We start from the raw sequence: 72,089 nt of genomic DNA, 5'->3' as shown, positions 1-72,089 counted from the left end.
TTGCATTGCTGGTGACTTTTCTTCTGTTGCTGCTATCTCTGCCTCAGTCATTCTTCACTGACATTAGAACCCAGAGTCTTCCACTTCCTAATGTGATCCCAAGATCAGTGACTCTACAGGAATTCTCCAGTGCCAGACAGTGACTGCTAGACATTCAGGGTCATAGATTATGCAGACTCAGTTCTTATCTTCTTCAGTATAAAGACACCCATGGCTGGACTACTCAGGCTATATTGTATGAACCAATCCCTTTTAAAATAGATTGGTACAATGGGTTCTGTTCCTCTAGAGAATCCTAATGTAAGAGCAACCTTTCTTTTCTCATCCCATGCCATGTAAGGAAAAGGGAAAACATTTTCTATGGAAATAAATACCCAGATTGAAGGAAACTAAATAAACGAGGGGGAAAGGGGGCAAGGTCACAGAATGGCTAGAGTTAACCTGAGAAGTAAGAACTGCGAACCAAAGTAAAGGACTTTGGCTTGCCACATAGGTCACCTGTTTTCATGAACTCCCAGATAGCAGAATAAAAGGCATGAGCTCACATATGGGATGACTTAAATTGGTGCGAGGGAATGTGTGTGTCACTGTGATGGGGTGGTACGTGCTGCGTTATTAGGCCCAGCCTGAGGCCACAGTGCAGTCATAAATCAAGAAGTGGGTGTTTAAAAAACAGTGGAAGTGTTAAGGAAACATGAAGTGGATGACCTGTGGGGCTGGGCTGTTCCTCCCTACAGGAATTTCTGTGACTAATGATGTGGATAAATAAGTGCTCAGCTTTCTTATAACCACACATGCAATTTATTTAATTCTGGAGGTATTATTCAATTCTGGAAGTCTCTTAAGATGATGTGATCTGTTGAAAAAGCCTTCCCACTTCTCAGAATGAACTACAACCTAATTCTCCTATGCAGACTCTGCCTACACTTCACGTACAGAGAGTGGCCACCCACCTTTCTAGTTCAACTTCTTGTTCTTCTTCTCAAAGATCTACCTGATGATGAACTATCTGTTGACTCTTCAAATGCCTTTAAAATTAAAACAGCCAAGAAGATTCTGCCTCTTACATTAAAATGTATTTGACCAAAGTCACCAAAATTCATGCCCATTGAGTGAGGGGAAGATCTAAAGGCTCGTGTGATTGGAGAATGATGGCCGCTTAAGTACATGCTTGAGGTTACACCTCTGCACAAGTATTTGTTAGCTGTCTCTTTATCCCTAAACTTCAAGTCCCTCACTACTTATCACTATGATTGGCAGGATTATTCTGACCATCATTTTACCATCAAATGAACTATATTGGAAGAGGCAGAGGGAGGAAGGGATGGGATAAAGCCAGAGAAGACAAGCTACTCCCCAGTCCCATGAGATTCCTCTCCACTTTGGCATGTGCAGTGGCGTGGTCCTTCTTCAGATCCTGTTTATAGGCAATCATGTATATAATGTTTTATGAGTGTAACTTCTGACATTACTAGGTAACACAATCTCATAGGAACTTCCGTCTCTGGTCTCTGAATGCTCATCTGCCCAGGGCAATGGGAAGAGAAAGCCTGCAGTCCAAAATGGCCAAAAATACACAGCATCCCAGATCATCCCTTCAAACACCGAGTGAAGCTGGGAAATATTTCTTAGGTATCTGAATGTTTTCTTGGGCTAACTTTAAAAAATGATATCGTAATATGATTAGAACATTTTCTCTCTCCTCCTTCTAAAACCTCCCACATACCTCTCCTAGCTCACTTTCAAGTTCATGGCCTCTTGTTTTTCCATTAACTGTTACTGTATGCAAATATTTATACATATATTTATTCCTAAATATAACCTGCTTAGTTTATTTAGTGTTACTTCTGTGATGTTTTCAGGACTGACTTTTCGGTATTGTATAACTAACTCTTGGTGTGCGTTTCTCTGGGAAGATTATTCTCCTGCTATCAGCCTTCCTTGGTTTCCTGTAGTTCTTTGTGTAGGTTTGATGTCTCATAGGATTTTCCCTATCCACTTTGACTTGTGCAGTGGCGTGGTCCTTCTTCAGATCCTGTTTATAGACAATCATGTATATAACGTTTTATGAGTGTAACTTCTAACCTTACTAGGTAACACAATCTCATAGCAAACTCCTGGATCTTCCAGCTAACTTTGATAATGTTACAGACCAGCTAGGGCTACAAAGTGAGACCTTATCCAAGAATGAATAAATAAGTCAATAAATTTACACATCTTTGAAATAAAATGTTATAACTCTCAGGCTAGCCTTCACTTTAAATAAATAATATAGAGCCATATCAGATACCCTTTATTAATTTTCCCTATGATAATAAAGTTTAACTAAACTACCGCATAGTGAACAATTTATGTACATTACTGTAGGCGAATTATACAATATTGCTGTGATACAGAGCCTTCACATCCCCCTTCTTATAGTCATTTTTTCTAAGAAACACTTCAATCATCTTGGAAATAAACATAGGGAAGTTGAAACAGTTCACTGGGTAGGGTGATTGCTGCCAAGCCTGACATTTTTTGTTCACATCTCAGAAACCCACGTGTTGGAACGAGAGCACTGCCTCCTCTAAGCTGTGCTCTTATCCGGAGATGAAAACATAAAAAAGAGAATGTTAGTATAAATGACATACCAAGATACATATTATAAATAAATACTATACAAATAATGCACTATAATAATATATTACAAATAAATATAACACAACAATATTCAACTATTTGTAGAAGCCTTTGTTATTATTTCTGTGAAGTTCTACAGGGACGACTTTCATCAGCTTTATGTCCCACTCTTCAGATTGGTTCTCATCACTGGAAACTCACTACAAAACTAAAGCAAAATGAGAAATTCAAGGTGGCAGATTCTGTGATTGGCTACCTCGGGTCCCCTTCCTTGATGTCAGCGTTTATCCGGTGGCCAGCACATGCTCTGTAAAATAGCAGTTTGCTGTTATTCCCAGATGCGATTCTCATGGAATTGCTGTTGTTAGAAGGTGTCACCCGGGGCCAGGTTAAACCCCTTTCCCGAAGCCAATAAGCACTCCATTACTGGGGGTAGGTGAGGCATAGCTAGCTTGTGGTCTGCGGCAACAACACATTTGTTAGCAGTTTCCCTTCTGGTACCCAGGGATGGGAGAGTAGGAAGCAAATGTACTGGCCAATGCAATATCTCAGGTGTCCAAGACGTCTGTGGGAAGTTATTATAAAGTCCCGAAAATAAGAAGGCTGTTGTTGAGTGCTGTGGATATGTGAAAGGGGGGTAAGAAGGAAAAGGGAGAAAGAACAGAAGAGGGAGAGGCAGAGAGAGGGGGAAAGGGGAAAAAGCCAAAGTTTAGGGTTCACTAATCTCTAATTTGAGGGGATGTATGGAAACCAGGGATTCTTTAACAACATGTAAATAAACGATAATATATGGCAACTAAGGTCCAAGGGTGACATAGAGTGAGTGGAGCAAGCAGACTTGGGACCTAAAAGGGAAATGCCTCAAGAAAGTTTGTGTGTTTAGGCATAAGAAGTCTTTAAGCCTTCTTGGGTATGCTGTCTGAACATAAGGAGTGGGGAAATGTGGGTCAAAACCTGCCTCAAGATTATCTAGAACCCCCTGGCACCACAGCTATATTGTGATTTTAGTTTCGTGTAGAAGGAAAGATACCAAGTTAAGAATGTATACAACCTGTGACCAGTGACAAACAGACTCTGTAGCCAGGGATATGGAACAGGAAGGCCATACTAAGTTGGGGTAAAACATAGGAAAGGGGTTCATAGTAAAATATATGTGGGTAACAATTTCTGAACTGCTTATAATCACCCCTTCTTTTGAAAACAATCTTTGTTTATTCTTGGAAATTCTTATCCATATATCCACCATATCTTTACCCTCGGGCTCCCCCACTGTCCCAGGTCTTTCATCACATCTCCCTCCCTTATTTCATGACTTTACTGAGTCCAATTATGCACAGGTGTGTGTGTGGGCATCTTTTAGTGAATTGAGCAACCTACCAATGGCCAACATACCCAACGAAAAGTGACTCTACTCCTCCAGCAGCCATTAACTACCTGTAGTTCCTAGCTGTGGGTGGGGCCTTGAGAGCTCCTCCCCATTGAGGATCCCTATTGAGCACCTACCAAGGCAGAGGCACGACCAACCCGAATGTAATTCAGCATCAACCAATTTGTCCTTGGATCATGTATGCATGGTTGGGGCAGTCCCTCCAGCAGGCATGGTAAACAGAATGGGTCTAGGAACCTAGGTTGATTTTTGCTTTGGGACATAACTATTTTACTTGGACAGCTGAAACACTGTTGCAATTTCATTTGCTCATTATCCCTTGACATTAGACCAGTGGTTCTGAACCTGTGGATTATGACCCTTTGGGGGTTGAACTGCCCTTTCACAGGTGTGGCCTAAGACCTTCAGAAAACACAGCTATTTACATTATAATTTACAATAGCAAAACTATAGTTAAAAAATGAAGTAGCAACAAAAATAATTTTGTGTTTGAGGGTCACAACACGAGGAATTTTGCTAGAGGGTTGCAGCATTAGAAAGGTGGAGGAGTACCCTTCACACATCAGAGGCCACTCATTTCATCTCCAAGTACACCTCCAGAGTCTCAAGTAAGGCTCCATGATAAAGCTTTACCCCACTCCCAGTTATATCAGAGAGAGAGAGAGAGAGAGAGAGAGAGAGAGAGAGAGAGCAGTTCTAAGACACATATGGGAATATTTAGCAATATTATAGCTTGACCAGAAGCATATGAAAATATGATCCTGAGTTCAATAGCCTTTCTTTTCACTTTTCAACTTCAAAATGATATAAACACAAATAAAAATCACAGTGCTTATGAAAATGATTTAAGTACTTATACCCAAGGTCCAAAATATATCTTAGAAATAAGATTACATTTAGTTTCTGATCTCCTCTTTGTTATCCTATAAATTTAAAAATACATAACTTGAGTGTTGTTTTTTAAATAAAAATCGTAAAAAATAAAAAGGAAAGAAGGAGTTCTTGTCCTCACGGCGTCACATTCCCGCATGCCCACAGACTCTTTCCTGATTCCCTCTGCTTCCTTTACAGTAATAATCATCCCTCCTCCTGCCTCCTCACGCTATTTTTCCACCCGTGTTCTTGTGGAAGACTGTGGTTGATCACACAGCGCTTGAGACTCCCCAGAGAGGGCAGGGTCTCTGGTCCCTGCGCTTGTATCGGATTGGACTCTGATCTCAGCAGAAGCACCTGCCGAAAGCGATGCTGCAGGTTTCCAGGCCCAGACCCAAGGAAGTGGCCAGTTTTCCCCGAAACACTTGCTCTGCAAACCCAGAGGCCAGGCTTCAAGAAGCTCATGTTCCTGCCAAAGCTGACATCCAGAGGACGCAAATCCTCCAGGCAACATCCCTGGCTGAGTGAACAGCTAGAGCCAGCCTCGGATGTGTAGCCAGGTACACAAATCATTCTGTAAGCTGGTCCCTCAACCTAGTCATACTGCCAGTTTGGAACTGGCTACCTAATTTGTGGAATCCAGTGAAAAAGGAAAATACTTCCCTCTCTGTCTCCCTCCCTCACTCCTCTTTTTCACAAGGTTTGCTTAAGTATCCAATCCTAGTCTGGAATTCCATATGTAACCTAGGTTGATGACCATGAACTCAATACAAATCTTAATCTGACCTGAAACTTACAACAGTTCTCCTGCCTAAGTTACCTTTTCTCTTTCCTCTGTGGTCTCTTTTCAATTGGTTTGTTGGGTTTTGGACTTTTAGTGTTGTGTTATTCAAAGAGACATATGTGGCAAGTGATTACAGACTCAGAAGGACCTTCAGGAGCGATGAACAGTAAAATGAGGACAGGCCTCAGGCATCTAGGAACCAATCCTAAAAGAATAATAGTTATGATACAGCTAGTCTATCAGTGTAGCTCTACTGAATGTTCTATCATCCTATCAGACCTCATTGCAAAGCCAGGAGTCTAAGGTAAGGTTGTTAGAAATTGCAAATTGAGCAGGCAGAGCATTAAAACCCAAGCACTGGCTCTCCACTGAGAATGCGTGCCCAGGAAGATGCACAGATTAGCCTTCAGGTGATGCTCAGAAGAAAGGAGATGAGAAGATAATGTAGACCCAGATAGCAGGCTCATGTTTGCCCATCCATGCTCACTGCTACGGTATTAAGCAACTCCATTATGAAGTGGATTGTCTTACTATTAGAGGCAAGTAGAAAAAAAATATCTGATCGCTTAAAGTAGAATGCTGAGTAAAGCATAGGTGGGACCAGGTAACATGTAGGAGCTTGGAAGGGACTCCAGAATTAGCTAAAGCAGGGCCATTTCTAAGGCCAGTGTCTGTAAGGGTATGTCGGCAGTGAGCGATGCTATTGTGCCTTCTCCGGTTTCATTGGCCTTTTCAAAGAGCAACATCAATTATTTGAATCTCTGTTGACATCTTTCGTTTCTCTTTCATGAATAATTTGCCCTTTTCCTTTTTGTGAGTGATTTTATTGTTAATACAAAGTAGATATCTGGTCTTCATCACTCGTGGCTCTGAGCTTTATATATTTTGCAAGTTCTTTTGAAATGTTGCTTTCAGTGTACACAGGTTTATGGTAATGAGGGTAAAGTCTGGTCGCCAGAGGAGACAGCCTGTGGTGTAAAAGCTGGAATATTAAGAGCCACCTCCCAACCTATGAGGGAGGAAGAATTAATGGAGATTAAGGTTAATGACCTATAGCCAATGAGATAGTCAGTTATGCCTGCTATATCATGTAGCTTTCATAAATACTTCAAATACCAGGGTTCAGAGCTTCTGTGATGCATCTACATGTTTGGATGATAATACCCTCAGCTAGACAAAAACAGCCATGCATGCACATAGGGTCCTTGTTTGTTATCCCCTGGTTTCTCGTTTCTGTCTTTTACTACATCCTGTATAATAAAGTGGTAGCAATAGGTAAAGATTTCTGAGTGCTATGAGATGTTACAGTGAGCTGAGGAGGGAGTGTATGAGTATCCAATCTGTGATCAATTTTGAAACAGTCTCAATAATATGGTGACCCACCTTTCGTGATTCAGATCTACAATTGAGGGCAGTCTTAATTGGGAAGGCCTGACTGAAAAATTGATTCAGTATTGAATCACTGAGCATTATAGAACATTGGGGAACTGCTTGGTGAGAAAATAAATGCCGTATATTTGGTAGTGAAAGTATTTTGAATGCTAGATGAACAGTTCTACTTCTTTAAATTGTTATTTTAATTTCCCCTACATGAAGTTTTTTTTAATTATTTTATTTAACTTCTGATCCATGATTGACTTCTCCTTAGTCTCTGTTTCTAATTTATTTAGTAAGGCTATCATCTCATTGTCATGGGCAGTGCTTTAAAATATCTTTAAACTTCCATTTATATTTCTTATTTGACTCATTATTCATTTAGAAACACACTTCTTAATTTTCAAAGTACAAGTTTACTAATATTATGCATCAGTTTCCTCTGAGATTGAAACATTTTTCTCAGGGAATGCCCAAAAACTTGCCTGTGCTCTGTGTATTCATACTTCCTGATCTATGGTAACCACTGATCATTCTACAGCATCTATGGTTTTGTTTTACAGAAAGCAGTATCCTCAGCTTCATACCTTAATACAAGGTAAACAACTCAAAATAGCTTCAGGAAGTCCCTGAAACCAGACAGATTCATTAAGTCCTTCTCTACCCCAGTAAGCAGTAAAGGCTGTTGAGACTCACTCTCAGGCATGATAGCTCCAAATGAGACTGAGACAAGACCAGATGCTCCAAAGAAGCAGAAACCAGCCTGCTGCCTGGAAGAGGTTTAGAACAAATGAGTCACTTGGAAGACATTCTCCAACCTGTTGAACTTTCCCAGTTTTTGTGAGCTGTCATCCATTCTGGGCTGAGCTTTATAAATGCAACTGTCTTTGAGTCATTTATCCTCCTGTTAAATAACCTCTCACCCACATTTCTCAAAGTAACCCCAATAAAACTCATGATTCACCAAGTTGGATTTTGGTGGTATTGGTACTTTGGCCTGTCATGAGTTCCCTACCTAGATGGAGTAGATATGTGTGCTGTGTCTCCCTAGAAAATACTTGTTATTATTTAGCTATGACCATTTATTATTTAGCTCCTTATAGTTTCCTTGACTTAATTGTGGCTTAGGAGACTTTCCAAATACTCCCAAACCTATGGCATAAGTTAAAACTTGCACTATGAACAGTACAAAGTCACTTTCTGAAGTCTTTGCAGGAGCTTGACAGATAATATATCCTTCAATCAATACAGGCAATGTCCACCCAATAAACTTTGTTAAATTATTGCTTAAATATTCTTTATTATAACTTACATTTTGTCATATTTCTCAAGAGCCGATGGATAAAATTTTCATTCTGATGATAAATACAGCAATTCCCCGGGTAAATACGGTTATTGGATTTTCTTGGATTTTTCATGTTTTGAGGGTATTTTATTGTTCCTATTTCAAATTAGTCCTCTTGAAACTGAATTATTGCTTTCATCGCTTCTGAAACATTTTTTTCTTACAGCATTACAAATGTTGTCTCTGTTCTCATTCCCTATAATTTTTTTTCTGTATACTCAGCATCTTCTTTACTTACTCACCCTGTCATATCTCTTTGTATATTTTCCAAGGTTTCTGCATCTCTCATAGCATTTTGGTAATGTCTCCTGATCATCCTACCAGTTGCTGTTTATCCCTCCTGCTGTGCAACGCTGACTCCATCTCTGAGCCTTTTCAGTTCTGTTTTCATAAGAGCTCTCATTTCATTATTACTCAGGTCTATCTCTTTCACTGGTTTCTGTCTCAGGTGACACTTGAGTGTCACAGTAGCTGTCATTACTTTACCATTGGCATCTGATGGTTCTTTTGTCTGAACTAGGAACAGAGGCTCAGTGGACCATTCCTATGCCTGAATTCTTAGTGTTAGGTATCAATAGTCATTCAAAATCCAGTTTAATGTGAACCCTGTATTTGTCTGATTTTCTCTAAATTTTCACTTCTATTGTTCTTCAAGTGCCAAGAGTTTTTGTAAATTGTTTTCCAGATTGGCAGAGGCCTTCTTGATAAAAGTGATTTTTCAGTCCGTAAGAACTCATTTATTCAAATTGACCTGATTTTGGTCTAAAAAACATCTCATTATCTTACAGTTCTTTGAAGTAAAAAAAAAAACCACATGAGATTTTATCCAGAGTTGTCTTTAAAGAAGGATTAGTCTGTGTAATTTAGCATATCATATCCAAATGCCAATGACTCCAACTATTTTTTATAAGAAACAAGCAAAAAAAAATCTTTTCTCTGTCACTTTTCACTTTATTTAGAAAACTAATGCGACATAATTTTGCTATGCCAGGTATGCTATCAGTTACGGAATAGGAAAGGTATTCTAAATAAGTGCAGGCCTTAATTAGTTGGGATTTCACTAATAGGGTAGGCCTAATGTCCAACTTCTCAGCAGATGCTGGAAAGTTAAAAGGGCTTCATTGCAAGAAAAATAAATGTATTTACTATAAAGCACTATAACATAGTTCTTTTGATCATTGCATTATGATTTAGTTCAGACATCTCCATTGTTTGTTCAATTTCTCTGAAGCCATGAAAGATGATATATTTCCCTCTGGCAGGAAAAAAAAAACCCACTATGCTGGGCACTGGGTTATTTAACCACTCTGATAAATAATTTACACTTGGGATATTATGCAGAAACCTTTTCAATTAGCTTGTATTGACAGAGAAACTAAATATAGTATACTTCGTGAAAAAAAATTAACACATTCTTGACTTCCCAGGCAGAAATAATCTTATTTAAAAATAATACCTTTTCTAGGAAATGCATATATTTAGGAGAAAGATAGAAAAATAATAGTTGTGAACACGTGAATTAAATAAATAGTATTGTTTTTTAATTTAGAGGAAATTTTAATTTGTTCTAGGTAACTTATTTCATGACCTAAAGGAAGCATCTGCTAATATATTAAAGCAGCCACAGACTAAATCCTGAAAGACTTTCATTAAACCTTTGGCTCTCAAGCTTTAGTTAGGTAAATCACTGATTTCCTGAGTTCCAATTTCCTATTCACTACAGAGAAATAAAAATTCCCTGCACACCATGTTGCTGTTAGTATTAGAGGTGATACAAGTAAGATCTCTCACAGAATTTGTTGTTATACTAGAGAGAGCTTTTGCAAGTGAGTTTGAGCACATGCTATTTTTGTGTTGTTAAGTGATGATCTTTGATCTAGAGGATCACAAAGAATGTGTCTTTATTGTAAGAAGAGTAAAAAACCTTCAAGTTTTTTTCATCTGTTAATTTCGTATGGAAATTTGTTAAGGGATGAAATAAATGAACACTGGTTATTGCAGAAGTAATTATGTCAGCCTGAGAACATCCTGTTTAATCAAGCAAAAGCAGATTACTCACTATAATAGTTTAGATCCCAGAAACTTCAAGATGGAAGGAACCAATAATTTCAGTGACACACAGAAGCATGCGGAGGAAATAGTGGAAGGATTCAAAATACTTTTTCAGCTTGTGTGACTTCTCTTGTATGACTTCTCCATAGACATTCCTATTTCCCTCGTACTAACTCTCCATTACCATTGATATAGCTACCAAAAAATGATGAAAACTGTTCTGTAATTCTCTTCCACTGTTGAATAGGACTGCTCCAGAGAACCTCTATGTTCCTTTTTCAGCCAGAAGAGCTCTCTACTCTCTTCAGACACTGAACACCAAACACTAATAATGTATTGATGAGAGTGTAAAGCACACAGCTTTTGTAAGAGTCCGTCAGAAGACCCCCACTCAATAGGGCCACAGAGACTGGAATCGCTGCAATCTGCAAGAGGTTTATTGTTCCAACGTACGTTGGGGTTCCCCAGCACGCAGGCAAGAGGAGACCCCGAGCTCACAAAGCACACACTTTTATAAGCATTTTGGCGGGGAATTCAGCAGGTGCCTGAGGTGGACGACTGTGATTGGTTACCCTGAGCAACATTTAAAATTATTGGTCAACTTGAATGGGAAGGTTGTCTCCTTCATTTGGCCCTGTCCTGCCCATCTTGTGGAATTTGTGGTATTTCCTGGCATTGTCTTTTTTTCCCCCCTCTGTTCCCTCTCTGTCCTCATCCTAGGCAGGGTTAGGTGGGTAACCCCAGGCAGTCATGGGTGGAATGGAAGGTTTCAGTCCGGCTGTGAACCTGTGGGGAGCTCGCCTGCTATTTCTGACAGGGTTCTCACACTTTGCCACCAGGGAAACTCGTTCCTAAGCACCAGTGAGGTGGTATGCATCTTACCTTTCAGGTTACGGGTGAACTAATTAAAAACTCAATATTAAAAAACATAACCCAGTGTGTTTTATAATTGATTTGTGGACACTCATGCTAGAAAAGGGGACAGAAATGACTCAGTCAAGTGTCTGACTTTCATGCAGTCATAATGTTCCACTCTTTCTGGCCTTTGACTCACTGACCTTGCCTTCTCTGCTTTCAATGACTTCTCTGCTCTCATTTGAAGCAGAAAAGTAGAACTAAATATTTTTCAAAATTCCATTATTAACATCTTTCTCATCTACTCTCAACATTTCCAACACTTTTATAGGGATATCCACCACAAGTCATTCTGCAACCTTAACCTCATTACTGTGAAGGAAGCCTATGGTATACTACATGTATCTTAGATGGGAAGAACCTATGATAAAATACTCAGGTCAAGCAGACATTTTATCTTAGGTATGGATATGGCTCTAGAGATAAGTGTATATACGGATATTCTTTCAAGAGTCAGCCTCTCCCACTGTGAACATCATCCCTATTCCAACCTGCTCTCTAAAATATGGATGCCTATATTTCTCTGAGAGAGATACAGAGTGATAAAATGTAGTCTGGGAAGTACTTAAAGAGAAAAACGTCACAGTAAAGTCAACAGCCAACCAGACAGTGGGCATGAGATCCACTGCTAGAGCACACTTTGTGGTCAAGGATTCACCTAATGAAAATATTACCTGTTATGTCACCAAACATACAATTAAGAACTCACTTCCTTCTCTTTAATCTCCTTTCTCTCAGTCCCTTCTCCATTTTTGTCCCTGCATTTCTTTTAGACAGGAACAATTCTGGGTCAGAAACTTTGAAAGTAGGTCAGTGACCTCATCCTTCTACTGGAGACCCTGTCTATCTAATGGAGGTGATCTCTTCAGGTTCTATCTCCCCACTGTTGGGCATTTTGGCTAAAGTCATCTCCATTGAGTCCAGGGAGCCTCTCACATCCCAGATCTCTGGGACTTTGTAGAGGTCTTCCAACCCCCTCATCTCTACCCCAACAGATGCATATTTTCATCCATCCTCCTGGCCCTCTGAACTTCTCTTTGTTCTTCCCCAATACCTGATCCTGACCCATCTTTCCCCTTCCTGTCCCCTCTCCCACTTAGGTCCCTCCCTTCCTCTGCCTCCAGTGATTATTTTGTTCTCCTTTCTAAGTGGATTGAAGCATCCACATTTGGGCCTTCACTGAAGGAAAGGCTATTTAGTGACAGCCCAACTTGGGATCCATCACATGGGTAGGCACCAAACCCCAAAACTATTACTGATGCCATGTTGTACTTGCAAACAGGAGCCTAGAATGGCTGTCCTAGACAGGAGCCTAGCATGGCTATCCTCTGAAAGGTTCTACTAGCAGCTGACTGAGACAGATGCAACCACTGAAGTGAGGTTAGGACCCGTATGGAAGAAGTTAGGGGAAGGATTGAAGGAACTGAAGGGAATGGCAACCCCATAAAAGAACAACAGTATCAATTAATCTGGACCCCTCAGAGCTCCCAGAGACAAAGCCACCAACCAAAGAGCATACATGAGCTGGTTTGTGGCTCCGGGGCACATGTGTACCAGAACACTGTCTTGTCTGGCCTCAGTGGAAAAGGATGTGCCTAATCTTGTAGAAATTTGATGTCCCAGGGAAGGGAGATGGGGGGAGGTGAAGTGGGAGGGTGGGTAAAGGGGGTTGGTGAGCACCCTCTTAGAGGCAAAGGGGAGGAGGAATGGGGTGAAGAAATCTTGGAATAGGGACCAGGAAGGGGGAAACATTTGGACTATGAATAAATAAAATAATATAATGAATAAATAAATAAAGAAACATATTTATAAAAGATAAAATAATAGTTCACTTCTGCTCTGATTCGTAGCTCAAAGATTCTTGTCCCATTTGATTTTCTAAACTAATTTTCCTTATTGGAATTAACAATAGATTTTCTCCTCTCCTTTTTATTTTTTTTGTCACCAGCAAAAATATCAACAAATTTAACCACTCAAAAGTGCTAAGCTGGGGTTTATACATTGCACAATTTAATTTCACTAAAGAATTGGCATGTTAGCTGCCTTTCTCACCAGCTTAATGTCTCCTTCCCTTTCAAGCTGTAAAACACTCAATTTCTGCACTCCTAGCATCTATTTGTACCAGGGTTATTTAGTCATTGACAAGGTCAGTAATCCTGCTGTCCTATTTTATTTATTGGAAGCAGAGTCCATCTTGGCTATTTTAAGACAAAAAGAACAAAAATATATTAAGTTCTAATAAAATAATGGAAAAATCTATAAGTTACAGAGAATATGACAAGAACTAATCATTGAGGTGAAGTTTCTACTTCTCCCATAATGAGGAAGGCAAGGAAGCTGGAGGTTTCTGCTGGAATGACAAGTTAGAACTTGGGTCATCAGAACTCTGCCTGGGATCAGGAAATGGGATCAGGATATCATCAACACTGTCCCCGTCTCTCAACACTTTTAGTCATGAGAATATCCAGAATCATCAGTGCTGTGCCCCAAGGCCTTCTTGTCATCGAAACAAACAGACAAAGCACAGGAAACAAAGCGGAACCAAAGGAAGTGACTGTTTCAAGGATCTTTCCTGCCAATGGGAAATATGCAATAGCGGCAGGAATAAGGCTTCTTTCTCGGTGTTTCTGTCAAAATCTCTCTTTAGTGCCATCCATTTGGGATGACATGTTTCTATCCACAATATAGCCAATGCAGTTATTTCTGGGTTGGCTTCATAACAACATTTTAGAGAGGGTCTTGCCTATCCTGGTAGCCTAAATACAGTTATACAGTTATAGCTATACAGCTAAAGAAGAACTAGAATTTTCTGATCCTCCTGTCTCCCCCACTTCCTAAACAATGAGACTACTGGCACATTTCTATGCCAAGTTTATATGGATCTGGAGATAGAACCTGGGGCTTCATGCATGCAAGACAAGTTTACTGACTGAACTACATCCCCTCAGTGTTATTTTTAAATGCAACTCTTCATAAGCCGTTTTAAATTCAGTTTTATTTTTCTAATAGAAAATATATTATCATACAATCTATTCTGATTATACTTCCCATGCCTCCAACTCTTCCCACATCCTTCCTACTTGATCACCCACCCAAATCCACACCCTTACTTTCTCTCATTAGAGTACAAACAGACATCTAATGATATACAAAAATAAAAGATGAAATGAAAACAACACGTTGGAATAGGACAAAGCAAACAAACAGAAGAAAAAAAGAAAGAGCCAAAGAAAAAGCACAGAGTGTTTTTAAGGTAAGAATAAAACTAACACCAATTGATTATATCTGAATGTTTAATGCTCTATGTCTGGCCATGTTTCTATAAACTTTATATATGTTCATGTAGGCTAGTCCATCTTCTACAAAGCCAATCATTTGCACACAATGTCTTAAAATAACTTATTTACTTGTGTGGCTACACAGGCATGGCAGTCCTGTGGAAGTTAGAGGGTGACCTGTGGGAACTGGCTCTCTCCACTGTGTGGATGTGAGCGATTGAACCCAGGCCATGGGTCATGGCAGTCAACGTCCTTCCCTGCTTAGCTGTCACACCAGTCTGCATGCAATGTCCTGATTCTCATATACATTTCCATTTGCTAGTGTTCTCCAGAGTTAGCTATAAACTGCACTTACTGTAAGGCACAGCTTGGAATTCTGGGTCCTACAGCACTCTAAGCTCATACAATGATGAGGTATGCAGTATGTGAATCACTGAAAAAGACTGCATCTTGCAAAGAATGAGAGTGGACACTCAGCCAGACACATTTTCACTGCAAAGAGCACCCACTTGACTGTTACTCCATTCCTTTCTACTCTGCTACTCCCTTTTCTTTGTAACCATACTCAGGATTTTGTAGTTTTCAATTATTTTTTTTTCTAAAATACCCACACACAGTCATCTTTCTCAGTTCACTAAGAGAGACACCGCAAAAAAATGTGTAATCAAAGAAGAATAAAGATAATATACATCCACACTTTCTCCAAAAGGCCACCTCGACTTTTACAACAACCCCGACTTCATTTATCTATAGGATGGCTCTTGATAGCTTTGTGTGAGCATTTGAAAGTTCAGCCAAGCCAGCTGCATGATCAACACAAAGACACTAGCTCCCACACACAGGGTTACATGGATTAAAGAACCCGATCCATCAGTAAATCTGCCAGATGGCAGTGGAATAGAGCTTGTAACTCTCTCACTTTCATTTCAACAGCAGCAAACAATGTTCAATGTTTAAAATAAACTCTTCCAGATGAGCTAAAGATAAACTCAGAGGTGGGTGGACCTGCTCTTGCTGGGCTAAGGCTCTGAAGTGTTTGATTACATTAGAGAGAAACCCTTGGGTAGAATCCCCTTCTGTCAACAGATTGCTTAGACCTGGACACTTACTACATGAAGCCATTTCCTGTGCTTTCATGGCTTGGTGGCAGAAACTAGCTGGGCTGCCTTTTTTTTTTTTTTTTAACAAGCTAATAATGATAGGGTTCAGCATTTCTTCAAACCCATACATACAGCTAAAAGGTCAATATGTATGCAGGTCTTCCAGATTAAAAACCTCTGTATCTATTTAATCTGTTTACCACAAAATATTTGACTTAAACATTTTACAAATTTCACGGGGGCCAAAAAAAAATGGAGGTTGTTAGAAGAGCTTCCCATTTCATTCTGCTAATTGTTGGATAATTAATTAGCTCTGTATGATGTAATGACAACCACAACCAAAAAAAAAAGGGCTACAAATACTTTTCTGTAAGTTTGAATTTATAAATGAAAGAATGAATATCTTTTTTGATGTCTTTAAACTCAAATAAAGGCAATGGGACTGTAACGCATCATACATAAGACAGCAACTTCTGAATACAAGATGACGTGTTAAAACAATAAATCTTAAGCATCCAGGAACTTTGCTATTTAACATAATTAGTAGGCACTTTGTAAATGAGGGAGAGAGAGAGGCAAAGCTGATAATGAAATTAAATCTGAAGCAGCAGCTGCAAAAACATGTTTGAACCACACTAATTATATCAGGTAATCAATTCAGCACGTTGGTACATTAAAAAAATAAAGTTATCTCCAAATTTAGAAGTCTTTGGAAAATTATGAATCACCCACAGAAAATATGTATCACAAATCACATCGAACTGGAATTCTTCTGAAATGGCAGCGATTACTGTGTTTTACACAGTAGAAGCCTTCTTACTTGAATCTGGCTGGTTACTTGAGCAGGCTTAGGAAAGACGGAAACCATAATTGTGAGTCATCTACACCATGAAGCTATTACCTGCACTTGAACCAGAGCACATCCATTCATTAGCCCATCATCTCATTCGAGGCTAAGGGCTTAATCTCCCTCCTTGCTGCTCTTTGAGCTTAAACCCACTTGGAATTGTATCTTCATATTCGACATTCACTAAAGAGTACAGTCTATGATTTCTAACTTTTGTGTCATTTTTTTAAAAAGATGACCAAACAGTGTAGTAGAGGGGTTAACAACAGGAAAGCTATACAATTCTGGGAGCATACAAAAATGCCATAATAAAGCCCGTTGTTTTGTCTGCCTTCAAATTAAACAAATAAAAAAAAAAACCAATGCAAACAAGCAGTAGATACTGGACTCAGTGTTAAAAGTCACTTGCAAGTGACTGAGTACTGGAATCTTTGGTGTGTTCACAGCATTTATTTTTAGAAAAAGATAGTTGTTTATAACTTTATTCAGCAGTGAACTCCAGTGATTTCCCTCATTTCCTTGTAGGAGAGCACTCAGGCTAATTTTCACAGAAAATCACTTTTCTTTGACCTCATAGTTTACCAGTTTGTGTTACGACTATTAGATTGTACTGTGATTAACAGCAAACCCAGCCAACGAAGTACACAAGGACACACATGTAGCTTTGGCTGGCTTTTCTCTGGTGCCTCCTGCATCCCCAGGAGTCAGACACTAGACCAATTCAAACATATAAAGGACATTCAAATATGTGTTAATTTGAACAAGTGAATGCTATGTAATTTGCTTGTTTTATTAATGATAGGAAGAAAAGGAGGAAGGGTCCACAGTCATGCCAACCTGCGGTCTGTGTGGCATAAGAACTCCCGGATACCTGTGAATGTAGTCTAACACAAAATTACAAACTTACTTAAAACATTATGCCACTTTTTTTTGTTACTTTAAAAAAACGTAGTTTTCCAGTTTTCCAGCATGAACTTTCCAAAGTACTCTTGCAAAGGCCAAAGGTTGGACTCACAGGTTGCTAAAGAAAAGCCATCCACCTAGCACCTTAACAAGCTGAGAGAATCAATCTGAGTGTTTCTCAGGAAGAATGGCAATTCTGAACTTACAGTAAGCTTGTACATGGTGGCTGTCGAAGAGTGAATCTACTCTACTTTGATTAAACATCTGGCTTGGCAAAAACCTCTTCCTTGCTGTTTGCAGAAAACTAGGCATGCCTTCCAACTTTCCTGTAGGAATTAACTACCTTCCTCCATGTTGACCTATAGCTAATTTAACTCCCCATTGTCCAGGGAAGCCTTGTGAACATCTGAAGCTGTCTGTGGGGGCCCAGCTCCTGAAGGGTGATTAGTAACATGTTCTCTTTAGTGTTCCTTGGGACATTTGGAATCAATTAAATATTCAAATATAGATTTTTCTTAGATCTCTGGCCAGACCCAGCAGGTTTGTGCAGGGAAGAAGTTGGAGGAAGATAACTGCTATTCCTCACACCAGAATTTATAGCTGGAGATAGATTTAAAAATATACTCTTTAGACCTCCTGGGTCTTAAGGCAAATAATCATACAAGATTAGAAATTATATAGAAAAACAGAAGCAGCTTCATAGAGTAAGAGTTTTTGCATTATTACAACTGCTGCATAGAGATGACTTGATGGTGGATGTACCAGCCTTGGAAGGTAGCGCTAAATGTTGAAATACGTTACAATGTTCTGGATTAGCTAAGAATGGTTTTATAATTTTATAATATTAGAGAAAATAAAAGCGATGTTAAGACTATGTAACATGAATTGGAAATGACTCATTAAATATGCACATCTTGATATTGCACACCTAGTTATTTACAAAAACTGGATTACTGATTCTTGGTTTAGAGGCCTTTTTGTCAGATGTACACAATGAACCATCCCTATCGCTGATTCTTATTACACTAACATCACTAATAGTCACATTTTTGACAGAAAAGTTGATGTGTTTCCATGTTATCATTTCACCAAATGCTTGGATCTCTCTGTCACATCCATTCACTGACCAGTCCTTTAATGTACATAGTTATCAGGCAGCAAAATAGTTCAGTTCTCTCTACAGATGCCTGCTGAGCTGAGTTTGATCTCCAGGACCAAGGGGAAGGTGGGAGGAGGGAGCTGACTCCACAAACTTGTTCTATAATCTTGATATATATGCGATAGCTCAGACATATATGCACCTTCTCTTATACACAACAATAAAGTTTAAAGTGGATATTATATATCTAACATGAGAGCTAGGAAAACAACCTTTTGAAAGGTTAAGAAATTTCCCATGATTATTGGGACAGTTAAGTTGGGAAATAATTACTTAAACCCAATGTAGTGTTAGGTTAAGAAATGGAATTACTTTCCCAGTTAGATGGTAATTAAGAACCCCTCTAGATTAAGTAATGTGGGAGATGTTGAAACTGCAGACCAGTGATTGTATTGCTTCTAGGACCAAACTGCTTAAGTGGGTCAGTTAAAAACAAACAAAAAACAACAACAAAAACATATTCAAGAATTGGGATGGAAAAGTGGGGTTTACCTCATTCATTTCATTACCTGGCTCAGGATTGCTCTACCAGTAGTTGCCAAGTGTAAAAAGATCAAGATAACAGAACTGTTTCCCTCATTCCTTTTGTAGGTAGAATGATCAGAAGTGAGCTTTCTCTCAGAGCTGGAATAATCGCCCAACTGTACCTAGTAGGCTGGTGCTGTGGGTCCTTGATTCCATCAGCCACGGTGGTGAGAAAGACACCTTCCAAATGGCAGCTCATTTTACCATAATAGTTGGTGTTTGCAGATAAGTATTTTTCCCCATCACAGTAAATTAATAGATCCTATTTTATTGTGGTGCCACCAACAAGAACTCTGAAAGGCTCAAAGGGTCCAAATCCCTGAAAAGCATCAGATATCCTAACACGGCCAGAAAAAGATGGTATTAAATGAAAAAGGAGCTCCTTTTTAATGAAGTCAAGGTGTAGGACAGATTTATTAGCTTCCATTCCAAGTTGCATTCTTGTGTACTTCCTGTCCATATTTCCAAATTCAGCAGTCTTTTTGTAGGATAACCTTCTAAAATACTTTTCAAAGAACACGATGTACCTCTGCCCACTACTCCCGTAGAAACACCTGTGGTGAATACACCCATTTGTTGTATTCATAGCACAGTGCTCTAAAGGAAAACACACCTTTGCATGATCTGCCAAGACCTTGCCAGTCTGAAGAACCAATATTAGTAAGCAGGTATGACATGGTCTTTAAAATAACAAAGAGTTAGGTCTGCCCCAATGGCCATTACACTAAATGGAGCTGTCTCTCACTTGGTGTTTTCATTGCTTTTTTCAATATTTTGAGGTGTCAAGACAAAAATAATGGAAGTTATTAAGCTGATACTTCTGGTGTTACTCTGCAGATGCCAACAGTATATCCATTTGGCTCAGTTATTTTTGACTAACACCCCTTCATTCTTTGTTGTACTTTACCACTCCCTGTCAGCTACATTCGGATCCTTTTTTTTTTTTTTTTTTTTTTTTTTGAGCTGAGGACCCAACCCAGGGCCTTGCACTTGCAAGCAAGCCGCCTACCACTGAGCCAAACCCCAACCCCTGATTCTTTTTTCTTTAAGATTTATTCATTTATTTCATATATGTGAGTACACTGTAGCTGTATTCAGACGCACCAGAAGAGGGCATCAGATCTCATTACAGATGGTTGTGAGCCACCATGTGGTTGCTGGGATTTGAACTCAGGACCTCTGGAAGAGCAGTTAGTGCTCTTAACCGCTGAGCCATCTCTCCAGCCCTACATGCTGATTCTTAAAGGAGAAAAACTTTTTTTCTCTGAAAAATTATTTTAAATTGTCTAACTGAACCCGAAGTGAATAATTAGTTCACTTTAGCAAGGTACAAAATCAAAGGAAACAAAGAAGAAAGAATTGATTCTGTCTCCAGGTACACTTTTTGGGCACAGGTCAGTTGTGTCCTTGAAAAGGCTACTGCAGACTTAAGGAACATATAACGAGATAATGATCTAAAGTCAAGGGTATGGGCTGCTCTTCCACATGCAGAGCTGGGCACTGTGTATGGACAGCGGTAGTCACCAGACATTTACCTGTTTAAAGGGTATAAATTTGAATCTAAAGAGTAAAATTTGAGTTTAAAGAGTTATAAGAATATAAATTTCATAGTTTGTTTCTACATCTAGTCCACTATATTGGGCCTGTGGTGACAGAATTCTTTCCACCCAACAGCACTGAATACGAGGCATGTGACAGTCCACGAAGTATCTCCAGTGTGAATTAAGGAGCTTAAAGTTTAAATAAGAATGATTTATCAACTACGACATTCTACAACGTCCCTTTTGGATATTCCAGTCTGACATCACTGCTATATTTACATACTCAACCTTACGTTGAGTGCTCTGAATAAAGAATTCTATAGTTGGAAAAGGAAAACAAAAAAAAACACAAAACAAAACAAAATGGAAACTGGAAAACCATCATAGGATTGGAAGTGTGTAAGGACACCAGGTCATAGACTGCAGGTTTAGAAACAGAACAGTGTGCAAGATATGACAGAAGAACCCCGCACAGCAAAACCAAGAAAGGCTAATGAGGAAAAATTAAAGGACTACATTCAGCTGCTTTTAAAGAAATGCACACTGAAAAACCTACATCATACATTTATTCCAAGTGATGATTTATGTGCATACATTAGGCATTTCCACAAAACAAGCATTGTAGTAAAAATTCTGAACATTTTTGCCATGAAAATCAAAATTTTGGAAAACCCTCTTAAGATATCTTTTAAATTACCAGTATATTTAAGTTATAATTGCCCAATTATATTTAATAAAACAGAATTGTTACATTTTAGTTATGATCCACATTTATAACATCTTTGCTGAACTTTGTATTAGCCCCAAATAATAGCAGTGTCCTTCAAATGCCCACATGCACCTCTCAGGATTGCTGCAAGGCTGTTTTCAAGTAGCACATGCTCACAACATACCATTCCTGTCCAAGGGTGTAATGGATCATCTTATAAATAGTCCTGTTATCTTTACTCCTATTTTAGAATGCCAACCATCACTTCACTGATATCCCACAGTTTTCTTGCCACTGACTCATCCATAGCTTTGGGTAAGAGTTCTTCCTCCTTACAATCACCAAAGTACCTTCCCGATACACCTTCCACGTCGGGTGAAGAGGCTAAGTAGATGGAGGTCTGGGCACCTTCTAATGGAGTTTTGAAAAAAGCCCAGGACACCAAATTGAAAAGTGGTCTTGCCAGCAATGGGATGTGTATGTGCCTCCCCAGGTTTGTTCGCACAATACCAGGATGCAGCACGTTGACAGTCACATTTGTTCCTTCTAAGCGACGGGCTAGTTCCCTTGTGAAAAGAATGTTAGCCAGCTTGCTTCGACTATAACAGAAGCTTTTATTATAGCTTTGTTCACTGTTCAAGTCTTCAAAGTTGATGTCTCCATATTTATAAAGTTTAGAGGAAACGACTACAATCCTGCTGGGAGCTGAACTTTTGAGGAGCCCAAGGAGAAGATTGGTGAGAAGGAAGTGGCCCAGGTGGTTCACTCCAAACTGCATCTCAAATCCATCTTCAGTCTTCGTATATGGGCACTGGAAAACCCCCGCATTATTGATCAGGACATCTAGCCTGGGCTCCTCCTTTGAAACCAGGAAGAGAATGCAGAATTATGAACACATTTTCCATATGTTTTTTTCATCTATGTTTTAGTAAGAACAAGTGAGACTAACACTAATTTCAAGTTTTAGTTGGTATATCTGGGAACTATTTGAAGCATTGTCATGATTTTTCAACTTTGTAATTATAAATATATGTAGTTTCACATTTCATTCAGATGTTGATTATGTTAATTATCAAGGTCTTTCTTAAAAAACAAACAGAGCAAATTTGGGGATGAGAGAATCCTAGGATTCCATGTCTCCCTTAATTTCAGGTGAATTAGAAAAACATCAATTTTGGTGTTATCATGTTATATTTGGTATTATCATATCAAACTTATATGTCCCTATGATAAACTCTAAAAAACTTGCAAAATATGAAAAATATACTTTTCAAGTGATGCTGCATGATTAATAGGGCCTACGTGGTCCCTTTCTCAAATAACCTTATCTACTTCCAATAATATTCTAAGTTCAAGGTAAACCCAGGTGACTTGCTAAGCGTCAACAAGCTCCTAAGAGGCATGTCAGACCCAGCCTGAAGATGCTTAGACTCCAAAGTCCAGATCATAATTAGTAACCTATTCTGGTCTTCTAAGTGGAATGTTTAAAACAGAGCTTGGAGGGTAAGCAGGCCAACCATATCCAGTAGAAGGTGGTATTGTGACTCCTATCTTACTGGTAACACCATCAGTAGTAAATTAAGATGCTTTACTCTGTAATTCTGTTAAGAGTGCACTTCCTTAAAACTGGTACAAAGAGAAAGTCATGGATGCAAACTTAGGGCTAGAGAGAACTGTGACTAAATCAAGATAGGAAAATTAATAAAATCATTGAGTGGTTTATTAAAATATATATTACTGACAACAACAGGGACTGACTGTTACACAAGTGTCACAGTAGTACAGGAAGTAAGAGAGCATTAACCTTCACTGTGATTCTAGAACGGTCCTTCCTTAAGGATCAAGAGGTTCCCAAATTACAGAACCTATATAGTCAGCTTGGCACTTTTATCATATACCTCCACATTTTCTAAAATTAAAGTCCTGCATTGTACTGTTCTCACAGAGAACCTTCTCATTCTTGTAGAATTTGTTTTTCCTTGGCTCTTTCCTGGCTCCTCCATCTCTTCTGATGATAGAGGAAAACAAATGTACAACATATTCCAGGTGTAAGACCATGGTGATGACCCATCATTAAATCAATTTCAGGTCAAATTTCATTTCAACTCTTAATGTTTTTTTCCAAGTGTAAGTAAAAGAAAAATGTGTTAAATTTCACAACTGTTATCAGAGGCTACCTGTCGTGTTAACTGTTTCTCATTCTGGCCTGTCGAAAAGACTTCACGTTTTTCCAACAGTCAACTTCAAAAAGGTCTAAGTTCACAGATATGGCAAGAAAGGAGTGTTCGTCTTCACTAATCCTCTGGGAAAGTTTCCAGAATTAATCATTTCTGAGCTATCATTCTTTGCTGGGTTTAAGACTTTATCATTTTCTATTTTTTAAATTCTAGGAGATAAATACCATAAATTCCATGAATACCAAACAGTAGAATGTCAAAACGTCTATTTCTTCTTTCTTCTAATTATAAACACTGAACTTCAGGGCCAAGCAAGAACGTAAATACTTAGGACAGCACTATTTAGGTACCTCTTTGTATTCTGACTTTTTTATTGGTTCTAACTCAAGACACCAAAGCAACAAAGGTGTCAGGAATGAGCATGCACGACCTTATTGACATATCAGCGAGGCAGGGTGACTTGTTTCCTATGCTTTCAAAATCTCCCGGAGACAAGTATTGGTACTTCATCTGCTACATGCAAATAAAATGCTAACAACAAAACAAAATACCAACTTCTCTATCTGGCTGGCTCTCAGTAAGCAACACGATGCCCCAGAACACAACAGGAGTATGATGTGTAATGGCTTAAACTTTGAGGGAAAGAGTGATACTCTACTCATTATCTCAAAAACAATTCGCTCCAAGGGGTTCAATATGGTCTCTCTTCTGATGAAAGGGTTTCTTTGTACAGCTGTGCTTTCAGTAGTTGTTAACAGCTACTGTCTTGAACGCAAGTGAAAGGCTAAAAAGTCTATGTTGAACAAGAATGAAGGTGGCTGTGTCCAACATGAACACAGTTCCATTAATAAAAATTGTAAGAATTAAATATCTAAATGTTAGCAAATGAACTTACAGATATTTCTTTTGGTCTAAGTACGCCATGGAAAAGGAGAAAAAAGGCGTTTAGGACCTCTGCTTTCAATTCAAGAGATTCCAAAAGAGACAAGCGCCCTCTTGTATCTGACTGCCTTTAGATCTACCTCTGGCAAGTCACCTTGGCCACAGCCTTTCTACTTCGGTAGAATATTTACCATACACAAAGAAACCACACTCCTCAGCCTTCAAGCACGAAGAGATTAAAGCAAGGAGTCTGGGACAGACATATTAAGTTACTTAACCTTCCTATGCCTCAGTTCCCTATTATGAAGTAGAGATAGTAATGGTTGCTTTACATGCGTTGATTCAAGATCTAACAATAGCCAAAGATATTTAAAAAATGTCCTTAGCACATCCCCTTAGCATACATCAAACCTTCCATAAAGCTAAGCATTTAATTATTTTTATTCCTGCCCCTTTTCAGTCAATTAGTGGGATTCCAACTTCCATTTTCTTTGGAAATCACAGTAGAGTCTGGTTAGGGAAAATGTAGGATGTCAGTCAGCAAGTGACACCCCCCTCCTTCTTCAGCAGGACAAAACAAAAAATAAACAAAACCAAGAAATGGAAATGAGAAAGAAAAACAGGAAGAAACGTTTTTACAAAAGGCCTAATCAAAGCTCTTGGCTAGCTTTTCTCCTGCGGTGCTCTAAGGCCTTTAGTGACACCATAAGATTTGGCACACATTTCACTTTTGACAGGGGGTGACTTCTAGACTGTCCTCGCCTAACAAAACGAAATGTCCAGACACTGGCTTATTTATTCACTTCTGAGGACCTCCCAGGAAATCCTTCTCAGCCCTGCCCCTCCTCCTAGCAGGGTCCCAGAAAGGCAGGTGTCATTCCTACTAAGTCATGGCCACTCTCAAGGTCACCCCAGGCCTCAGAGGCCCCTCCCGTTGGGTGACTGGGCTCCATTAGACCCACACCTGTAGCAGTTCTTGACAGAAGGCTCGCACGGAGCGCAGCGAGGCGAGGTCCAGCTCCTTAACGACCAGCTGGCCATCGGTGGCATCGGGCCCGAGACCCCCAGCCTGACCAAGCTCCTGCCTGAGCTGACCCGCTGCCTCCTCTGCTCGGGCGCGGTCCCGACATCCCATGATGACCCGCGCCCCCAGGCGTAGCAGCTCCCCGGCCGTGGCGCGGCCCAGGCCACTGTTTGCTCCGGTGATCAGCACCGTCTTCCCGCGCATGAGGCCCGGGTCTCCGCCTCCCTGCCGCCGCTGGCCACTTGACCCAGAGAACCGCCGGGCTGCCAGCCACAACGCCCCGCCCAGTGCGGCCAGGAGCGCTGCGGCCACACTAGCCACTGCCATAGCCTTCCGGGCAGGGTGCACTGGGCCTAGCACACAGGTTCCGGAGTCCAGGGGGCCACCTACACGCGAAGGACTCTGGGGCGCCGCCTGCCGTCCTGGGCTAGTGCGCGCGGGGCTTGCTGGGACGTGTAGTTTTCCTCCTGAGGCCGACTTGACAAAGAGTTCATCTTATGAACTACATTTGAAACCACCAGCGAGTTTATTTAGAAGTGAACAGTGTTAACATTGGTATACACTCGTGATGCTACAGAGAAATTCATTCAGCTGGCTAAAATTAAAATGAGCAATGCTTCTTGGAAATTAAGATTCTTGTGAAACAATTTAAGTAACAAAGCTCTAAACTTGTCTAAAGAGGCACCATTCCAACTTACACAGTTAGAAACAATGGAATGCAAAAATTCTTAGGTTAAAGAAAAGTAGCTCGCCTGACTGTAGCTTGAAAATTATTTTTCAAAAAAAGAAAGAAAAACACCAAAAGTTTTGTGGTCACATTATCAGAAATACCTAGTTAATTTAGACATCCAGAACGCGAGCCATTTCTAATACCAGACTGTTTATTTTTCCTCCCATTCCTAGTTGCGTTTTTGAGCAATGCCGTAAGGCACGTGAGCCGTGATGGTACCAAATTTTTGTGCTGCTTCGATGTGGAACATTTGGTCGTCAAAGAAGATGTGAGGCCGAATCTTCACTAAGATGGGACCCTTAGGGGCTCCAGCGAGGAAAAGAGCTTCATCTATCTCTAAACCCCAGCGGCGGAGGGTCTTAAGGACGCGGGCACCTGAACTCGCCGCACTCCGAGCTGTAACAAGGTAGGTCCTGATGGGACAGAGTAATCGTTCGTCCTTGGCATAGAATTTCTTCTGCAGTTTCCCTAAATCTTCCAGAAAGCCTTTAAGAGGACCCTGGAAAAGAGAACATAAGTCTCAGATGTGCTTGGGTGAGCAAAAGAGAAATGATTACTGAAAACAAACAAACAAACAAAACCATAACAACAACAACAACAACAACAAAAACCCAGGGTCTTACACGACCTGAAAATCCACATGTTGCTGACTGACATATAGCGATTCCCAGGCTGACAGTATAATGCCAAACCCTGTGCATTTATGTGAAGACATTTCCTGATACACAACCATCCCTTACATGCCTGGAATAAATCTAGGATAACCACATCATTTATCATCCAGACAAAGATATTTAAACGTGAAAGAACGTTCTATAAATAGTGAGCCACAGCTGTAGGCATGAACTATCCCTGGTAAGTGGGAGATGTGCTTCAGTTGATCACCAAACCCACCATTTTACCCCATTGTTAATTAGCTGCAGATTTTACCTTTAAAAGTACTGTCTCTTTAGCTAGTTGTATGTTTGGCCGGAGTCTAGCTCTGTGTTAAAGCTATATATCTTTATAGCTTTACAGTTTCTACATTAAGACATAATATTTGCTTCTTTTAATGTTGCTCTAACATTGCTTTCTGTTTACACCCATGAGTAACTATTTTATACTCTTTTACACCTTTTATGTGAATGTAGCCATTGACATGCTGGCCAACACGTGTTCCATATTACTGGTCTTCTCAAGGAAATGCTTTTGGAAATACTGTTGAAAATGTAGTGTGTTATCAATGTACTGCTTACGGTTCCCTCTACCTGAGTGAGGTTTTGCCTGGACATAGACTTCATGATTTATATTTTCTCTGAATATGAACTCAGTTCATCGGGCTTGGTGACAAGCAAGCACCCTTATCCTCTAAGCCACCTCATTGGCCCATTTAAAACCATGCTTATCTACATTGTGTATGCATGGGGGCATATACATGGTTAAATATACAATCAAGATAAATAGAAGGACATGGCTGGTTAAAGGTAAAAGTACAGAAAAATATGTAACACATACAGCATTATTCTAAAAATCAGGGATAGATGAATATCAGACAGGCATTGTATGATAAACAGGCATTGTTGACAAATATGATTTAGAATATATATAATTTTCTTAAATACGTGGTATTTTAAATATGCAAAACTGATCAAAACTGCCAGGTGTGGTAAAACTCACTTATAATCCCATCGTGTGAAAAACTGAGTCACCCCAATAGATTTCCCTTATCCTCATCCATCCCAGTGTCCTCCCCTGTCCCAGGCTTCTAGTTAGTCCCAGAGATGCCCCTGACCTGTGTCCATTCTCACTCCCATCCATATCCCATCCCCTTCCCCATATCTGGTCACCATCGCCTTTCCCTTCCTTACGCCCTCTCCTACCCAGCTCCTTCTTTCCATCCACCTCTGATAACCATTTAGTTTCCCCTTGTGAGTGAGATTCATGCATCCTCTTTTGGGACCTCCTTATTATCCAGTTTCTTTGGGTCTGTAGACTGTAGCAAGGTTAATGTCCACTTACAAGTGAGTACCACCTGTGTCTTTGTGACTCCTGGTTACCTGACTCATGGTGATATTCTCGAGTTCAAACCACTCACAAAGCCTTCAACCCCAAATTTGTCTTACCTACAAGATGAGCAGGAATAAAGAGAGCAGATACTGAGGGAACAGTCAACCAATGACTGCACCAACTTGAGTCCTATCCCATGTGACAGAGCCAACCCCTGTCACTATTAATGATACTCTCTTATGCTTGTTGACAAGAACTTAGTATAACCGATTCCTGAGAGGCTTCATCTAGCAGCAGATGGAGGCAGGTGCAGAGACCAAACATCAGACAGAGCTTGAATAGCCTTGCGGGAGAGTTGGGAATAGAATTGAGCAAGCCAGAGGGTGGTCAACAAAACCTAAGACCTTCAGAGTCAACCAACTATCCTGGGCCCCTGGGGGCTCACAAAGACTGGGCCATCAATCAGGGAGTATGCAGGGGTTGGGTCTAGGCCCTCCTCATTTGTAGCAAATGTGCAATTTGGTCTTTATGTGGTATCCTTAAAAGTGTAAGAGGGGCTGTCTCAATCTCTGTTGCCTGACATTGGATTCCTGAACTGCCTGGTTAGGCCTCATGGGGGGAGGATGTACCTAGTCCTGCTGGAAGTAGTTGTCCCAGAGTGGGGTGGTACCCAAGTGGGGTTACCCATTCTTTGAAGAGAAGGGTAGGCAATGGGGAAGTTGTAAGGGTATAAGGGCAAGACTAAGAGGAGAGGAGGGAGAGGGGCTGTGATTTAGTTGTAAAATAGATTTAAAAAATAGCTTACAAAATGCAGTGTAGAGGATGGAGGCCTTGACTGTGGAGTTTCAGAGGGAAGTTTAAAGACTATCAGGGTCATTTGCTATTTTGATTTAAGATCCCGTGGTTCTGATTAGCTAAGGCTGAAGGATCAGCTGTGATTGTTAACAAGATACCAGAGCTACTAGAGTGAAATGTTTGTTTTGCTGGGACACACAGTGATGGTTGTCTGGAACTGAGAATTTAGCAGTGATTAAGAAGAGACTGGCATTATTGAGGCATTTCTTCTGGAAAGTGTTTCCCAAGAGTCATCATACACCAGCTGTGCTACAGAGATGGCAAGGATTGCACCTCAAGCTGGCAGCAGAACTTTGTAGTCTAAGAGTCATCCAGGTGGTACTGGTTTTGAAGGTATGAAGGGGTCATGGAGAGCAGTTAAGGTTTGGCACAGGGAAAGCCAGGTCATTGGTGAAGGTGCGGCCTCAGTTGTAAAGGCCTAAGACTGAAAGGTTCATTGTAAAGAAGATGAGGCTTGGCACCATAAATAAAACCTTTTGCTGAAAGCTTAGTCTAGTTGCAGTAGAAGACCCCAGTGCTTTGGAGAAACCAGTACCATGGACTGACCAAAAAGAACAGCAGCAGCAGTGGAACCACCTGTAGCCTAGAACTCAAGCTGTTTGTGTTGCAGAGGACAGAGCTGGAGAAGTGACCCAAGCCCTTTGGAGGAGCCCAGAAAAGCTCAAGTGGATCCCAGACATTGGGCATTCTGCTATCGCCATTTAGGCAACTGTTGGAGTTTGATTTTGCATGTTCAGATTGTGACTGTGTCCTGGGTCTTCCCTCTTGAAGCAAGAAATGATTTCTTTTTTATTTTACTGGAGCCCAAAGCTGAGAAACTTTGGATTTTAAGATTTGGGATTTAAAAGGAGATTGGCTATTTCAAAGGAATTGGAATTTTAATGTGTTTGAATTTATAAAGTCTGTGGGACTTTTAAAGTTATTTATAATTTTAATGTGATATCTTAGAGACAAGGAAAAAATGGCAATGGCTTCATAATGATGTCTGTGCTTGTGTGTCAAGCTGACAAGGGGGTCGGTGATCCTGGCTAGTCTTATGTCAGCTTGACAAAGGCTAGAATTATCTGAAAGGAGGAAACCTCACTTGAGAAAGTGCCTTTTTAAGATCCATTTTGCATTTCCTTAATTAGTCATGGAAAGGGCAGGGCCTAGCCTGTTGTGGAGGGTGAAATTCCAAGCTGATGTTCCTGGTTCTATAGGAAAGCAGGCTGAACAAGCAAGACCCCTCCATGGTCTCTGGATCAGCTCCTGCCTCCAGGATCCCGCCCTGTTTGACTTCCTTTCCTGACTTCCTTCAGTGATAAACAGTGTTGCGGAAGTATAAACTGAATAAACCCATTCTTCCCTAACTTCCTTTTTGGTTATGGTGTTTCATCACAGTAATAGAAAAACCAAGTAAGACAGTTACATAGTTAGGTCCTGTCCCAATCTATCAAAAAAAAAAAATCCACAGTAATGTTTCTATACTTCCACACTACCTTCTTGTTGTGCAGACAGCAAACAAACAAAAAGAATTCACCATCTTAAAACTGAACTAGAGTGGTGGTGTGGGTAGTAAAGTGCTTTCCAGAACAAGCACCTGAGTTTGTATCTCTAGCAACTACATCAAAATCCAGGTGTGGGGGCTGGAGAGATGGCTCGGAGGTTAAGAGCACTGGCTGCTTTTCCAAAGCCCCTGAGTTCAATTCCCAGCAACCACATGGTGGTTCACAACCATCTATAATGTGATCTAGTGCCCTCATGTGGCCTGCAGACATACATGCAGCCAGAACACTATATACATTTAAGAAAAGGAAGAGAGAAAGAAAGAAAGAAAAATAAAAAAGCCAGGTGTGGTAGTGTAGGACTTTAATCCTAGCACTAGGGAGGCAGAGATGGGAGGATGGGCAGAGTTTGCTGTTCAGTTAGTTGTGAATTCAAGGTTCAGAGACTGTCTCAAAAAATAAGAAGAGTGATGGGGAAAGGTGGTTGACATTCAATTTTTAGTTCTACACACACACACACACACACACACACACACACACACTTTTCACTTTAATTAATGTGATTAATCTAATTGACATTCATAGAATGGAACATCACCAGTATATTATTTCACAATACACAGGACACACTGAGCATGTTATAACCTTCTCAGAACAAAATACACCACAGCAAACAATGGAAAAATACAAAATAGGTTTTCTGGTAACACTGGAGTAAGACATGTGAAGAATAACAGAGCTATGTAGAAGAAAAAAAACACCTCATCAAATGTTTGGCAGTTAATTTACCTTAACTATAAACAATTCACCCAATAAAGGGAAGTCATAAAGAAATTCGAATATAGTTTGAATTGAAATAGAATGACATCACTTTTAAATGTCTGGGAGATTAATTTAGGGGGAAAAAAAGACCAAATTATACAAAATCAGTGACCTAAAAATGTTAGGAAAGATACTTTTTGGAAAACATAAGTAAAATTGGTAAATTCCTACGCATAGTGCCAAAAAAATGGAAAAAAAAAAAAACAAGCAAAATGACGATAATTACTAATAGCGGACATGAAATTGGAGACGCATCACTACCTATTCTATAAACATTAAAAAGCACAGTAAAACATTTACAAGTTTATGGTTATAGAAATGATAAACGATATATTAAATGGCTTCCTGGGAGAAAAGTCATTCAAGGTCTGGCAAGATGGTTAGGAGAAAAAGCATTTCTTGTATAAGCCTGAAAACCAGAATTAGATTCCTGGAACCCACATGTTGTGTTTTATATAAAAAGAAAGGGCCAAGGATATGTTTGATGGAGCCACGTCTGGTGAGGTGGAAGGGGACACCTCGGCGGGCCCATGCTGAGGCATCCCTTGCCCCTGAGGTACCAGCCATACAACAGGTATAATATGTAATAGAGTTTATTTAGGTTATGGGAAGGGGAGTTGGGAAAGGAGGAGAGGGGGGGGGAGGACTGCTAGAACCACGTGGAGAGAGGTGGAGAGGGGGAAGGTGAGAAAGGGAGAAAAGGGTCAGAGAGAGAAGAGGCAGGGTGTAAGAGAGTAGGAGAGTGAGGAGGGGGTGAACAACCCCTTTGATAGTAAGTCAGGCATATCTGGCAATAGCCAGGTAACTGTAGACGCTAGAAGGAATGTCAACATTGAGTCCACAAAGTTGTCCCCTATCCTCCATATGCATGCCATGGCACATGTGCTCCATCTTTATCACACATACCACACACACACACACACACACACACACACACACACACACACACACAAAATATATATCATATATACTAAAAAATAATAAACATGTTAAAAGTTTTTTTTTAAACGGTATCTAGGTTTGGTAGCTTGTCTAGAAGGGCTTATCAAACATTTACATACTTTTCATGCATTTTACGAAATCATTAATTATTATTGCTCTACTACTCGAGTATGATATATCAAGTACACCATAGACTACTCGCCTTATATATGTGTGAAGGCAGGCAATTTCTCAGACTCAATCCGGGCATTTTTAAAAGGGGTGACCCTCTATGACCTCCTCCAGTGTACATGCAGTGCAGAACTGCCTCAACACGTTAAGATCCCCCTATGAATTTACACGGGAATGTCCTCCCAAACCGATTGATTTTCTCAGTGAATGGTACAAAGGCATCAATCAAAGCCTAGCATCCATTGCACAAATCCTCAAAAATTCATGGTGGTTGGTAGCACCTTAACTTGACAAAGGATATCAGCAAAGATCCTGTAGATACGTTCCTTAAGACTGGAAGACTGAACCTCTTTGAAGGGAGCAAGGCCAGCAGGACCATAATCATGGTTGCTACTGAACGTTATATGGTGCAGATTCAGAGTAAAAACTGGGTCATCTGTCCGTTAAGATTCAGTTTGGATACCATTTTCATGTTACCAGTTTTCTTCTGTTCAGATGCCCCTCTTAGATTTAGATCTTACCTTTTGATACTTCAGGAAATGGTTTTAGAAAAAGAAAAAGAAAAATACATACCAATACACAAAATCCCCCGATACTCGTCTTGGGTTTGTAAGAGATATTGAAGGCTAATTATTTATTTGGACCCAGAATCTCGGTCTTGAAGCTCTTCTCAATTAAAGTGTCTTCCTTGTCCTTGAAGTCACAGTCGGACAGACCAAGTAAATGTTTACAGGGCAGTGAGTACATTGGGCCTGACCTTATGGTTCTGAGGGCTTATGATTTTGAAATGGCTTATTGGTACACTGCCCCGTGTGTCACTAATAACTTGAAGAATGTTATTGAAGAATGTTAACTCAGTCACAGAAGATCACAGAAGTGTTTCCAAGAGGATATACAAAGGAATGGTAAATTTCACAACCAGAATTGTCAGCAGTACATGTCCGGAAAGGAGGAGGAATTCACAAATGAAGGAGCACAATGTGCAAAGAGAGTGGAGGAGGCCACCAAAGATTAGATGAAAGTCATCACAGGGAACAAATATCTATATTCACATGTTGGAAGAAAAGCAGGTCAAAATGGAGGTTGGTGATCTTACCTGGGCAAGAGGCTTATTTTCAAATAATGTTTCATGCTGGAAGAACTTGTCCAGTCCGTGATCCTTGGCAATATGCTCAGACTCATCCGAGAAGAGTACAGCATCCCCATCAAAGGCCACGCGGAGCTGGGTGTCGCAGTAAGCCATGTCTTTGGCTCCAGCAAACATGGTTGCAGAGGCAATGCCTGACATCATAGGGATAGATTAGTACTCTTCTTAAGCCTATGGGTTTTAGTTTCCCCCAGTAAAACCTTTCCCCACCCACAGTGATGTTTCTTCTGTAGCTATTGCCACATCACATAATTCTGCCTCTGTCCACAGCTACAAATCTCAGGATACGCACAGACTCTGTTTATACAAATGGGAGGTGAAAATAAGTTGTGTAGTAACCACAGAAGATATTCCCTTTCAGTAAGGGCCAATCCTTATGGAATGTAAGTAAGGGGTGCCATGTGTAGAAGCCTCAGCCAAAGAGCCAATATGAGGTAAGCCAGCTAAAGCTGTATGAAACCCAAGGTAACTGACCATCAGTTCAAACCTCATGAGCTAGGAGAATAAACCCAGGTCACTACCTTCTTTTATTGCTTCTTGTACTTTTTCAGAATCCGCAGAGAGATACAAGTTGGTAAGATATGCCTTCAAGTAGCCAATGGGGCTTTTCCCACCGGTCAAACAGAAGCGGTCGATCAGTAGACCTATTATCAGGTGAGAAAGACTGTGTCATGACAAAAGGTACAACATTGATCCAAATGATATTTAAACTGTAGGAATAAGATGTGCCAGTGAATGCTTGTGAGTTCATTTGTAAGTCTGAGTGTTATAAATTTTCGAAAAATTAAAAATGACTTTCATAACTCCAATATTCTAAAACCTCTGAGATACTTCATGCTCGGTGTTTGACACACTATAGTTTATGGAGCATATTAACACGGACCATGTCAATTTACTCAGAACAGCATGACGTTTCTCATTCTGCTTATAGAAAAGGATGCTTAAAAGACTTGCCCAACCTACTAGTTCAAAGGTATAGGGCAGTCTTCAGCCCACATGTTTAACTATATCTGCACTAAGATAATTCTCTCTTTCCCTTAAAGGACAACCTCCACCTTGCATATTGAAAGGAGTGTTTTTAGGTATTGCCCTATTTTAAATACTATTTCTACATTTCTTGAATGCAATACTTAGTAATAAGTCACGCCAGGATTTAAATTATGTTCTAAAGATAATCTAAAACTTTCACTCCTTCTTGACTCTTTGATTAGAGCTATTAGCAAGTGGAAAATTAACTGATACCTCTACAAATGATAGATATCTAATTTGTAAAAGTTATTAATTATGGTATATCTAAGTTGACCATACTGGTTTTCAATTTGCAGTGCTGCTGTGTAGCCTAGGTAGATCTCCAATCTGCAGAAACCCTCCTGCATTTTGCTGTAGTCTTCTGAAAAGTTAGCATGATAAGCCTATACCATCAGGCTTCAACTAATATAATTTTAAATACCTCTCAACAACTAAAAGAGGAGTTCAAAAGATCTTGTACATCCATCACCCACATACACAATGAATAAAAGAATGAATTGGTATAAGTTGTATTCAAAGAGATTTAATAAGCTGAGAGATATAGTTCAGTGGCTGACCATTGACCAGCACTCCTGAGGTCTAAGGTTCAATCCTTACACAAAATAATTAATTTGATGGTATCTATTCACAGCTTTTAGAGTTATATATTTTAACAAAGAATTCCTTTTCTGACAGTATTATTTTGAGAAGTCTACAACATTTTAGTAAGGATTTAAGTTTGAAAATCTAAGCTCAAATTCAAATATATTTGGAACAAAATATATTCATCAATGTTAGGTTTATGCATATGATAAAATTTATGTTTATTCAAATTTGTGTTTAAATTTATGTTAAACTGGATAACTATGCTAGATAAAGCAAAGTGTGGATTCTGGTCAGCTGTTTTTCGAAGAATTAAGGACATAGGTCACAAATGTGGGTAGAACGCTTTGATATCAACAAAATATACAATTTTCACTTGATTCAATGTTGGCTTTAAGTGACTCAAAAGTGGATTTTATAAACCAGTAGATAACATCAATATAATGTTCTAGAAACTATGAATTGGCACTAGGATTTCCAAACTGAATGAAAACATTGGCTGTTTTCTCAAAGTGATTCCCATTTACTGTGGACCCAGGTGTGATTACAGTAACAAAGGCCACGGCAGAAGACCATAGGCAAAGATTGTCTTCTGTACCCCAAAGAGGGAAATAACCAACTCTTCCAAGGTAAAAGGTTGTAGTTTCATGGAAAGGCCGGATGGAAAGGTGTTCCAATTGTTTAACCAACAGAATTCATATGTAAGTGACTGTGATGCCAGAGCCCAGAACCTTCAGTGTGTTTCAGGATAGACACACCAGTATCACTTACTAAATCAGTAAGATTATGACGGTGTACACCCACAGTCTGATACTGGGAAACTGAGGCAAGATGATCTAGAGCTGGCCTGTGCCATGTATAGGAAGAGCCTAATAAGCTTCATTTGCAGAGTATTGTATGCCCCTCAGAGCCTTCGACAAACATTTTCTTTTTTCAGTTCATAGCATTATGAAGGTTGCATTATTAAAAATGCATTTCAGATTTGATAAATAGGATCATGTGAAGTAAAATAAAACTCAATAACTTATAATACACTTTGGTTATTTGTAAATATTCCTAATTTAAACCTAGATTTTCTGTGTGCATAATTTAAACCTGATTTTGATATTACTTACTCACAACTAGGTACATTACTGTGAAACAAAGACAATAACATCCCAGTGAGATTGTTAGGCCATTTTGCAGCAGAAAAATAAAAGGAAACTACAAGAAAGGCACGTTGATGGCAGGGCTATGAAGACTAGCACCTATCCAATCTTCTATGTGAAGTAAGAAAGACTTCTTTTCTGGTAACAATATAGATTTGTGTGTGTGTGTGTGTGTGTGTGTGTGTGAGAGAGAGAGAGAGAGAGAGAGAGAGAGAGAGAGAGAGAGAGAGGAGAGGAGAACCTTTAAACCTGTAACATGGATCTGTGCTGAGGAAAAAGATTGATCCCATAGAAAAAGCCTCTGGGCTGACGGCTCCTTGAAGTCAAGTTCAGAAGTGAAAAACATAAAGCAGAGAAATATATTGAGGACCTGGGATTAAGACTTTGAAATTCACACTTGACAAGTTAAGTCCAGAGCTTTGAGCCCCACTCTGTGCTGAAGTTAAAAATGAACATGGGCTTTCTTGTTCTGACATAGGCAAATAAACATTCCCCACGCAGAAGGGGGTGCTGGTATCAAAGGCATTGCGATGGTTTAAGCCACAGTTAGCAAAATAGCATGGCTTCTTTTCTGCAGGGCTGAGAGCTGGTCTTCCACATGGTATTTATTTTACTTACCATAGTGATTGACGCTGTTTATAAGCCGTACTCCCACTTGGGCATGGTTATTAGTCATCAGTACTATATCGAATAGGTCTTGTTCGTCAGGATACAGATCACGGAGTCTAGAGTTGACATGCTGCAGTGCCTACAGGTTGCAAACACGGATGTATAAAAAAAGGGCAGGCAAGGTAGTGGGTGTTAGGCAGCAAGAGGAAAAACACCTCATCAGGGTCAGAATCAAACTTCCCAGAGTCCCGGCTGAGAAATCAGTGCACCTTTAAAACATGGTGATGTCACCTCTCCTATGTTTTCTGACTCCCACACATAAGCCTCAATTAATGCCCCTGGCACAAATGGAAATGTCTACAGGATGCTATTACAACATTCTGTTTAATAGAATTATCTTGAGGGGAAATGGGGCAGGAGGTTTGCAGAGGAGAAACCGGGAAGGAGGACAATATTTGAATTGTAATATAAATCAAATAACCAATAAAAAATTATCTCATTAGAAGGTAGAGAAAAAGTTCAGCGTATGCATTTAATGATATGCCTTCCTATTTGTCTATTTGCTTAACTTTGTAAATTTGATTTTATTGTGAGAAATTTGGAATGATTTGGGAATTTATGTGTCACTCATGCAGAAAGCAGGTTGAGGCAAATTGATAATCTCAATTTTTTTTGTTTTTTTTTTGTATGTTCCATGGAAGATCATAGGCTATGACTTATTTATTTTTATTTTAATTTTAGCATTTAATTTATTTTTAAATTCTCTCTCTCTCTCTCTCTCTCTGTGTGTGTGTGTGTGTGTGTGTGTGTGTGTGTGAATATTGCAAGAATGAAGGTGCTCACATAGTCTAGAGAAGTAGCTTTCAATATTCCTAATGCCGAAACTCTTTAACACAGTTCCTCATGTTATGGTGACTCCCCCTCCCCAGCCATAAAATTATTTCCTTTGATACTTCATTACTGAAAGTTTGCTACTCTTATTATTTGTAAGGTAAATATTTTGAAGAGAGAGAGTGTTGCCAAAGGAGTTGTGACCCAAAGGTTGAGAACCACTGGTCTAGAAGCTAGAGATCATTGTGAACTGCCATATGTGGGTATTGGGAACCAAGTCAGGTCCTCTTCAAGAACAATGCCAGCTTTAAATAACACATTCTTCTTCCCAGCCCTTTAATCTATTTTTAGAAAGCTTTTAAATGTTTTTCATAGGCCAGTGGTTTCTCCCCATCGTTCTACATATCCTGCAAGTACCTTTTACCTCAAACCCATTTGCTTTCACATGATTCTATGATTGATTGTATAATAATCCAGTAACTTTGCAGTAGATTAGTTACAAGTGATACATATTTTAGTATGTGTTCGTGATACTAAGTGTTGGGATATTCTTGATTTTCTTAATATATTTGGGGCCAGTCCAGCTCAAGTGAATTTCATCATTTTAATAAGTCATTTTCTTTCTACTACTCAGGACCATTAACTCCTATTACTTCCTATTTAACTCTTGTATGGGGGAAAACAGGCTTTTGTTTAAAGGGCAGATGACTAGGGCTCCATTGAAGAAAGCCATAATGGTAGGTTCAGGATGAAAATCCTTTTCTCAACAATTCCAGCTATCTTTGGGACTTGGTCAGCTGGAGTGGGACAAGAATTATAAAGATGGTCTAGGGATTATTGGGGAGAATGGACAAACTCCCAAAGGGCCACCTGGGTCCGTTTTCTTCTTATCCAGAGTCACTGATGGGAGTGAAAGGCAGTTCACACAGTACCTTGACAAACCGAAATGCTGGTCCTGGGGTCAGAATGACGTTCTCGTTAGTGAGCTGATATTCCATGTACTTTTCCAGACCCTCTTCTTCGTAGATTTTTCTGTCATCCACCATATTGAAAAGTGCCCGGGAAGAGACAGCAATGGTGATGGCATGCTTGGGTTTGGGCTGCGGAAAAGACCAAGGAAAGGAGACTCAACACATATGGTAAGGGGTAAGACAGCATAGAGGACTAAAGTGGGAAGGATGGGAAACACCTTTCTACGAAATAAGTGGGATGGAGTTGAGGGACAGGAAAAAGGGAGTCTAGGGGTTCCAGAAGCCTCGGCACCCTCACCGGCCTGGGCCGCGTACAGCTGGGGATCTTCTCATACAGCATGCTCACAGACGACCAATAGGCCTCATCCACCTCATCTTCCTCTATCTGCTGCTTCTGCCGATGATGCTGGACTTCAGGTAAACAGTCCGGATCCATGTCCACAGAGCTGCCATACTGCATGCGGCGCTGGACATAGGACTTCCACTCAGTAGGAGGAGTGCGGGGATATTCTCGAGTCTTGGGTATCCCTTCTCGAGAGTCACAACTGTGTGCATACTCCCTCAGCTGCAAGTCTCTAGGCTCTCTGTTATCCCTGTGAGCCCAGGGATCAGTGGCCGTATACATCTTCGATGTTCTTCTGGAGTCCGGCTCTGTTTCCGGTGGTGTGGGAGGTTGTGAGTCAAGCGGTGTGATAGTTCTGGTCTGTGGGCTGGGCTGTTGAACGGGGGACTTCTCTGATACCTGAGGTGGAGGCGAGGTTGAAGTTTCGTGTTGACTGGCAGACGCAGAGGAAGTTCGAGAGTTAGCAGAGCTGTTGGGGGCCTGCTGAAGAAATGGAGGGTGAAGTTCAGGCCTATGGGGATTCACATCCCTATTTCCCACACTGCACCTCCTAGCTCTAGCCTATTTCTAGATCTTGAATGAATCCTAGTTCATCCTAGCCCCTTTAACTAGACTGAAAAGCATCCAAGAATTTCTAGTCTCCAGACGTTGGATATTACTGTTAAAAGTGACTGCTGTCTTCTCATCCACCAACCCCTCTACCTGCACCTCACTAATGCATATCACACATGCTCATTGCAGCACCTGGTGTTCGGCTTTGAGTAAATAGGATCAAGTTCTCTTATCCTTAAGCAGCATAAATCCTAAGTCTTGCCTCACTGAGTATCTCAGTTGAGCTTCATGAGCAAACTGGTTAAGACATTGGCACTAGAAGGCTCTACTTATTCTGAACTTCTATGACTCCCTTTGCCCAGTGATTATGTATGTGATTGCTGGGAAGGCCAGGGAGTCACGGGTCTTCAGTCTTGGCATGCTGTCAGATGACAGCAGAATTGATTGTCTCTCTAAATAAGGAGGGGCAATTCTAGAGAAAGAATACATTACTGACCAAGCTCTGCAAGACGTTATTAAACATTCATATATTTCATCTAACACTCAATTCATGTTTGTTTCACATGTATGGCCATTCTTTGTGTGATTATTGAACCAAGCGCAACAAAATATACGGACATGGGGTGTGTTTATATATTTACACAGGAGAAACTCTTCTATGCATCTGAAAAGAATTCCATATATTCGCTTACGTGGTCAGGCCTAGTTAAGGGCCTAAAGCCCATACAATGACATTTAAATTTTCTCTTTTGATTTGACTGTTTTCATCCCTTTCCTCTTTTTTGAGAGCCATGGGTACTCAATTGTGTTTGTTATTTGCATGAAGGACAGAGAACATACAACTAGACCAAAAAGGCTGCATTTAAAACTGTAGTCTTCTGCTTTGTAGTATGAAAACCTGGGCAGATTGCTCTGTGCTTTGGTTTTCTCAGTGGTAAGTTTAGGCTTGCCTGGGTGTTTCTGGAAGAGCTAAATCAACTAGCGAGAGGTCCCTTATCCAGAGCGGGGCCTGAACACTTTGAAAATTAAGTCCCAATAGATATAAGTCATCATTGATCGTCCTCTCCTTGCTTTTGTCACTAGTTCTACCTTGACAACAGTATTCCTGCTTCTGTTTTCATCCACTGATGGAGCCCTAGTGGATGGGCTGCGTGATGTTCGGGACCACTGATTTCGCACAACGTACCCTCGGGAGTCTGTATTAGGCACAGGTATTTCTTGGGATCCCTGTGTAAGAGAAAAGACCCAAATATTTAATTCTTAACCATCCACTCCTTATATGTATGTGCCCACAGGATAACCATGCCAGGCTAAAAAACAGCTGCAACCAATGGAAAGATGTCCCCCATCCCTGTTTCTATGACCCTTGAATCAGTTTAGGTCCTGGTTGTGCTGTTCTTGCCTTGGTTCAATCCTAATTTCAGGATGAAGTAACAAAGTCGAAATCCACCAAGATAAGCATGAGCATCCAACAATATGAAACCCTTGTCGTAGCTCAGAGTCTTTCACCTGTGACTCTTCGGTCATATCGTCTCCTTTCCCCAACATCCTCCCTTAAAGATAAATCTACTATTATAGGTCAAAATTATATATCTATGATTTTACCGTACTGTAAATCGAGGGCAGCCGGTACCCAAACCACAGCTTGCAACAGGGCTCTGTGACAGCTACACATAAATGCATACACAACCTGCCAATCTTTGTTTCATGATGACACCTTGGAGAGGCAAGTGGACTATTTTCTGTCCCATATCCTTCCCCTACCCAGGATGACTGGGGCTCCCCTCCCAAATTAGTCATGCGATCTCTGCTCACCCTGATCATGGTGATCTGCCGGCCCTGCTCCCAGAACAGGCACATGTGAATATAAATACGGATTGTGCGACAGGGGCTAGTTCCCTCAGCTGCACAAAGGCAGCGTCTACAGAAGTGGTGATACCGCATGGGGCAACATCTCAGCGAGTGATTCGGGTAGCCCACACGCCTCATCTGAAAGATTGTGCAGAAAATGGGTCAATGTGATGGCCAGACTTCCCTTCCCTCCCTGATCTGAATGGACCAGTCTCCTCCTGTTGGCCGAGTGGAGGAGACTGTATTACTACACTTCTCATTCTGCATGAACAGGTAGGCTGTGGATTAGAGGGAGGGCAAGGGCCAGCTTCTCCTGAGTGTATCCTTAACCTCTTCACTAGGATCTTAGTTAACCCTTGGTGCAGGGCTGACATGTCTCTTCCGGAGCTTCCCCCTTATTTAATTCCCATTGTGTTTTCTGCTTTCTTTCATCTGTGCTGTGCAGGGTAGCTCACCTGAGTGCTCAGACGAGCTCCAGATTTGTCAGAATCCTTTCTTTTCTCTGCATCTAGACTCTCTTTTGAGTACCTCATCCCAGGCTCATTCTTAATATGGAAACAAAGAATGTTTGTTAAGGTTTATTATCAAAGACATTAGAAACCTTGGGTTTGGAAATTAAATCGGGGTACATAAAGCCTAAACTTAACTTTGTCTCTTGGCCAACATCAAAAATATATGTAAACTTTAGCTATGCTTCCTCTTCTAGTCTAAGAAGTATAAGAAAAGGACATATTTTATAAATAAAAATTACATAAGCATGTTGTTATATGACTCAGTCATTCCATAGGTTCAGGGTATGAGCAGTATTTATCGTTAAAAACGATAGCATGAAGAATGTAATGAGAGTCTTCTAGGGGTCAACAGCATTTTGATTTAAGTATAAAGTTGCATATGCAGAATAACTGTTTCTTCCCCTGTGTTTTTCTCAAGACTGCTAACTATGAAACTTTTCATTTTCTCCGTATAACAGAAAGTCATTTAACTGACCCTAACCAGTATTGATTTGATTTTTACAAACAAGGGCTTTAATTTTGTACAGATTTATCAGCACAACATCTATTCTTAATGTCAAATTTCTCTCAGCATCTAGCTAGACAGGAGATTTCCTACTAAAAAAACTAATAGGTAAAAATTAAGAACAGATAGAATGACCATTTATTTCATGGAAAGCTAATCAAATATGGATGTTTGCATTTTGATTGGGAAATACGAGAATTCATGCTGCTTAAGGTGTGTATTGTGATTAATGTTACTGTTAAGAATGTAATCACAATGTGCCATACATGCATACATTAGACCAAAATCCTTTCAGAAACTTCTATATTCATTCATTTACTTCCTATTCGTGCCTAGGAATCAATATCTCCATGTTAGTTGAATGAAAATGTGACTTCAAGGAATGACTTAGCTGCATAATTATTGAACTGCCCTGAGTTCTCTCCATCAACTCCCTTGCCCTATTGCAGGCTCCATAATATTCTGTCACTTCTAGCTTGCCCAAAATAATTAAATCGAACCATCTTTGTGTTAGCTCTCAGGTCATTATTTATGGCTTTTAAAGCCTTCACATTTCCAAAGTTGTCTCTTTAGTTGAATGTAAGCTTACTTAAGCGTTATTCCTGGATCAACTCTATCTTCACCCAGACTAGGGGCATCAGGATGAACCTCCACTACTTCCTACTCCTATGCTCAACCCCCATGTCACATTTTTGTAAGCCACCTTCTCATTAATAACCTTCAAAGCTCAGCTCATCCCAATCTTCGTGCAGGACCACAGGCGAACTTTTATCTTTGTCTTTGTACAAATCTCTCTGAGCCCTGAATTGTACTGTCTATGCCTCTCTCCCGTAGAGTCATTGTGTTTACTCCTTCATATTAACTATGAACATATGCTCAACAAAGGCTGACAGGCTGGGTTGGCCTTTGAAGAGCATTCCTAGAGAGTAAAGATGGACTAATGTTTATACATCCTCAGCTTTAAGGTTTCAAGGTGGTTTAGTCACTCACTCACTCACTTTCTTTTTTGTTTTCAGTGATGTTTGACTCATTTCTTCAACGGATGGAATTCGTTTGTTCTTATGATGGTCTTCATTTCCCCAGCTCCATTTCCTATCACTTCGCTGGCTCAGTCTAGGTCTGAATTTAGAATGTCAAATTTATGACATCATGTGTGGTTCCATGGTAACTAACTGATGCCACACATATATACTTAGGATTCTTTTGTTGTTGTTGTTGGGAAGAGAGTAATGGCCTTTCCTGTTTCAGCATATTTACTTATGGCCACTCTTTTACAACTGTAGGAACTGATGTGTAAATTGCTCAGATGTCCATTACGCAATAATATCCATTTTACAACTTCATTATACCTATGTCTTTCAGAGTCTTACTCTGTCACACATCATACCTATTCTACTTGACTTTGTCTATCTTCTGGTTGAAATGAATGCAAACTCATTTGTGGATTCAGGCATTTGGCTTTTCCTACAGATTCAGAGACTCCTTGAGAGCTGATAGTTGGTTCTGGTTGTGGAATTTGGCTTTGAGCTTTGCTTTAGTGTTTCTGTCTCTGTCTCTTTCTCTCTCATGTGTGTGTGTGTGTGTGTGTGTGTGTGTGTGTGTGTGTGTGTGTGTGTGAGTGTGGTGTGTGTGTGTGTGTGTTTTCTGTGTGTGTGTGAGTGTGAGTGTGTGTGTGTGTGTGTGTGTTTCTGTGTGTGTGTGTGTTTGTGTGTTTCTGTGTGTGTGTGTGTGTGTGTGTATGCGCGTGCTCACGTGTTTGTGATTTCTTTCACAGTGGCAAAGACCCTTGTCATTGTCAAAGCTCCTTCCTATGCCTGGACAGAGTACGTTATTGTCTGTATCTGTGTCTATCTTTCCTTATGTTAGCCCAATCCTTAAACTTTGAAATATACATTTTCCCCTATTGTGTAAAGAGAGAGCACTATATCAAAATCAATCCCCAGACTCTATTTATAGTATCAAACCATATTCTATGTTTTTTTCTGATTTTAATCTTCATACCAATGTAGGTAAGATACATGCGTTCTGGGCTGGAGAGATGACTCAGTTGTTAGGAGCACCAATTGCTCTTCCAGAGGTCCTGAGTTCAATTCCCCAGCAGCCACATGGTGGCTCACAACCATCTGAAACAGGATCTCATGCTCTCTTCTGGTGTGTGTCTGAAGACAGCTACAGTGTACTTATGTAACTAAAAATAAAGATTAAAAAAAATGCATCTATTGCACTGGACCTAGCTGTTGAAACCATAAAAATGAGAGACAGGTTTCTGATCTTCCTAGAAATTAGATTGTCGAGTGTGACTAGTACACGTTTCGTAAATAATATTGTACTGTGTATATCATTTGAGCACTAGTTTTGAATTCCCTATGCCACCCCTCTCTACCATAACACCTTTCTGCAACCTCAGAGAGTTTGGTCAATTTTAATAATCTTACAGAATCGAGAAAATATTTAGATAATAATAGGTAAAACATTTAAAATGTTTTGTGGCAGCTGTCAAGGTGAATTGAATGAGTGAAGTGCTTGCTGGGTAAGCATGAAGATGTGAGCTTGAATCCTTAGGACTACTGTAGGTAGCCAGATGGGGAAGGAAGACCTTAACCTTAGCACTGAGCATGGAAAAAGCAGGTGGTTTCTAAGGGCTTGATCATCTGTCGAGGTGAAATGCAACAGGTTCATTGAGAGACGCTGTCTCAGAACATAACGTGGAGCCTTTTCTGTTCTTTTTGGTTCTCCCCACTATACAGGTGCCAGAGCCGAGCGCCTGTCGCCATGTCTCAGAAAACTGAGGAAATCAAGGACTTTCTACTCACAGCCCTGCGAAAGGATGCCAGATCTGTCAAGATCAAGAAGAACAAGGATAATGTAAAGTTCAAAGTTTGCTGTAGCAGGTACCTTTGCACCCTAGTTATCACAGGCGAGAAGACGGAAAAGCTGAAGCAGTCCTTACTACCAGGTTTTACAGTTGAAGGATCTCATATGAACCAGACCTTGGCATTTGACTTTTAAAAACCATGAAAAGTATAAAACAAAACAAACAAAGAAAAACACCACCAACTATGACAAACCTATAAACAAAAACAAGAAAATAGCAACAAAACAAAACATAAGGTGGAGAAGCAATTGAAGAACACATTTCAACCTGGACCTTCAACCTCCACTGTTACTGTTGTCAATGAAGAGCCCCCCAGACACACAAATTTCATGTAATTGTTGAAATATTTGAATTTATAACTGACTAATAAACACTAACTATTCATTTTGCTCATAATCTTCACTCCTTAAATAATTTTAAATAATATAGAGACTAATAAAATATAGTTGTAAGAACATCTGGGCTCTTTCCAGCTTCTGGCTATTATAAATGAGGCTGCTATGAACATAGTAGAGCATGTGTCTTTGTTATATGTTGGAGCACCTTTTGGGTATATACCCAGGAGTGGTATAGCTGGGTCCTCAGTCCAATTATCTGACTGATTTCCGCAGTGATTATACCTGCTTGCAATCCCACCAACAATGGAAGAGTGTTTCTATTTTTCTACATCCTCACCAGCATCTGCTGTCACCTGAGTTTTTGATCTTAGCCATTCTGACTGGTGTGAGGTGGAATCTCAGGTTTGTTTTGATTTTGCATTTCCCTGCTGACTAAGGATGTTGAACATTTCATTAGGTGCTTCTCAGCCATTCGATATTCCTCAGCTGAGAATTCTTTGTTTAGCTCTGTACACCATTTTTAAACAGGGTTATTTGGCTCTCTGGAGTCTGACTTCCTGAGTTCTTTGTATATATTGGATATTAGCCTTCTATCAGATGTAGAACTGGTAAAGATCTTTTCCCAATCTGTTGGTTGCCATTTTGTCCTAATGATAGTGTCCTTTGCCTTAAAGAAGCTTTGCAGTTTTATGAGGTACCATTTGTCGATTCTTGATCTCAAAGCATAAGCCATTGGTGTTTTGTTCAGGAAATTTTCCCCTGTGCCCATGTGTTTGAGGCTCTTCCCCACTTTCTCTTCTATTAATTTCAGTGTATCTGGTTTTATGTGGTGTCCTTGATTGACCTTTCTAAAATATATCTAAGATCAGCTTGTCTGATCTCTTTTATACTCCATAAGCTAACCTAGAAATTAAATATTTCCAATATTACATAGTCTAGAAGAGAATAGGATTCTAATAAGTACTTAAAATTATTTTATGAGTTGAGATCTAAATATATAGCTACATTATTTTGTTCCAACTCCTGAAGGTGACATTAAAGAGCTCTTTTGTGCTTATTTTCAGATTTATTTCCCCTTATTCTTCTCTACTCCTTAACTTCCCTTTTGAGCATGGGAAACACACATGTATAGGAGGAAAGTAATTTGTTTGGCTTAGATTCCTCTCTCCAGGAGTTGACCTTGGTCATAAAGGCAAATGAAACATCATTATGACTTTTTTTTTTTGGTGTGGCCTTCTAAGACTACCTCAGACTGGTTTTAATGATTTAATTACCATTGCCAGTTTCAGTTGTATATAATTTTTTAAAGAGATCCATAAAAGGGTTGGAAAGGAATGCTGGAAAACCACAAATATGGAGAGTTGTAAATCTGCATTCTTCATCTAGTTGGAGAAAATACTTTTTAGTTCTTGCTATGGTTACAAAGATGATACACCCTTTGTGTTGGCACTGTTCTTCTTAGCAGGGTGTTTCAAAAAATTTTCTGGAACATAGTTTCCACTTGGCCATACTCTCTTTCAAGGATAATAGTGATATCACTTGACAATTGTGAAGATGTTTAGGAGACTATTGGTTAGTCTGGAGCCTTTCAAAGTCCAAGGCAAAGATTGAGACCTACACCTAGGCATTGACATCCAGGGAAGGCATCAGAGGCCCCTTTTCTTCCCATTCAGTTCTGTAGAAATCAACATTGTGAGATGTGGCTTCGTTGCCTGAATGATTTTTATGTCCCAAATCTACTCACTTTACTGATCTAAAGATACAGGAATACATAAGGCATGCCGACAGTATTCATCGCTATTTTATAGTACTTTCATAGATGTGGAAACGCAGGCTTCAATGTGTTGCAATTTTAAAAGTTAGATTTAGAAGCACAGGTGGAAGATAAGAAAGTGTAGGGAGAAGGAGTGGTTGGCCAAATTACTTTATAAACACATATGAAGTTGTCATAAAAATAACTTACTCTAAAATAAAAAAAACTCAAAGAACATAAGTAAAGAAATAATATGAGATAACAAAATAACCAAACCTATAAAAAGAAAACAACTTTCCTATATTAATTTAGTTAGTAGATTTTATTTAACTCACTTAACCTTTATGTCAGACATTGCAAGAATTATATAGCATAAGTAATTCATTATTTTTCTCTCATAATGTTAAGTATAGTTTTCATATTGTCATTTTCCTTGGCTAATCATAGTTTTTAATGACTCCATAACATTACAGACTGAAAACACAATAACTTACATAAAGATTTTCCTTCCATTGAATTTTGAGGGCATCTCCAACTTTTCTTCCTTATATGTTTCTTCCTTGTTTCTTTGTTTAACCAGAGTAAAGTTTCTGAAGTATGAAGTGTATTCCCACAGGGACTAGTAACTCTAACAGGTAGCTACAGAATCTTCAACTTGGCATGTTATACAGACCAGTTTGATTTAATCTTCACAACTTGCTTTGCATCTCCATGTGTGGGATCCCAGATACGCCAGGCACTTTTAAGACTGTACATCTTAGTGCTATCTTGGAGTCTACTATTCTCTCACTATTAAACCCTTAGTGAAGCATGACTACTTTGCTTTCTAAATATATTCAATTCAGCTACTCATTACCATACATATCACTACCTGATATGAACTCATTTCATCTGCTCTTACCTAGACCAGTGCCTCAGTAGGTCACTGGGCTCCCATATGCATTCTTTCCTACTCTGAGACATAAAGCAATTGCTTAGTAATCCAATGGATCACATTCTACTCAAAGGCACATCAGCATGGTCAACGTCTGTTCCATGAGAGCTCTCATATCATATCCTACAGTACTTTCTTTCTCTTTCTGTGTCTAGGTCTATGAATTAAGAGTATTCTCAAATCAAGTCAAGGCAGTTAAACTTACACCTCAGTCTGCTAATGTTCTACATGTATTCCCATGGCTCACTGCTTATTTCAGCTGGCTTTCTGGACTGTGACATCTCACAGAGGTCTTTGTCATTAAAATTGGCACCCTTCTTTCATTTGTTCTAGAACCCTTAGCCTGTTTTATCTTTATTCACAACAATTATTTTGATGTGATTTTATTTTACAAGATTGTATTCTTTGATCATCTTTCCTAGTCCCACTGAAGTGAAAGCAACTTTTGAGAAATGACCTAACTTGCCTATCTTTCTCACAGTTCATGTTCCAGAACAATTACTAGCAGGTACTTTGCTAAGTGATTGTTTAATAGATACATTGCTCTTTTAAGAAAGAGCATTATTTAGCAATGACTAGAAATCAACAGAGGCCTATGGTAACAGTAGTGGGGAAGGAAGGAGAAAAAGAAAAGTCATTCTTTTTTGACCTTCAGAGGAGTGACATTAGTGTATAGAGTATGAAATAAGAGAATTAGTATAGTTCATTTCTTTTGGAAGAGAGAGAGTGTGTGTGTGTGTGTGTGTGTCTGTGTCTGTGTGTCTGTGTCTGTGTATGAGACCTAGGAGGTCAGAGGTATCAGATCTCCCTGTATCTTGAGTTACAGTTGGTTATGAGTTGTATGACATAGGTGCTGAGAATCAAACTCTTCCTTTGGAAGAGAACTGATCTTAATCACTGAGTCAATCTCTCTGGCTCCTACAAGTATATGTAGTCCAGGCTGGTCTTGATCTCATGGTCCTCTTTTATCTCCCTCTTCTACTACACTTGGCTATATTTCTTTTTCTCACTTAGTTTTTGAAGCAAGCTATCCAGAGACTAGTCATTATCATACTAGAGAAAGCATCAGCGATTACCTGGAAAGCATATAAAATGAGATTGCTGTAAGCTAGCTAATAGTTTAACTATGACATATCTATGCATGGAATACTAGTCAACAATTAAAAGAGCAAATCACCAATGCAGACAGTAACCTAGATGACTTCCTAAAGGAAAAATAAATCTTAAGAAGTAATAGAGTGTGTGATTACATTTGAATACCATACTTAAAATGACAAGTAGTAGAAATGGAGAACAGACTTGTAGTTGCTAGGGTTCAAAAGTGAGTTAGGGCAAGTGGATGTAGCTATAACCAATGGACATGGGAGATCTGTTTTGGTATCTTCATTCTATCAATGTCCATATCCTGGCTGTGGTATTGCTGTACATTGTTACAAGATGTTACCACATACTTCTTCAATTGACTCTACCTTTTAGAGCTTTTAAGGTAGGGAACTATTTAAGAATGCATAGAGTTGAGATCCATGATGTTCACTATTCATTCAGTAACTAGAAAAGATTCTGGGCACTTGATTTGATGCCATGTCCTGTTTCTTAGGAGGATGGCTTAAGAAAGGAAATACGTACAGAAGTTTTGGAGCCTATGATTAAGTCCTTTAGATTCTTTTATTTGGATGCCTTTGGATTTCTTTAGGTGTCTTTTCCTATCCCCTGTCTCCTCTGAGGTCATTACTGTCCAGACTGGAATTAAATAGGCCAAAATGTTCCTGTAAACCTAAAGGAATCATTTATACCCAATTTACATAGGAAAGATAGGTTTTAAATACACCCAAAATTAAATCTAACAATAAAAATATTATGTTCTTCTTAGTTGCTCTCTGTATAAATGGAGGTACCTCTCCTGGTTGCTTTCTAAGAATATCTGAAACTCTGCACACTGCTTTTTGAGACAGGGTCTCACTGTGTGGCCAGGTTAGTCTCAGTTTCCCCATCATCCTGTCTCCCACTCTGATGTGCAGGATAATAGGTCCACACCATCATGCTCAGTTTATCTAATTTAATATCATATCATTTTAATTCTAGTGGTTCTGAAGTAAAACAAAAAACAAAAAATTGCTACTATTTACATGGTTAAACTAGGAGTCTTGTTTCTTTGTGTTCTATAAAACAGGCATTATTATATGCAGTTGGTCAGTTTTCTAGGGAGCAAAGATTCTTGTAGACCTTAGGGGTTCACAGCAAGTGCTTGAGTGCTTTAACCTCAGGGAATGTTGTTACCTCAAGTTTGGGTTGAAATATTCATGGCTGAGAAAATATGGACAATGAGCACCAGAAACGTTAAACATGTGAAGACATGTTGTATATAGCTCATAGTGTTTTCCTTTCTTTTTTAAAATGCCAAGCAGGATAGAGCAGCACAATTTGCCTGAAGTTCCAAAGTGACAATTGCTGGATTCAGGATTCTTTTTTTGCCCTACAGGCCTCTAATACTTATAATGGTTGTCACTTTTAATCATCCTTTCTCTTCTCCAGTAGCCTTGTCCTCTACATCCATCATCATGCTAAGGCATGTGGAATCCAGTGCAGTTAGAGAGACTAAAGAATTGGATTAGATCGATTTGCAGTTTCCAAGCAGGAACTTTACCCAATGCTGCTGCATCTCTCCAAATCTCAGCATACTATTAAGGAGAAGCCTCTCATGTGGTCCCTGCTTCAGCACATTTGCAGAATATTCTTGCCAAAAGCTGGTAAGTGGAAATTTCTTGTCTAAAACTTTGACTAAAGGCCAATGTGTCTATACCAGTCTCTTCTTAAACCATGGTGACATCAGCATTAAACTTATGTTGGCCAAGGCTATGAAATATAAGTTCTAAGAAGCCTATCCAGAGAGGTGAGTGTGCTCTTCAGAAATCCCAAGTGAACAATAAGTTGTCTTTGAAGTTAACAGTTCTTGAGTCAGGCCACATTGGTTATTCATACTGGTTATTCTCATGGAGTTACCATGGAGTCAGAAAGCCAAATAACTGGGTAGAACACTGAGATAATCTGCCGTTGATGGACTAGAAAATATTTTTTATTTTTGTTTGTTTGTTTGTTTATTTATTGCAAAACACTGGTAATTAAAAAATATTCTATCAAAGGTGAGACTTTAAATGTAAAGATGTTCTATAAAATATAAAACTTTCAAAAAAGTGATATTCATAATCCTCTCGCTTGTAAAATAGAAATTAAACTCTCACTCTCTTACACACATACTACACATACACACACACACACAGAGAGAGAGAGACAGAGACAGAGAGACAGAGACAGAGAGACAGAGACAGAGAGAGACAGAGAGAGAGAGAGAGGAGGGGAGGGAGGGGAGGGGAGAGAGAGAGAGAGAGAGAGAGAGAGAGAGAGAGAGAGAGAGAGAACCCTAACAGCTAATGTAGTCAAGGAAATAAAAGTATATAAGTTCACAAAAAAGTTTTCTTTTTTTTTTTTTTTAAGGAGTGGCAGAATACCTGTTCAAGAGTCAAATACTAAACAAACATTCTATCAATGACCTACATTCCCCAGCCTAGACATTCTTAATAACACATACCTCCAAGACAAGCAGCATTTAAAATCTATTTATAGATTGAATAGGGAGAAAAGATCAGCTGGAAGACAGCCAAAGGACTTGGAAGTCTGCCTGACTATATAGAGCCAGTCACCGTTTTTACATAAAGACAAGATAGCTTGGTCCCTAGGTGAAATTGGTGTCTTGTTCCTTTTACAAAAATCCTGACTTGTTTTTTCCACTTTTCATTTGGTTTAGCCCAAATGGTCCATATTCACCTCCCCCCACGCCCGTTTCCATCTTGCCTTCAATATCCACTCTCATAAGTAAAATTAACAAATGATCCCATTTCTCCCATTAGTAACAGCCATTAGCAGGAATGCTCAACACCCAACAGCCTTAACCAAACCCTAATTAAGTGCTGCCTGCCACCTCCTACTTACAAAGGACACCTTTCTTTCCTCATGCCAGCTATAGCTCTCTTCAAAAAAAGCACGCAAAGAACTTCTCTCCTTAGCCAATCCTACCTCACATCATTAATCAACTTGCTATATGCCTCATCCAGGGGTGGGGTGTTCCTGTTCAGGCTGGCCAGTTGAGCAGGTACTATATGGGACTGATGAATATACACTGTACAGCAGCAGATACCTCTGGAAATATACTATATAGAGACACATAGACATGTGTCCTTGAAGTTGGTCTGTGTGCAGATCCATTCTGAGCGATACCCTAAAGCTTCAGTTTTTCAAAGCCAAGCTTTCAGTAGAGCAATGTAGGGCAATACTTTCTGGCCAAGGACCAATTGGTACTTTACCAACTTGGTAGGGAGACCTACGATCGAAGAAGGAATTGGGGGGAGGGATAAGATAGTTTCTATATTAGACAACTTTCAGAGAAAGAAGTAGAGAATTTGAGTCCACAGCACATGGACATGGTGTACTGTGTGCTGTGTCTTCAGTCACTTAGTTTCTGCATGGCAGTGGCCCTCACTTCTCGGAAGAATGACCTCTTAAGTGTCCTTGAGTGATATGTAGTGAAGGAGTGAAGCAGCATTATAGCTTGGGTTCATAGACGAATGCTTGCTCTGTGTCTGGTAATGTCTCACCTCCCATTTCCTTCTTTATAAAACAGGAATAATAGTATCCTGACTTCAGAAGGGAAAGGAGACAAAGGAAGAGAGGAATCAAGTGTGATGCTTAGAAGCATGGATACCTGGCCTCCCAGGCTCCCTGCTTCCCCATTCACCAGTGTAAATATGTTTCAGGGGCTGTAGCTGGGTTTTCTTCTAGATCCCAAGGCCACCTACAGAGGGCCCTGCTCTGAACTCCAGTAACCTATGGACAAAAGACAGGGAATATGCTCTCTCTGTTTTTCTTTGCCCTGTTTTTAATTCTTGATCTGCGTGATTTCCTCGCAGCAGCCCCTTCCATGGTGGTGAGAAAATATGCATGTTTGCTATTTGAGGAGCGAGCAGCTTACTCTTGAGGTCACCTGACTACCCACTGACATAACTACAAAGGGTCAGTCTGTGAGGAATGCCTCTGACCGCAGCCTATCTCAGGCTAGAGTCCTGAATCTGGCCTGCTTGGAGTTTGTGCGTTAGTGTTGCAAACCTAACTGAAAAACGTGCTCACTTAAGCTTTGGTGAAATGAGTTAGTCTTTTGGCTTCAACATAAACAGCTTTTCCAGTTAGTGCTTTTGGATACCTAGCACCTTCTCTCCTGCAAAGTAAAAAGCAGCACTGTTTCCCCTTTGCTCGGCTTCTGTAGATGGCACAGTCCCTGGATTGATGTAAGACTCCCGAGTGCTTCTCTTTGACAGTTAGTAGCTGTCTTTGGTTTGGTTTATCTGATATGCCTTGAAACCAGTCATAGACTGCCATCACATATCCGGTGTCATATGTGCACAGTGTTATCCTTGGCGATGTCTACAACAAGCTATAAACTTGCCAGATTAGAATAATTTATCCTTGCTCTTTTGTTTTCAGATTTAGAGGATAGAGTCTCCGTGTCATCTATTTCTACATCCCCAAGTGCCTATGGAACAATGTTTCATGTAATGATTTCCCAAAGTAACAAAAGGATAAGAGAAGATGTTGGTGCATGCCTATAATCCTAGTCTGGGATACCCAGAGAAAACCTGTCTTTAAAAAATAAATATAAGACCATCCTCTGCTAGATATGCAGCTGGAGACATAACCTCCATGTGTATTTTTTGGTTGGTGGTTTAGTCCCTGGGAGCTCTGGGGGTGGGGTCTGGTTGGTTGATATTGTTGTTCTTCCTATGGGGTTGGAAAACTCTTCAGCTCCTTCAATCCTTCCCCTAACTTTTCCATTGGAGTTCCCATGCTCAGTCTGATGATTGGCTGCAACTATCCACATCTGAATCAGTAAGGCTCTGGCTGAGCCTCTTAGGAGAGCCTCTTCCTGTCAGCAAGCACTTCTTGGCAATAGTGTCTGGGTTTGCTGACTGCATATGGGATGGATTCCTAGGTGGGATAGAGTCTAGATGGCCTTTCCTTCAGTCTCTGCTCCACTCTTTGTCCTTGTATTTCCTTTAGATAGGAGCAAGTCTCGGTTAATATTTTTTAGATGGGTGGATGGCCCATCCCTCAACCAGGGGCCATCCCTAATATCTATAAATGGTCTCTACACTTTCTCTCTCCCCTTTGTTGGGTATTTCAGCTAATCAATGGGAGGGGAGGACCTTGGTCCTGTTGAAGGCTCGATGACCCAGCATAGGGGAGGCTAGGGCAGTGAGGTGGGCGTTGGGGGGGGTGGCTGGGGGAGCACTCTCATAGAAGCAGGGGGGTAAGGCGTGAGGGGTTTGCAGAGGGAAGACTGGGAAGGGGAACACTATTTGAAATGTAAATAAATAAAATAACCAATAAAAAATTAAAAGCAAAAACAAAATATAAAATACTATGTCTCTCACTCGAAAGTCTGTGCCAGAAAGCAGATGAAGGTTTGAGGAGGGATTTTTCAGACCTGAAAAAAACTTCAATCTTACTTTATTATTGTTTGCCCATTTGTACATTTTTAAAACTGTCAGCTTATAATATCCTCAGTTATTGATTAGTATGTTCAGAATAGCAGAATCTTCTAAAGAAATTTGAGGATGAGCATGCGTCATGACTGAAGATACCTGAAAACTGACATGATCCAAAATGGATTTATCTTGGGGCCCCACAAGACCCCTTTGTTCTATGTTTGTTGACTCAGGGAGTCCTGAGCAGGGACAGGAGGGTCTCATCACATCAACGGAGACTTCTACATTGGGTGTAGATATCACAAGCAGATTATTTTGGGTGGCTAATGTGGTGTGAGTAAAACTTCAGTGACACATTATGTCTTAGGTATTTATTTAAATGTCTTTCTCTTTGTATGACCATGAGCTATTGGGAACAAGAAATTCCATACATGTACAATATTCTTGACTTTTTATATATATATAATTTGAAACATGATAAAACAAACTCTTGGAAACTTTTATGTACATTTATTGTTTACACTTTATCCTATTAGATCTCTAATTATGGCAAGAAAGCTAGATGTATTAGTAGGTGAATATATAAACGGACAGATGTACGTTTTCTGATCAAACACACACACACACACACACACATATACATGTGGAGAAAGAGAGAGGATGTTGTTATGTCTGCATCTTATTGTGTACTTACTAGTTCGTGGCATTAAAAGCCATAACTTTACACTTGTATCTTCAGTTGAAGTCCAGCTATACAGGGCTCACTAAAATATTCCTTGTTTCCATATTAATGCTTTCTTCATTTAGCTTTACTCCAAAGGCATACCTGAGATAAGAACATCTGTACCATAAGATTTTTCAGAGCAAGGTAAGAACTCCCTTCTCTCCCTGCCCCTAATATATCTTTCCCGGTATATTACCTCTACATATATATCAGCACAACCTTTCAATTTTGACATCACAACTCACCTGTTTAAAAACACACCATGTCTTTTATTACACAAATGTTCCTCGGCTAATACCGCCTAAACTTTCTGCTATCTTTTTCTTACTTAAATTTTAAGGATGCCAGAACTTCTACCATTTCTGAACAATCCAAAATGAATAGCTTTGACTCATGCATTTTTCTCCTTTCCCCTGAATTTTTCTTCTTTTCACCATTTTTCCAATTTCCACTAAACTATTACTTGCCTCTGATATAATTTACTCATCCCCCAAATTATATCTCTATTATTACCTGCCCTGGGAACCTTTAGCAGTGTATTCCAAGAAGATCAAATATTGCCTGCTTCTGGCTTCTTTGGTACTTAGCAACTTCTGCTTGGATTATTTTTCTTAATGTTATAGAACATGCCCATCAGAATTTTGACTAGAGTAAAGGTTCATGGGTGGCAGTTGTAGTAGTCTACACTTTTAGCTCCGTATCTTATATTTTCATCATGTATGCCATCATATTCTTATTGGATATGACTTTTTAAAATTCTCACTATAGTTCTCAAATTGCCCAGAAGAATACAATGGAAGATCTGAGTAAATGTAGATCTGTGAATGATCAGAATCAGTTTCCTGAGGTAACTCTCATCCCCAAATCCTTTTGTCTAATGGAGTTGTAGGGTAAATCATGGTGGTTTTTTGGAATGTGAAGAAAATTCCTCAAAATGTTAATAAATTCAGTACTGGAGAGGTTAAGTATCCTTGATGCTTTACAGAGACCTGAGTTCCTTTCCCAGCATCTGTATGACAGATTACAACCATCTGTGACTCTTTCTCTCTGGTCTCTATAGAATCAGGTACATGAATGCCATGGATGCATTCATGCGTGCATTTACAGGCACCCATAAAATATATGTTAAATATTTTTAAAAATTACAAATTAAACACTATCAGGGAGGAGTCATTATAGAAGACTTAAACATGAGCTCCGTGTTTCATAGAGATTATAACTGTTTTCCAAACTTAGCTGTATTACTAACAATTATCTACAAGATTTTTCTCATTTCAAATAAAACTGTGGAATGCTAAGGATCTTCATGGCTTTGAATTTCCCATAGTGCTTATTACATTATATGCCCCAATGTCTATTTTAAAGCACCACATTTCAAACCTTAAAACTGTAAGCCTTCACCCTTACTAAAGTGAGCCAGGATCTTAGCAGAGTACTTGTCTCCTGCTCTCAGTAGACAATGGATGGCTTTGTCTCAGAGTGCAGGCAGAGGTCAGGAAAGCCTGCCTACCAGGGTAAGGCTCTTCCTGTTTTGTACCCTTGTATACCAGGCATGTGTTCCAAGACTCTGTGTCACTCCATCGTGCCCACTGACAAAGAGCACACATCGAATGGGTGAGAATGATTACGAAGAGGGAGAAAATATCCAGACGTCGGTAACCCATAATGTTTTAATTTAGAGTAGTGTTTTTACCCAACACCATCACCAAAGGTTTGTCTTTGGTTTATTTGTGTTATCACAACAGTGAGGATGGAGTTAAAGGCAGCCTTTGAAAGAGGATTTTTGCTTGTTTCATTTATATTCTACTGTTCTTTCATGAAACATTTCTAAATATCCACAGGGCCCAATTCTAACAAAAATAAATCAGATAAACCTAGGGTTTTTGCCAAGTCAAATATCTATAGTTTCTGGCAATTATTTAATTTCCAACTGTGCTGCAAGAACTATTGCTGATAAGTCAATCGTCATAAAGAGAGGAGTTCCAGACCAATCTTTATTAGTTTGTCCTTCACTGATATATGCAAAGTCTTTTTCTCAAAAGCAGAGTGGTAACTTTCTTTGGTCCCTAGTGAATGGTTTCTCATCATAACAGTTTATATCTGGATAATGTCATAGTAAAATGTGAAAATGGTAAATTAAAACCAACGAAATTACATTCTGCTGTTATTAATAAAAACTCACTCCGCTGTGCACTGTTTTGTTATGATGGTGCTGTCTCATAATGCAGCCTCGTGGTAATGTCTTTCTGGCATGGCAAGTTGATTTGGCCCAGACAAAAGCAATATTTAGAAAGTCACTCTGTGGGACTTCTCTGGTACAAATGAACTGGAGGATCCTGTGTTAATTTAAAAACCTCCTTAAAGTTGAAGCTAACCGCATTGATTGGAAGGAGCTTTTATGGAGAGGAGAACTGTGTTCTTCTTCAGAAGAAATATAAAATAAGCAAACTGAAAATACCAACATGCTATCTTTTGGTCAGTGTGGCAGGTATGTTTGGTGCCTATAGCACATTGTTAAGATGCTTGTTTGAAGATAAAAGTATCGCTTTCAAGTCACAGTTTTTTCTTTTGCCTGAAAAAGAGTCCCTTGGGGCTGACTTTTCTCTGTTCTGAGAACTTTTGGCAGTCTGATAAGATAGGCTTTGTTTGTACTGCATTATGGGGAAGATTATTTTGCATCAGCCCTTGACCTTGGTTCTTCTCCATATCATTGTAAGTACTGGCCCTAAGACGTTACCGTCCTAGCATATGTCTTTCCATGGGACTTCAAGTTATGGCATCTCTACAATTAGACTATACACAGAATTTAGCCCACCTTTACCCTTCTCTGCTGCTATTCGTCTACTTAAATTTACTGTCAACCTCTTGTCTCACTGGCTTCTAATTGTATACTTGCCCAATATTACTAAGACACAAATGATTTTATGACTTTCCTGTGCCCTCAGCTCATCTGTGAATGATCTTGACACTTAGAGTAAATGTGGCCTTTGCACATGCTACAGTGTCTGCTTTCTTTCCACCACCTCTCCTGTACACATCCTTACTATCCACTGCAAAGAATGTCACACTCCAAATACTTTGTTTCTGCTTGTTTTCCTGTTCTGGGAAGCCATGTTCCTAGTGTCTTTTGACAACTTTCATTGGTCCATTGATACATGAGTGCAGCTGGGGCTGTTTTCAAACAAGGGGGTTATTGGAGATGTCCCTTTTAGGATAGTTGGAAATGAGGACACTTGGATTCCCTGCTGCTCTTGGTTTATCTGAGACTGTGTAACAGGGATGAGGAGAGGCCCACAAAACAATTACAGTGTGGCAAACACTGTAGGTTTTACAAGCATGGAGTCACTTTAAGTATCCTCCCTGGGAGTTTCCATTTGAATTAGAAAGCTCTAGTTTTATCTTGATGAACTGGTTTCTGGTTAATTCAATTGTTCTGTCCTCTGCAGGAACTTAAGTGTTGGATATTCAGAGCAGAGAATGTAGTTTTGAAAGGAAATTATGAATAAGGTTGCCAGATTAAGACTTAAAAATTTAGGATGATGGGGTTGGAATATAGTTTAGTGGTAGAGCATTTGCCTTTACATGTCAACACACACACACACACACACACACACACACACACAGTGGTTAAATTAGTATACCATATAAATAAGAAAACTTTCATAGAACACTTAGTTCCCCAATACTATATTACCTGCTCAAAACAAAAGACATACTTTAAAACATATTGTGGACTGTAAGTATAAGCCAGTTGTAGAACAGTTTTCTAGCATTCCTCAGATTGATGACAGGATTATAAAAAAGAAAAGAAGAGAAGATGGAAAGGAGGAAGGGCAAAAGGAAGAGAGGAAGAAAGAAGGGAAGGGAAAAAGGAAGGGAGGGAGGGAAGGAGGGAGAGAGGTAGGAAAGGAGAGAGGGAGGGAGGGAGAGAGAAGGGAAGAAGGAAGGAAGGAAGGAAAAAGGAGGTAGGAAAGAGTGGAAGGAGAGAAAGGGAAGAAAAGTTAATTGTTTCAAATCTGAATTTCAAATTTGATGGAGCTCACTATATTCTGTCTGAATAATTAAGAGTTACTATTGCTATATATTTCAAAAACATTTTTTATTTTATCATTGATAATATTCTATAAAAGTAATAGGTATTTTAGACATTTGTCTCAATTTTGTAGATAAATTACAGTAGTATAATATTTACTTTCTCACTGATACAAAATTAGTGGGTATGTCTACACAGACATGAGCATTTACTTTTATGTGTATAACAATATGCTGTATAGGCATACAAGGCTTGCTTTGTTTTAATTTAATATATTAAAGAATGATACTTGAGTATGAGCAATTTTTATCCTGTTAAATTAGAATATAAGATAAAGAATGAATTCAATTATGTGGAAAAATTAAAAGATCAGGAAAAAGTAGGACTTTTATGATCACATTGATGATACACATTTCTTTGAGAATATATTGAGGATATATCAAAAAAATACAAGTGCACTTTTTAGAATCTATGCTTTTACAAACATTTAACCATTTTGTTGACATTCTATTCTAATCATATTTTATGGACTTTAAAAGAACCACCATTGCTGTCTGAGCTTTTCTTTCACTAGAAACACCTATAAATCATGCTAGTGGGCATATTATATTCCTTTCCCTTACTGCTTTGTTATTTTCCTGTCTTACTGTTAAAATGAGCATATTACTCCATATCTATTTACATAGATTAGCTTTCTTTAAGTGTATTTCAGGAAACATAGTTATTTATTATAAAATTTAAAATCTCTTGACAGTCTATCATAGTCTTCAATACCAGTACATGACAAGCTGCGTTCCCTAAACTTCTCATTCCTATTTTCTGCTGGAAGGAACATCATTATGGTTTTTATTTCTCTATCTCTATTTGCTCCTTCCCTTGGGGTAGATGAGGATTATCTAGTGTATAAGTCTGGAGCAAGAAAATTTGTTCAATTCTTCCCATGTTTCATTTGTTTAGATGGGACTGAAATAACACTGAATAAATAGTCCTCTCTCCTCTCTCTCTCTCTCTCTCTCTCTCTCTCTCTCTCTCTCTTTCTCTCTCTCCCCCCTCTCTCTCTGTGTTCTTCACTGTCTTTGTTTCTCTGTCTTTATGTCTCTGTCTTCCTTGCTCTCTCTTCATGTCTGTCTCTTTGTCTCTGTTTCAGTCTCAGTCTTTCTGTCTCTTTGTCTCTCTGTCTCTCTGTTTTTCTGTCTATCTCTCTCTCTCTCTCCCTTCATACATAACAAATACCTGAAGTTATTTGTTTTTGCTTTGCTAATGAGTAAACTGGAGATTGAAGGGTATATGAAACATTTCACTGAAACCATTCATCTAACTCACTGTGTGTACTACTGCATATCTATCATCTATAATGTATTTATCTATCATCTATTGTGAGAGAGACAGAGATACACACACACACACACACACACACACACACACACACACACACACAGAGGTCTGACTCTAACTCTGGTTGACCTGGAGACTGGTATATAACCAGCACACCATGTGATCTTCTTGCTTCTTCTTTCCAAGTATTAGGACTACAAGCAGATGTCTCATTTTTCTGACTTTAGGAAATAGATCTGAAGTTTGGTATTTACTTTTTTAAAATTGTCCTTGCATAATTTTTAATCCATCCTAAGTCCAAGTGGACAGGAAAGCTATCATTATTAATTGCAACAAAACTACCAAATATATGCTTGTTTGTCTAGGAATAATTGAGTTGTCATCTGAGGGACTGGTATTTATAAACCAAATAATGTGAGATAGTGTAAAGACTTAGATTTTAAGTACAACCAACATTATCTGAATTTGTCACAGTGTTTATTGCATAGAAGCTGTGGACCTTGAACTTGAGGCTGGCAGTGTGAATGGTCAACATTGAACAACTAGATTACAAGCTTGTGTGCATTATGCAAACTTTGCTAGATACAAGCTTTATTGTCCTCTGTGTCATGCTTTCATCCTTTTTATGAAGGCATGACTTGGGTGAGATCTGAATATCTTTTCTGAGAATAGAGAGTCACTAAGTCCATTAGTATTGGAATCAGTCTATATGCATTTTACTGTTGTTTTATAGCTCTATTTTAACTTTTTCTGCAGTGCGGCATGAACTGTGGGCTAGAATGAACATTGTAAATATGGCCAAGTCCCATGATGAGCAGACCGCACCAAGCCTCGCTAACAGGAGTCAATTCTATTAGTGCAATTCTGAGTAACTCTGAAGACAAAGCACACTACTTGAGTGCTACAAATATCAATTTTCTCTTGTCTGTGCTTTGAGTACTTGTGACTTTGGAGAGTCATCCTAGATTTTCAGATTCTTCAGTATCCTAGCTATGAAAGAGAGGAAGACAGAAAGAGTGAAAAACTAAAGAAGAAAGGAAGGAAGGAAAGAAGGAAGGAAGGAAGGAAGCAAGGAAGGAAGGAAGGCAGGAAGGAAATTTCCTTGTTTAATTTGTGCAGCAGATCTAAATTTTGAAGGACTTTGAAAGTTAAGATGAAGAACACAAAATTAGGCACAAAAATAGTTAAGACTCATTGTTCTTGAATCTAAAAACAGAAAATTCTGGAAGGTTTCTACTGGAAGATCATTACTGGCTATGTTTCACAGCAGTAGTAGGTGGTATACACAGTTAGAGCAGAAGCATATTTAATAGTCTTACCTAGCCATGACCTTTGAAAACTACAAGAACCACTGCTCTGAGAAGTTATGCACACTTGTGGAATAGTAAGCAGGACTATTTTGGGAATAACCAATTAAGTTATGATTGAATTTAAGGCCTACTCAATAAGATTGAACTGATGTGTGATACCCTCAACTGCACTAAAACCTTCTCTCTTGCTGCGTCATAAGCCCGAGAGGAGATAATTCATTTTTTTAAGTTGAAATAGTGATAAACTTCCCCACAAGGACTTATCTTTATACTCGTAGATTAGTGCATCTCTCGACCCTCACAGGAGAAGCTTCTTCTTTGCAATAGATGACTATACACTGGACACCCACAACCAGCTGGCATATTGAGAATGAGATACTATGCAATATTCAGCTCTCAATGGCATATATATTTCATACTTTGCCCCCAAGGTTCAACAATCATTATACAGTAAGATTTTAAGAGCCCAATATACAGCAATCTGCAAGGAACCTGATGGGGCTGTTGCCCATATGAATCACAGCAGGAGGGACTGCATCCACAAGACTTGTCTAAAATCAAACATGGACTGGGGACTCATGAAGTTTCAGACTTAGATGGGAGATATTGGCAATCAGTGCCAACCAAGTGAGGAAGAGTCAGTTTCTTAAGGGATGCCTCCTTGAAGATGATACCCATGCCCCACTAGAGGCTTGGATGCCTGACTCTTTTTCTGAAACTTCCTGGCAATTTACCAGAAATACTTTCTTAGGCATACTTCCTGCTAAATATCTTTCTTGTTTGTCTTCACGGAACATTCTTGAACTCGGTGTCTCTACCTCTTCATTCTTCAGGGCTATCCTTTCAGGCTCCGTTGTTTATTTAGGAGAACATTCGGGATTTTGGAAGCGATGGTAGCACATATTTCAGGGTGACCTTCCCCACACAGTTGTGAAAGCCTCGAAGAAAGTTAGAGAGATGATTCAGCAGTTAAGAGCATCTGCTGTGGGCTGGAGAGATGGCTCAGCCGTTAAAGGCTAGGCTCACAACCAAACATTATAAGAGCATCTGCTGTTCTTCCAGAGGACCTGGGTTCAATTCCTAGCACCTGCATGTCATTTCAAAACAATAACTCCAGCCCGAGGTGATCTGATGTCTTGGTTTAACAGCTATGGTCACTGCATACATGAAGTACACAGATAAGATGCAGGCTAACCACCTATCATTGCTTTTAAAGAAGCAAATTAAAAGGTTGTCTGTTGGTATAACCTTTCAAAATGCAATCAGTATAACCTGAGACCATTAGTTCAAATTCAGTGTCTTGTACATGCAAAGGAGACATTAGGACCTTAGCAGACGCAGAAGGAAGAACACGTGAACGCATACAAAGAAGGTGGATATCCAGAAGCCAAAGAGAGATGCCTTAGAAGAAGCCAAGTTTGCTGATTCTTTGGTGATTGCTCTGGCAACTCGTGCAAACTTGGATAGAGGGAGAAGGAGGGGTCATTGTCTTGTGGTACAATTGCATACTACATTGAATTGCTTCCAAGATTGAAAGCTTGAGCGAGTTTTCCTCTGCTTGCCAGAAGCCCACAGAACACTGTGTCCCAAGGAGCCTCAACTGAAGAACTGGGAGGAGGCCATGTGAGAGGCTCACAGTGGCAGTTGCTTGCCCTTGGAGCTACACTTTGAGGACCTGCATTCCAATCTGTTCAAAACTCATTGGAGCAGTTCCCCCTGCTGCTTTTTCAGCTCTTAGTCCTGGTAGGAGTAAGCACTGACTACAGGTGGTGGTTATTTTCTAACTGCCACCTACTGATCCCTTTTCAGTAAATCCATGCTTAATCACCTGCTGCTCAGTGAAATCCTGAACTGTCCAAATAAACATTGCAGGAAACGCTAAGATCAACAATTTAAGCCTGTGTGTTAGCAGGCACCCCATCACCTCCAAAAGAAAGCCAGAGGATAGCTTTTCTGATCGAGGCTCCACTTATCATGGCATCTACCACCATTTTTTTTTTTTGATTAGGCTCATCCTCGGGTTTCCCAGAATATTAATCCTGCATATAATTCTAACTTACTACTTGGCTAGAAAATATCGTGGGTATTTACCAAAAAGATTCCTTTACTGTACAGTAAGTCCTTACAGCCATGGGCTATGTCTAATTCATCTTCCCATCACTGGGGGCAATTTCAGAACCTGTCAACAGAAAAACAAAACAAAACAAAATAAAACAACAACAACAACAACAACAAAAGAAAGTTCAAGATAACACCCATGCAAGGAAAAATGGCATTAGATAACATTATATTCTAACAGTTTGCTTTATATAGCTTCTTTCTTTAGGCCACTTCCATCCAGTAAATATGATTTGAATTCTTATCATCTATCAGGTCCTGCCTCAGGTTTCAAAATTATCTCTCTGACCCAAATTTGAGTTTCCAGTATGTCAGGGAGAAAGATAAATACAGGTCTATAGATAAATACTATAGTATAGTAAACTCCATCTCTACGTGAAGAATAGTTGGAACAAGGCACTGTTTGAAGAAGTCACAGAAGAAGAGACAAGAATAAGATTTTCAAGAGATAGAAAAATGCTTCAGCACAACATCCATGTGAATATGGACGATACTAACAGCAAAAATCATAATGTAGATGACTAGAAGACAAAGATATGAGTTTGAGAAAGGGATGTTGGGAGGCACAGGGGAGTTGTTGGAAGGGGAGGAAGAAGAGATGGATATGCTAAAAATGTACTGGACTTAAATATGAAAGGTTCTTTTTTGTTTTTTGTTTTTTTTTTTTGTTTGTTTTTTTTTTTTTTTTGAAGAATGGATTCCTGGGCAAAGTCTTATGGGAAGATGAATAGGGAGTACATAAAACAGAGGGACATCGGCAAGTCTCACAGTTCAGTGTCTTCAAGATGGATATGTACTGCCTCACCTTCTGGAAGCTGCAAATGGACTATATGATGGTTGATAGATGGTAGAATGTCACCTGTATAGTCACATCTTTTATGTTTTCACACTGCCTCTTTCTGCATATCTTTACATATTTTCTGTGCAAGCCCTAAATGTCACCTGAAGGTACATGAATTAAAGGCTTGGTCCCTAGAGCAATGCTACTAAGTAGGAGAACTTTTAGGTGGATGGTACCTAGTGAGACATTTTCATTTCTTTGGAAACAAGAAGGGGCCATCTTGACACTGGCCCTTCCTTCTTTATCCTGATGGCTTTCCTAGCCACAAGATACATAGTTCTGCTCCAACATATGCCGACCTCATTATGTGATCCTCATATTGTTAGGGATGACCAATAATGCACTAGAACTTCCAAAACTATGAACCAAAGTGACTTTTGTCCCACTGTAGGCTGCTATTGTAGCATTTTGTGAGGTTTGGGAAACTGAACAATACAGCTTCCCATTGGGTTTATTACTCTTGGGTAACTTTATTACTCTTGGTTGCTCTGTTCATTTGCTTTTCTATTCATTATTTTCCTTTTCTTTTAAGAGAAGCTCTAGGTTTTTAAAGTAGGAGCTAGGCACTTTCATTTTTTTTTAATGTAGTACAGCCAAACATGTAGATACTAAGCAAATCATCACTGGATACATTCAGAGATTACTGCATGAAATATGAGATTTTGCAGACTCAGGAAGGAAGCCTAATGTAGCGGAAGGAGCATGCTTTAGAGTTGGACGGTTCTGGATTGTGATCTATCATCTTGTGACAGCGAATGGGGCAGGGTCAATTGCAGACTCTTTTAAAGCCAAATTTCCTCCATGTAGAATGAAGCTAATAATAACTTCCAGTAGGAATGGCTAATTAATCACCACGACGAAGGGCAAAGCTGAAGAAAAATGTAAGAACTGGCTCCCTAACCTGTCCCAGACCAATGCCTTAGCCATGCCAAAGGTTTATCTGGGAAAAAGTTAAAACTTAAAAAATCCCAGACCAAAATCAGGGATCTCTGATAGTGAGACTAGTGTGTTTCCTAATAATCTACTCCTATATAAACAGTATTTTAGTATGTCACTAAGCTGTTCTGGACTCCATATTGGCTTTAGGCGTGGACACTGTAGACCTCTAGTTGATATCTGTGCACTTACATCGTATTTTAAGAACAGAAAACCTTTTTATACCCTGCTGACTCTCAAGTATTATATTTTACATGCCTGGAAATACCCTCGTATACTCACCCAACATCCTAGGAGGTCTTAGCACGCATAGGGTAGAGAGATGGTTCAGTAGTTAAATGTGCTTGGTGCTCTTCTAGAGAACCTGAATTCAGTCCCAAGAACAAATGTAGGAAGGCTTACAGCTGTTTGTAATTCCAGCTCCAGAGAAACTACTGCTTCTGCTGGGCCCCCTCTACAGCGACAGATACATGGTATGCACATGTGTAGTGTGTGCGCTCTCTCTCTCTCTCTCTCTCTCTCTCTCTCTCTCTCTCTCTCACACACACACACACACACACACACACACGCACAATTTCTCAGTGGAATGTTCTTGTTTCAGTGGGTTCTGATGCACAGAATACCTCAGCTTTTAGGACTCATATCAGTTTTGCAGTCTAACTCTACTAAGTGTAATAAGATAGCTCGATTATTGGGGAACAAAACAACAAGTACATGTATTTTTAACAATCAACTGTCCAGTATGGTGAACATGGATAACAACAATGTGCAGTGTTTTTGAAAGTCTCAAGAGTGCATTTTTTACATGCATCATATGTGAAAGAACACATGTTCTCATCAGCTTTCTGTAGCTGTTACAGAATGCTAAATATATCAAATCCATATAATAAATAAATAAATATTTAAATGTCAATGTATAAATAAATAATTTAGAAAATAAAGGTAGAAAATGCAAGTTTCTCAATAGCCTTAATTAAGATTTTCTGTAGTTAATAATATTTTAATGATTGAATTTGCATAGTTATTTATTTAGAATAGTTTAAACATTCAAATGTGAATTTTAGTATTTTTAGTTTGTATTGTTTTGTCTAGTAAATATTACATGTTTCTGTCTCTGTCTCTCTCTCTCTCTCTGTGTGTATATGTGTGTGTATATGTGTGCATACACACACGCACCTGTAGATACACCTGTGCTATAATCTGCAGATACTCAAGGAGATCAGAAGGCCAGAGGAAAGTGCTGGGTCTCCTGAAGTTGGAATTATAGATGTTTCTAAAGCATCATGCTTGGGTGCTGGGAAATGAATTTTTGAAGATCACCGAGTGCACTTAATCTCTGGCTGTCTCTTTATCCCAGCAGCTTCTTAAAGCTGTTACTCACAGCAATAAGTAATGTTGTGGTGACCCTCAACCATAAAATTATTTTTATTTCTTCTTTATAACAGTGATTTTGCTAGTGTTATGGATCATAATGTAAATAATGTTTGATATGCAGAGTACTTTATATGTGACTCTTGTGAAAAGGTCAAAAGATCCTCAAGCTGGTTACAATCCATAGGTTGAACACCACTACTCTAATTAGGGAACATAACTCTTGTTTTGCTAGTCGATTCTTAATTTTAACAAATTTCTTTGCCTTTTTGTACCCCTCTTTTCTTAGATAATTTTCACTCGAATAAAGTACAACATTCCATTTAGGAATTGATAGTTAATCTTTTTTTTTTTTTTTATTAACTTGATATTTCTTATGTACATTTCGGAGTGTTATTCCCTTTCCTGGTTTCGGGCAACATCCCTTCCCTCCCCCTTCCTTGTGGGTGTTCCTCCCCACCCCTCCCCCATTGCCTCCCTCCCCGACAGTCTAGTTCACTGGGGTTCAGTCTTTCAGGACCCAGGGCTTCCCCTTCCACTGGTGCTCTTACTAGGATATTCATTGCTACCTATGGGTCAGAGTCCAGGGTCAGTCCATGTATAGTCTTTAGGTAGTGGCTTAGTCCTGGAGCTCTGGTTGCTTGGCATTGTTGTACATATGGGTCTCAAGCCCCTTCAAGCTCTTCAGTTCATTCTCTGATTCCTTCAGCGGGGGTCCGTTCTCAGTTCAGTGGTTTGCTGGCATTAGCCTCTGTATTTGCTGTATTCTGGCTGTGTCTCTCAGGATCGATCTATATCCGGCTCTTGTCGGTCTCCACTTCTTTGCTTCATCCATCTTGTCTAATTGGGTGACTCTATATGTATGGGCCACATGTGGGGCAGGCTCTGAATGGGTGTTCCTTCAGTGTCTGTTTTAATCTTTGCCTCTCTCTTCCCTGCCAAGGGTATTCTTGTTCCCCTTTTAAAGAAGGAGTGAAGCCTTCACATTTTGATCATCCGTCTTGAGTTTCATTTGTTCTAGGCAACTAGGGTAATTCAAGCATTTGGCCTAATAGCCACTTATCAGTGAGTGCATACCATGTATGTCTTTCTGTGATTGGGTTAGCTCACTCCAGGATGATATTTTCCAGTTCAACCATTTGCCCTCTGAATTTCATAAAATCGTTGTTTTTTTGATAGCTGAGTAATATTCCATTGTGTAGATGTACCACATTTTCTGTATCCATTCCTCTGTTGAAGGGCATCTGGGTTCTTTCCAGCTTCTGGCTATTATAAATAAGGCTGCGATGAACATAGTGGAGCACGTGTCTTTTTATATGTTGGGGCATCTTTTGGGTATATGCCCAAGAGAGGTATAGCTGGATCCTCAGGCAGTTCAATGTCAATTTTCTGAGAAACCTCAGACTGATTTCCAGAATGGTTGTACCAGTCTGCAACCCCACCAACAATGGAGGAGTGTTCCTCTTTCTCCACATCCTCGCCAGCATTTGCTGTCACCTGAGTTTTTGATCTTAGCCATTCTCACTGGTGTGAGGTGAAATCTCAGGGTTGTTTTGATTTGCATTTCCCTGATGACTAAAGATGTTGAACATTTCTTTAGGTGTTTCTCAGCCATTCGGCATTCCTCAGCTGTGAATTCTTTGTTTAGCTCTGAACCCCCATTTTTTTAATAGGGTTATTTGTCTCCCTCTTGGTCTAACTTTTTTGAGTTCTTTGTATATTTTGGATATAAGGCCTCTATCTGTTGTAGGATTGGTAAAGATCTTTTCCCAATCTGTTGGTTGCCGTTTGTCCTGACCACAGTGTCCTTTGCCTTACAGAAGCTTTGTAGTTTTATGAGATCCCATTTGTGATTCTTGATCTTAGAGCATAAGCCATTGGTGTTTTGTTCAGGAAATTTTTTCCAGTGCCCATGTGTTCCAGATGCTTCCCTAGTTTTCTTCTATTAGTTTGAGTGTGTCTGGTTTGATGTGGAGGTCCTTGATCCACTTGGACTTAAGCTTTGTACAGGGTGATAAGCATGGATCGATCTGCATTCTTCTACATGTTGACCTCCAGTTGAACCAGCACCATTTGCTGAAAATGCTATCTTTTTTCCATTGGATGGTTTGGGCTCCTTTGTCAAAAATCAAGATACCATAGGTGTGTGGGTTCATTTCTGGGTCTTCAATTCTATTCCATTGGTCTATCTGTCTGTCTCTGTACCAATACCATGCAGTTTTTATCACTATTGCTCTGTAATACTGCTTGAGTTCAGGGATAGCGATTCCCCCAGAAGTCCTTTTATTGTTGAGCATAGTTTTAGCTATCCTGGGTTTTTTGTTATTCCAGATGAATTTGCAAATTGTTCTGTCTAACTCTTTGAAGAATTGGATTGTATTTTGATGGGGATTGCATTGAATCTGTAGATCGCTTTTGGTAAAATGGCCATTTTTACTATATTAATCCTGCCAATCCATGAGCATGGGAGATCTTTCCATCTTCTGAGGTCTTCTTCAATTTCTTTCTTCAAGTCTTGAAGTTCTTGTTGTACAAATCTTTTTTTGCTTGGTTAAAGTCACACCGAGGTATTTTATATTATTTGGGTCTATTATGAAGGGTGTCGTTTCCCTAATTTCTTTCTCGGCTTGTTTCTCTTTTTTGTGTAGAGGAAGGCTACTGATTTATTTGAGTTAATTTTATACCCAGCCACTTTGCTGAAGTTGTTTATCAGCTTTAGTAGTTCTCTGGTGGAACTTTTGGGATCACTTAAATATACTATCATATCATCTGCAAATAGTGATATTTTGACTTCTTCTTTTCCGATCTGTATCCCTTGACCTCCTTTTGTTGTCTGATTGCTCTGGCTAGAACTTCAAGAACTATATTGAATAAGTAGGGAGAGAGTGGGCAGCCTTGTCTAGTCCCTGATTTTAGTGGGATTGCTTCAAGTTTCTCTCCATTTAGTTTAATGTTAGCCACTGGTTTGCTGTATATGGCTTTTACTATGTTTAGGTATGGGCCTTGGATTCCTATTCTTTCCAGGACTTTTATCATGAAGGGGTGTTGAATTTTGTCAAATGCTTTCTCAGCATCTAATGAAATGATCATGTGGTTTTTGTTCTTTCAGTTTGTTTATATAATGGATCACGTTGATGGTTTTCCGTATATTGAACCATCCCTGCATGCCTGGGATGAAGCCTACTTGATCATGGTGGATGATTGTTTTGATGTGCTCTTGGATTCGGTTTGCCAGAATTTTGTTGAGTATTTTTGCGTCGATGTTCATAAAGGAAATTGGTCTGAAGTTCTCTTTCTTTGTTGGGTCTTAATTTTTGAGACAGGATCTCTTACTGAAGCCCACCTAATCAGCTATGTTGTTTGGCAGGAAGCTCTGGGAATCTACCTGATCCTTTCCATCTGTATCCCTACTCCAGTCCTGTGGTTACAGATTCACGATGCCATGCCTAGCTCCTACATGGGTAATGGGGAATCAAAGCCCATGCCTTCATGGTTGTATATCAAGCTTTACTCACTGAACCAACTCCAGTGTCTCCATCAGATATGTATTTATTTGACTAAAAGGCTGCCAAATATTTATTTAATCATATCATTTTGATTGCTTATCTGAAATTTACTAATTTACCTATTAATTGTGAAAAGTTTGATCCAGAAAGTGGATGGCATGGCAGAGGGGATGTATATGATAATTAGCCATTGCCAACACAGGGTAGATGAATATTTCCTCTTGTCAGTCCCAGATGACTTGATTAGTAAGTTGGAAGTTTAGGTGGAATGCTACTAAGTCTTTCTCCCCTCACTTCCTCCATTATCTGGATTATTTTTTGGCATCTGGGGATAAGCTATGTTTCCTCTTTAAAATATACAACTCTATAGTATTTGTACCTTACTTCAGAGTTTTCAAATAATTTATAATTACTTGTCAAAGTTTTATCCCTGCTAAATTGTTTGCCACCTAAATTGCTGTACCCTTGCACCCGACTCTGTGCGAAGTCTATAGTAGGTATTTGATAATAATTTACTGAAGACATGAACAGTGAATGATGATCCTGGAAAATGAAAATGCTTCTATCTCTGTATACTTCATTAACATTTAAAATATAACCAGATAATGAGGAAGACTAGCAACATTGTATGATTTGAGCAGTTAATAAGCTTTGCTAGTCTTGGTCTGTTTTTTGTTGCAAATACAATATCGCATACTGGTAAAAAAAATTCCTTTAGGGTTGTGGTGTTGGTCTCAAATTGGAGTGTCCTGGAGATGACTTTCTTGTTGGCAGAAAAATTAGCTTAAATACAGGAAGAATAAGAGATCACCACAAACTGAATTTTGTGAAAGACTTACCCTTGAGATAACCCATGAACCCAATTGTAACATAAATGGGGTAAGCTAGTCAAGTCAGATTCTTAACCACATCTCA

General features: G+C 39.5%; 2 protein-coding genes across 9 annotated transcripts; both read right to left on the bottom strand.

The window, feature by feature from the left end:
- Window positions 1-21,253: 21,253 nt before the first annotated feature.
- On the bottom strand, window positions 21,254-26,278 carry Rdh14 (retinol dehydrogenase 14). Its single transcript, XM_032907470.1, has 2 exons — window positions 25,438-26,278; window positions 21,254-22,273 (listed from the first exon to the last, which is right to left on the bottom strand). The coding sequence occupies exons 1-2, from the start codon at window positions 25,822-25,824 to the stop codon at window positions 21,656-21,658; spliced, it is 1,005 nt and encodes a 334-aa protein (XP_032763361.1). The 5' UTR covers window positions 25,825-26,278; the 3' UTR covers window positions 21,254-21,655.
- An 86-nt stretch (window positions 26,279-26,364) lies between these two features.
- LOC116904870 (cytosolic 5'-nucleotidase 1B) lies at window positions 26,365-43,673 on the bottom strand. 8 transcript variants are annotated; one of them, XM_032907461.1, is made up of 10 exons: window positions 43,566-43,598; window positions 42,006-42,095; window positions 41,515-41,688; window positions 40,780-40,926; window positions 39,103-39,627; window positions 38,766-38,933; window positions 37,012-37,141; window positions 34,156-34,278; window positions 33,584-33,768; window positions 26,397-26,726 (listed from the first exon to the last, which is right to left on the bottom strand). In XM_032907461.1, exons 1-10 carry the CDS (start codon window positions 43,596-43,598, stop codon window positions 26,397-26,399), a joined length of 1,905 nt encoding a protein of 634 aa, XP_032763352.1. The 8 variants fall into 8 exon arrangements, with proteins under 8 accessions (XP_032763355.1, XP_032763352.1, XP_032763354.1 ...); XM_032907463.1 differs by having other exon boundaries at window positions 39,151-39,627; XM_032907462.1 differs by having other exon boundaries at window positions 40,789-40,926.
- Between the last annotated feature and the right edge of the window lie 28,416 nt (window positions 43,674-72,089).

The sequence above is a fragment of the Rattus rattus genome, chromosome 7, assembly GCF_011064425.1.
Source record: "Rattus rattus isolate New Zealand chromosome 7, Rrattus_CSIRO_v1, whole genome shotgun sequence".
Lineage (NCBI taxonomy): Eukaryota > Metazoa > Chordata > Mammalia > Rodentia > Muridae > Rattus > Rattus rattus.
This window is presented reverse-complemented; position numbering and strand designations above follow the sequence as displayed.

Excerpts from the sequence above, each read along its gene's own strand:
- Rdh14 (XM_032907470.1), bottom strand. The coding sequence starts at position 25,824 with ATGGCAGTGGCTAGTGTGGCCGCAGCGCTCCTGGCCGCACTGGGCGGG. Across the intron at positions 22,274-25,437 it reads TCTGTCAAGAACTGCTACAG|GAGGAGCCCAGGCTAGATGT; the intron begins GTGTGGGTCTAA and ends CTGGTTTCAAAG.
- LOC116904870 (XM_032907461.1), bottom strand. The coding sequence starts at position 43,598 with ATGAGTCAAACATCACTGAAAACAAAAAAGAAA. Across the intron at positions 41,689-42,005 it reads GAGCTCGTCTGAGCACTCAG|ATGAGGCGTGTGGGCTACCC; the intron begins GTGAGCTACCCT and ends ACAATCTTTCAG. Across the intron at positions 40,927-41,514 it reads GGCAGATCACCATGATCAGG|GGATCCCAAGAAATACCTGT; the intron begins GTGAGCAGAGAT and ends TCTCTTACACAG.